The sequence below is a fragment of the Sarcophilus harrisii genome, chromosome 2 (assembly GCF_902635505.1).
Source record: "Sarcophilus harrisii chromosome 2, mSarHar1.11, whole genome shotgun sequence".
In the NCBI taxonomy this organism is placed as follows: domain Eukaryota; kingdom Metazoa; phylum Chordata; class Mammalia; order Dasyuromorphia; family Dasyuridae; genus Sarcophilus; species Sarcophilus harrisii.
In genome coordinates, this window is record NC_045427.1 from 347,301,364 (window position 1) to 347,373,452 (window position 72,089).

Genomic DNA, 72,089 nt, shown 5'->3' on the forward strand with positions numbered 1-72,089 from the left:
CTGTTATTCACTTTTCATACAATAAGAAAGTACTCTGGATTTCTTTTTATGGAAGAGAAATCCCAACATAATCTAGAACTATATTATTTGTTCCTTTTGCAGTTATGGTGTTTTCTTACTGACCAATGAGAACTTCTTAGAATTCCTTTCTTATGCAGTTATCACATATGATTTCATTACTAGGATGTTTTAAGCAGGTATAATTAAATTTCTTGCCTCCATTTGTCAGGGGAGTGGCACAGGAATGAAGTAATTTACTCAGAGAAAAAATAGGTAACACCTTAATTTGTTTTATTAGAAGGAAACTCAGAGTATTTTAGGCAAAAAAAAAAAAAAAAAAAAAAATCCTTTATTGCTATGGTGAGCACACAGCAGATATTCAATTCTTGTTGGATTTAAATCAGCTTCATTTATGCAAAAATGAAATCACACTGGCTGGGAATACAGTGCCTGCTCCTCACTGTCCCATTCCCATATCTAGTCATTTGGACCTTTAGAGAGTTCCATGTTTAAATAAACCTGACCCCTTCACTGACTCATCAAACTCTGCTATCAAACTTTTGCTATTGCAGGGATAATTCTATTTTTAACTTTAGCCTAGGGCTTCCCCAAAAGGGGAAAGTGAAAGAGGTATTCAACGTACAATATAAATCTGGAACAAAACAGTTCATTTATAACCACACAGGAAGCAAGGTCAGCATATGAGAAGTGCAACTTGAATGAACTTGAATGAATTTTAACAGCACTCATCAGTTTAACTTACTTTAACTAGTTTAGTCAGCTGGGAGGCTAATATCCAGGTCTAATTTTGGACATAAACAATTCTTATAAGCCTGATAACCACATTACATTTCACTTCTGTTAACATTGTCAGGCTAAGCTTGATTTTTCTGGTGACCTCTCTTCGAATGTAGCTAGCCCACTACTGCCTAGGAGCTCTCTTCAGGCAACTGCTCAGGTGTCAGGGAAGGAGAAGATATCAGCCGTTATTATTAGAATATTTTTAGACTTTTCATTGCTCACAAGGCTAATGGGAAAAGCTAGAAGCAAAGACATGAGAAACAAAAGCAGTCAGGGGACTCAGCAGAAGTGAAGATACTTGGGTTTGTGCTCAATTTGGTGGAGAAAGACTTTCTTCTGATTTCTGCCCCTAGATAAAATTGCATCATTTCACCTAGAAGGTTACAAACAAGAGGACATCCAGAAAGAGGCCACTAATTCAAGTGAGTAGGATGTCCTATGCTATCAGTTCTTCTGTTTTAGCATAGTGGTGAAGGATTTCTCAAAGCTAGCTCAAATTCAGACCTGAACTCTAAAAAGACCCATCAGAAACAAGGAGAGAATACCTGCATATACTTTTAGGAGATGGAGTGGAAAAGGCCATAGTATTTTATATATTACATTGAGAAACAGCAATTTAGGTCAGAAACTCCTAGGTTCAAATCTTATTTCAGATACTTCCTAAATGTATGATTTTAGACAAGATAGTTAAAATTTTAAGTCTCAATTTTTCTTGTAAAATGGGGATAGAAATACCTGAAGTTATTACTTCACTTACTGCTTTACTATCTCATAGAGTTATCTCAACTGAGAAAATGCATATTTAAAAAAAGTACTTTGTAAGTCATAACAGCTTGTATAAATGCCAGGTATCATAAGCACTGTCATTATTATCACAAAGTAAGGCATGAATTGCCTTTATTTTTTATATTTAGAAGGTGGGTACTCAATTTTTTATTTTCATATTTATTTTTTTCTATGATCCTTTTGGGCTCTTTATGTTGAGCAATACACCAGATAGACTATTTTCTTCTCTATAATAATCTTTGGAGCTTCAATTAATCCATAACCTCATTGGTGTGGGTTATGACTCCCTCTGACAGAGTAAATCACAATACAATGCCTTCTGATCCTTGGACAATTCTTGTGCATGTACAGTACATGAATCACAGCAATAGTAATAGCAAAATTGGAAAAGAAAATTGGAAAGAATAGTGCATTATAATTTGCAAAGTATTAGAATCAAGAATTAGAAAGACTTAGAATCATAAAATTGCTAGATCTTTGGTGATTATTTACTCAAACTCTCTCATTTTCCAGATGACTAAATTAAAGACACCTCAAAGAAATGAAGTGAATTATTTGAGGTCTCACAAGGAATTGATGACATAACCAGGATTACAATCTAGGTTTCTTGACTCTCTTTTATCCTGGAACCTTCTACTTTAAAGTGGGATTAGAATTGGAGAAAAATAGGCCATCTCTTTGGATGGCAAATAGAGTATTTGTTGGCTTTTTGGGATAGGTGAAGGAATCTTGTTTCAAGTATAAGTATAACACAACACAGAATTACGTGTTTAGGGGAAGCCACAGCTCTTGTTTCAGACTTAGGGAGCCTGAGCTGGTTAACCTTGTTAGGCAGGTTGTGAAAGACAATTCTCCATTTAGACCAGGGTGGGACAAGGCCTGCTGGGCAACAACCTGCTGGGTAAAGACCTCTATCAGAGCAAATGAGTAGCTACTATTTCTGTAGGCTCCAGTTTCCTAGCACAGTTTTTCCTCTAACCTGGTCTTGAATCTCTGAGCTCATGTTAATTTAATTTATACAGTAAGATCCCACTATAACCTTGATTTACTGCCAAGACCTGACACTACCTTGTAGAAGAAAGGGTACTATATGCAAAGAAACCTAATTTGTAATCTATGTTCAGTCACTGAATGTTTTATGCCATTTTATGCCATTGTTCAGGCCCTGAAGTCCCTGTTTGAAACTCAGTTTCCTTATCTGTAAAGTTAGGATAAAAAGCATGATCTTGCTTCTTTTCCAGGGTGATTAGAAAAATTAAATGAGATAAGTCTTTGAAAGTCCTTTGTAAACTATAGGCTCTTTCTATATATGGAATTAAAGCCAATCAGTGTCAAAAAAAGAATAGTGTACTTAATTTTTTTAAATTAAAGCTTTTTATTTACAAAACATATGCATGAGTAATTTTTCAACATTGACCCTTGCAAAACTTTCTGTTCCAAATTTTTCCCTCCTTCCCCCCATCCCCTTCCCTAGATGGCAGGTAGTTCAATACATGGTAAATATGTTAAAATATATGTTAAATCCAATATATGTATACATATTTATTACAGTTATCTTGCTGCACAAGAAAAATAGGATCTAGAAAGAAAAAAAAACCTGAGAAGGAAAACAAAATGCAAGCAAACATCAACAGAAAGTGCGAAAATGCTATGTTGTGGTTCACACTCAGTTCCCACAGGCCTCTCTCTGGGTGTATATGGTTTTCTTGATCATTGAACAACTGGAACTGGTTTGAATCATCTCTTTGTTGAAAAAAGCCATGTCCATCAGAAATGATCATCGTATAGTCTTGTTGTTGCAGTATATAATGATCTGGTTCTGCTCATTTCTTTTTTTTTTTTTTAGTGGCTGCTCATCTTTTTATTTTTTTATTTTATTGACTTTATTTTTTTTTAAATTTAATAGCCTTTTATTTACAGGATATATACATGGGTAACTTTACAGCATTAACAATTGCCAAACCTCTTGTTCCAATTTTTCTTTTTTTTTTTTTTTTCATATTAATCATTATATTTATTCAGGAAACAAAAAAATTTAAAACCAATCCAAATATCACTTACCCCAAAATCATAAGTGTTAAAAAAAAAAAAAACCTCTGAAATTATTGGATATACTGTGTATATTCTCTTTTTTTTTTTTTTTTATTTAATAGCCTTTTATTTACAGGATTTATACATGGGTAACTTTACAGCATTAACAATTGCCAAACCTCTTGTTCCAATTTTTCACCTCTTACCCCCCCACCCCCTCCCCTAGATGGCAGGATGACCAGTAGATGTTCAATATATTAAAATATAACTTAGATACACAATAAGTATACATGACCAAAACGTTATTTTGATGTACAAAAAGAATCAGACTCTGAAATATTGTACAATTAGCTTGTGAAGGAAATCAAAAATGCAGGTGTGCATAAATATAGGGATTGGGAATTCAATGTAATGGTTTTTAGTCATCTCCCAGAGTTCTTTTTCTGGGCATAGCTAGTTCAGTTCATTACTGCTCCATTAGAAATGATTTGGTTGATCTCGTTGCTGAGGATGGCCTGGTCCATCAGAACTGGTCATCATATAGTATTGTTGTTGAAGTATATAATGATCTCCTGGTCCTGCTCATTTCACTTAGCATCAATTCATGTAAGTCTCTCCAGGCCTTTCTGAAATCATCCTGTTGGTTATTTCTTACAGAACAATAATATTCCATAACATTCATATACCATAACTTATGCAGCCATTCTCCAATTGATGGACATCCATTTAGTTTCCAGTTTCTTGCCACTATAAAAAGGGATGCCAAAAGCATTTTTGCACATGTGGGTCCTCCCTCCTTTAAGATCTCTTTGGGATATTAGCCCAGTTGTAACACTGCTAGGTTAAAGGGTATGCACAAGTTTGATAACTTTTTGAGCATAGTTCCAAATTACTCTCCAGAATGGCTGGAGCTCTTCAAATTCCACCAACAATGTATCAGTGTCCCTGTTTTCCCGCATCCCCTCCAACATTCTTCATTATCTTTTCCTGTCATCCTAGCCAATCTGACAGGTGGGTATCTTAGAGCAGAGTACTGAATTGAGAATTAGAAGATCTAGGTGTTGGCTTTTTAGGTATGTGAGTTTGGGAGAATTGCTTAACCTTTGTTTCAGTTTCCTCATATATAAAGCCACTGGACTAGATGAACAAGTACAGATACTATGCTGAACACTGGGTATACAAAGATAAAAGCAAAATGCCCTTTACCTTTGAGGAGCTGATATTATAATGTTGGGAGCTATGTGAACATATATTTAACATATATGCAGAATACCTACAGAACAACTTTAGAGAGGCAAGGCAGTATCAGCTTGGGGAGGGGGGAAGAATGGGAAAATACCTATAGAAGGTGGCATTTAAGCTCTTTTGAAGGTAGTCAGAAATCCTAAGAACTATAGGTGAGGAAAGATTCCAGGTTTGGGAACAATAGATACAAAGGTTTTAAAATGGGAGATGGAGAATTATATACGGGGAGGAGCTGACACTTAACATCTTTGTGATCTTGAGAAAGCCTTTTATTTAGGCTTCAGTTTTCTCGTGTAAAAAATGAGAGAATTGCCCTTGACAGCATCTGAAATTCCTTCCTGCTCAAAAATCTATAATTAGAGCTGGCTTTTCTTTTTTCTTTTCCCCCAAATTAGGTATTCCTAGCACCTAACTCAGTGGCTTGTACAAAATTGCCACTTAATAAATGTTTATTAAATTAAAGGGGTCTGTTCCAACATCCTCATTTAATAAATGAGGAGACTAAGGTACAGGGACAGGAAGTTATATTTGACCAAGGACTGGGGTCTCCAGTGCAGGTTTTTTGATTCTTGGGATTGTACTCTTTCTAGTCTGATAGTAACAATATCGTTCTTATCGTCATAACTAGTTATATTTCTAGGAAACATGTTATTTTAGGAATACACTGAATTTTTTTTTTTTTTAATGTATCGACTTAAAACTCATCTTCTACAGGTCAGCGTAATGTTTCTATTTAAAGCAGGAGGGGAAATCCAGGTTTACTCCTTTTCACCAAGGCAATCGTTTTCTGTATACAGCAGTCTAGGCAAACCTAAGCATAGCAATCATAAATGCTTTTGAAGAGGAATGGGCCGAAGGTTGGGAGGAATGACTCAAGCAAATTAATCAGAACACTTAGGTCAGAAGGCTTGGGTTCTAAAGTGACGGTCGCTCTTCCTGGTGGTGGTGGGGGAGCCTACTTCCTCCTCTGTGAAACGAGGAAGTGGAGACTAAATTGGCTTTTACAACTGGGTCTCTGTTAAAATTCTCCTTGCACCATGCGCCTCGAGGGCCAGCGCTAGAGGTCTTAATGATTGAGAGGGAAAAAACTCCCGGCCAAAAGAAGCCTTTTCCTTTCCCGGTTCTGGGAAGCAGAGGTGGGATCGCCCTCAGCACAACCGGTGCAAGGTAAGGGCAACGTTCACGTGGTTGCCGGCCCCATATTCTCGAGAGGTGCAACCGGTCTTTCCCGCCCACGCGTGACCTGATTACAGGTTTCCTCTTTGTGGGGAAGCTCCCACCGCCAGCCGCGCGCCCCTCCTCCGCTGGCCCGCAGTGCCGCGAGGAAGGCGATCATAGAGGCCTTAGGGTGGGAGCTAACCCATGTATACGGCGCGCATTTCCCGGACCACAGCTAAGCCACGTTGTTACACAGCCGGGAGCTGGAGCCCGGGCGAAGTAGAAGCCGCGCGGCTCCCTCCCGGGCCAGGCTCCCTCCTGGGCAGGCGCCGCTTGCAGCGCCTGCGCCCTCGCCCCACCTGGGTATACTACCTTTCTGGGCCCGGGTGACCGTGGCGCCTGCGCAGTCCCGGGACTCCCTCCCTTCAGAGACCCGCCCTGAAGCTAAGGTGCCTCTTCCTCCTAGCTCGGGCTAATCGCGCCCACACCCTCTCTCTCCTTCCCTACGCCACCCTCCGCACGGAAACTGCGGCTGCGCCATCTCCCTGCCTAAATTCCTGCCAGCTCTTTTCTCCTCCGCCTCCCCACGTCGGGGAATTGACGTCAGTACGCCGGGCGGCCGCCATTACAGAGAAGCTGAGTTCCAGAGCTAGAGGGAAAGGAGGAGTCGCTGCCGCCGGCGCCCAGGAGACTCAGCGGGCAAGGAGCCGGTCCCGAGAAGCGAGCCCGGCCGCCACCCACAGGCCCCGCGACAGGCGGTGGCGGTTGTGTGAGTGCGTGCTTGCGGCCGGAGCGACTGGGAGAGGGTGCCGGTGGGGCCCGGAGGCGGCGGCGGCGGCAGCATCATGGACGAGAAGGTCTTCACCAAGGAGCTGGACCAGTGGATCGAGCAGCTTAATGAATGCAAGCAACTCTCGGAGTCCCAGGTCAAGAGTCTCTGTGAAAAGGTGAGGCCGCTCAGCAGGCCGGGGCCTTGGGCCCGGGGCCTGAGTCAGCGGTGCCCGCCCCCTCTCCCGGGAGGGTGAGCCGGGGTCCCCCGGGTTCTGCGCGAGGATCGAAGGCTGGGGGAGGGTGAGCTGCCTCCTTTTCCTGAGCTCTGTCCTGGGAGACGCGGTCGGTCCGTCCCAGGAGAGTGAGGCGGGGCGGGGTGGGGAAAAGGGAGGCTTCCCGAGGACCCCGGCCTGCCTTCTTGCTAGGGCAGAGAGAGGGGGCACGGACGGCCTGCGGCTGGCAACATGGCGGAACCCACCGGATTCACCCGATGCCCCGTTCTCCTTCCCTACCAGAGGTGCTCCGGCTTGGAGAAAGCCTTTGCTTGGAGCCCGGTTCTTGGTCCCCGCTTCCCGGGGCTGCTGGGCGCCCCCTGGCTCCGGCGCTGGGATTCGCCGCCTTCGCTGCCTCTGCCTAAAATGGCGCCGCTCGGCTGTGTCTCGGGAAGCTCGGAGAGTGGCCGGGTCCCGGCCGGCGGGAGGGGGGCTGGAAGGGAGAGGGTCGGGGAGCCTGGAACCGAGGCAGGGAGAGAGGGTGGCGGGACCAAGTTTGCTGTCGGGAACCTAGAAAGATTGCGGTGTTGGGCGGGAGACGGGGGTGGGGGGGGGGGGGGGGGGGGGGGGGGGGGGGGGGGGGGGGGGGGGGGGGGGGGGGGGGGGGGGGGGGGGGGGGGGGGGGAGTGGGTTGTGTGGGAGGAAAGATGATTTAAGGGGAATCGATTCTCCTTGCGCGAGGAGAAAGGGTCCCAAGAAATTCCCGGGCTAAAAATCTAAAGGTAAAATGACATTCTAGAGTTAGGGTCTCCCGGACTGTGCGAAATAAAGGTCATGGGACTTTTAAAAAGTGGATAGGAAATTCAGCTCTTGTTACAATGTATAACTTGCCCAAATGGAATTAAAGTGCATTCTGTGAACTTTTAATCGTAAATTTTTCTGGGCTTAGTCTTGAATTTCATATTTCAGCGTATTCTTGGCCCCCCTTAAAGAGTATCATGATTTAGAAACGTGCTAGTTTTGAAGTTTGTTGAATTTGTAAATGTTGGAAAATGTTGAGCTATTATAAGAATCGTTAAATATATTAATGTTTTTCCTCAATCAGCCTTCCCCCCCCTTCAGATAACGATCCACTTTGACTAACAACAATTTTGACTAACTAGCTGAGGAAAGTAAACTAAATAACTTGTAATTCTTATTTAAAAAGTGCTTTGTATCTGTGTATAGATAGATTTAGGTGGCTCTACATTTTGCACTTTTTACAATATTGTTGATGTTATTAATAAAGCTTATATTGAGTATATATATATATATTTATTTATATTTATTTTATTTATTTATTTATTTATATTATATATATATATATATATAAGTATATCCTTTGTACATATAGTCTTAAGATTTAAGTGAGATTTCTTTTCACTGACTTTATTCACCAAATATAATCCTCTTTGCAGGAATGAAAGATATATTCTAAAGCTTTTCTCTAAAGAGGGAAATAAAAGATTACTTGTTGACTGACTAAATGGAAAGCTTTGGATTAATGTCGAATATGAAATTTACATTTAAACAAAAACTGTTTGAAAATCTGTTGCACAATTCTGTTTTCTTAAAGATGTGGAAGGATTCTTTGTTTCTGAAATTGGCGGTTTAAGAGACTGTATTTCAAACTATTACCTAAATTGACAGTTTTAAAAGTTTTCCTGCAACCTGAGTAGCCTCTTCTATAGATGGTGGTAGCAAACTGCTAATTTATGGGATTGAATTTGTATTTGTATTGGAATTCTAATTTATCTTGGAAAGGTGTACTAGTTGTTGACCCCCTAATTCAGTAGCACCAGGGTAACTTCCAGTTGAAAATACAATAGTCCATTCACCTTTGTGCAGGAAAAAATCCCCAACATCATCTTTTGATTTAAAAATAAACTAGAAATAATGCTCTGGTATAATTCTAACTGAAGGAGCTATAAATTTGTAGTTAAAAAGTCATTTAAATGTCAGAATGAAAATTATTCTAAGCCTTTATGCCCTTATTTATTTTCTTAAATTCTAACTTGTGCCTGCAATTCACACCTTCTTTACTCCCAATACACTTCATATGTAAGTAATAGCTCCCTCCTGTTCTCATAATGTTCCGACTTGTACCTCTTTTTGTATTTATTAAATTCCCCTTTTATTATCCATGTTTGTATTTGAAGCTGTAAGTATATACACATATGTATGTAAACATCTATCAGTGTTTGTTTATAGTATATTTCTACATGTGCTGCTTCTGTCTCCCTTTTAAATTATAAGCTTTTTGAGAGCATAAGTTGTTTTATTAGCATAGTCCTCAAACTTAATACATTGCCTTGCATTATGTATAGTATTTGCTGTTGAATTCTCTTTTGCTTTTTCCCAGAATGTTTTATGAGCCTAGAATCCTTTTGGGGGGAGAGGGGGGATTTTTTTTTTTTTTTAAGACAAAGGTTTTAAAATTCAGATTATGTAAACAAATGCTTAGTTCCTATTGCTTTTTGCTAAGCACTTACATATTCCACAGACCTGTACTAAGTGCTGGGGAAAGGAGGGATCTTGGTTCTTGGCCATCAAGAAAACTGCCATTTCGTTCTTGAATAAAGTTTGTTTTCCTTTTATTATTATTATTTTAGCTTTTTATTGACAAAACATATGCATGGGTAATTTTTCAACATTGACCCTTGCAAAAATTTGTGTTCTAACTTTTCACCTTCTCCCTTAGATGGCAGGTAGTCGCATACATGTTAAATACAATATATGTATACATATTTATACAGTTATCTTGTTGCACAAGAAAAATTGGATTTAGAAAGAAGGTAAAAGTAACCTGGGAAGAAAAACAAAAGTCAAGCAAACAATAACAGAAAGAGTGTGAATGCTATGTTGTGGTCCACACTCATTTTCCAGTGTTCTTTCCCTGGGTGTAACTGGATCTGTTCATTATTGATTAATTGGAACTGATTTGGATCCTCTCATTGTTGAAGATAGCCACTTCATCAGAATTAATCCTCATACAGGTATTGTTGTTGAAGTGTATAATGATCTCCTGGTTCTGCTCATTTCGCTTTAGCATCAGTTCATGTAAGTCTCTCCAAGCCTCTATGTATTCATCCTGCTGGTCATTTCTTACAGAGCAATAATATTCCATAACATTCATATACCACAATTTACTCAGCCATTCTCCAATTGATGGGCATCCATTCAATTCCCAGTTTCTAGCCACTACAAAAAGAGTTGCCACAAACATTTTTGCACATACAGGTCCCTTTCTCTTTCATATCTCTTTGGGATATAAGCCCAGTAGAAACACTGCTGGATCAAAGGGTATGCACAGTTTGATAACTTTTTGAGTATAGTTCCAAATTGCTCTCCAGAATGGACTCCACTAACAATGCATCAATGTTTCATTTTCCCCACATCTCCAATATTTGTCATTATCTTTTCCTGTCATCTGACAGGTATGTAATGGTATCTCAGAGTTGTCTTAATTTGCATTTCTCTGATTAGTAATGATTAGCATATTTCTCACGGGAATTAGTGGCTTCACAGTCTTTTTCCTCTATTCTTTCCATAGCTCCTAAAATTTGGTATTTCTAAACACAGATCTTACCATATCACTTATGCTCAAAAAGTTCCAGTGACTACCCTTTGCTTCCAGAATAAACTAAAACCAACTAAAACCTTCCGGTTGGCATTTAGCATCCTTTATAATCCAACTCCAGCCTGCCTTACAGATTTATTACAAAATAATCTTCACACTCTGTAGTCAAGCCAAGGCAAACTGGTTTCTTGCTTTTCTTCACAAGATATTTCATCTTCTGGCTTGGAGACTTTGCACAGGTTGTTCTCCATTCCTGCAATGCCTCCCCTCTCATCTCTGACTTTGAATTGTTGTTTTACTTTAAGCTCATTTTGTAGGCTCTTCCTTTCCCATATTTTATTATATTTATTTTGTATATATTTGTAAATTCTGAGAAGGAACTGTTTATATATTAGCAATCTTAGTGCCTGATACTGTAAAATGGTATTTTTGATATCATTTTAATAATTTTTAATTGTGTTTTTATATTTTAATAACATTAATTGCTCTAATCCTTGAGCCTTTCTCAAGCTTCTTAGATCCCTTTTGCAAAAATCATTCTGAAAGTTTTTATTTTTAAAAAGTATACTTTCAGAAGGAAAAATTTGGAGTGATTGTCAACATATGCTGCTTAGCTGAGTTGCGTTAAAGAGAACTTGATGGCAAGAGTTTGTTTCAAAATGCTTATTGCATATTAAAATATTTGATGTCAGTGACAGTAGTAATCTGTGATGGGTCTCTGGTAAAAAATACTGAGACTTGCAAAGTGGCATACCACGAACAATCATTAAAAATAGTTACTTGTGCTGAAAGGAAAGACTAAATCTTATACTTAGAACACTGAATTTTATCTCTTCAAAGAAATTCTTACTAGTGTATTTTTCTGAGGTTTACAAAGCACTGTTTTTCAAATCTGAGATAGTTTTATTCTAATATTATTAACAGTTGAGGAAACAACACAAAGGTTTTTTCTCGGTCACATGTGAAAGTACTTTTAATTTTTAAGACATCTGAATTCTCTTTCCCTGAGATAGTAACCAGTTTGATAGACTATCCATGTTTAGTCATGCAAAACATTTCCATGTTAGTCATGTTGTGAAAGAAAACACCCCCCCCAAAAAAAAAAAAACAAAAAACAAAACTCAAACTAGAAAAAAATTTTGAAAGTGAAAAATAGTGTACTTTGATCTACATACAGAACTCCCATCAGTTCTTTGCAGGTAGATAGTATTTTTTCATCATAAATCCTTCACAAGAGTCTTAAATTATTTACAGTTGATTACCATACAATGTTGCTGATACTGTATACAATGTTTTGCTGCATTTTTTCACTTGACTTTGCCTCAGTTCACTTAATCCTTATTTGGTTTTTCTAAAATCATTCTGGTCATTTCTTAAAGTACAATAATATTCCATTCCAATCATGCCACAACTTGTTCAGCCATTCCCCAATTAATTGATCTCCAAATGATGATTTAAAGTGTCACCACAGAAAAGATTGGCATAAAAATTTTTGTACATGTAACTCCTTTTTTTTTTTAAATCTCCTTGTGATACAGATCTTTAGTGGTGGCTTTGCTAGATCAAAGGATCTAAAGGATTGATCATAATTTTATAGGTTTTTGGGCATAGTTCCAAATTGGGTCAACCAGTTTACAAAAAATTCCACCTGTGTCAGAATTTCAATTTTTACCTCTCTGCAGTCTCAGTTGATGTTTGCCACACAGTTTCTAATATAATTTTTATATTTTCAGCCCATCAGCTGCTTTTATACCAATTGTAGATTTGCAAGGGTTGCTGGTTTTTAAATTTAATATTTGAGGGAATGTTTTTATTTTGACTTCTAAAATTTAGTTTAACTTAGATACAATTATAACAACTATGCTTTCAAAACTATTAAAGTTTTTGCATAACCAGATAATTTTAAGTATTTCTTCCCCAGGTATGGTTTGTTGAAAAAAAAATTATATGCACCATATAAAAAATTTTTGCCTATTATAAGTGATTCATTTTTTAATTTTTACATCTATTTGAAATAAGTATATTACTTTCCATTCTTGAAACAGCTATTTTTCTGCCTTGTTACTACTCCAATCTTATTCAAGGACATGAAAATTCTGGAAGTCATTGAAATTAGGTCTTTATACCAACTCATTTTGTATATCATGTTTCAGTCTTTAGAAATTGAATGATCAAGATCACATACATGAACATACTAGGTGCTTAGAGCATTTTTAATAGAGCTATTCTAATTTCTACCCTTCTGTTTTTTGAATTTTTGAAATAGACTTTTGGAAGTAAAACAGTTCTGAAAATTTTTGTAAATGTTCTAGAAATTTAGAGAATTATTATTTTTCCCTTTTTGCTCTGAATTTGTGTTTGTTGAAGCATTTTCATCTAATTAACTTTTTTTGAAATGTTATGTTGAAATTTTATTTTAGGTGCCACATATAATAATGAATACTTCGGTACTTTTTTTTAATTTTAAGCACAAAAATTGCATTAAGCAATATAATTTAAAATCTCTGCTTTTAGAAATTGGTGAACTATATTGAATTGACATTTGGGGAAGGAGTGAAGTGAAGATGGGGGTGGGGTTGGAACACAGGGTTATGTAAGGGTCGTCAGTGTTGAAAAATTGTCCATGTAAATGTTTTGAAAATAAAAAGCTTTAATTACTACTACTACTAATAATAATAAATTGGTGGTACTCATTATTTAGTTGTTAAATTCATGTTCTGTTCCAAGAATGGAAATAGCCGTGTTCTCAATAAAGTTACCTTGAGAAACATGAATGTGACCATAAGTATCAAACTCATTAAATAAAGCCACTGCGGGATTTTATCTTGATATAGTGATAGAAAAATGAAGTTGGGGAGATTATGGTGTGGAATATATGAAATGTGCATCTCTCATTATGATACAAAGAAAATGAACACTCAGTCACCAAACATTATCATTGGCGTGATATGTGCATTGGGAAAACAAAACACAAAAATAAGTGAGTCCCTGCCATGGGAAGTTGGGAGGAGAATTTATATTTTATTAAGAGAAATGGTACACAAACATGTAAAACACAATAATATAAACAAGGTAAATGTAATTTTTTTTTCTTTTTGTGTGGAAGAGGTGGTGGTCAATCCATTGAAATCTGTGGATGAGAAAAAATGCAATCAACATTTGATCCCTATTCTTACAGAACTTAATCTGATCTAGCCAATAGAGGAGATAGACAAAACTAGTTGAGTGCTATAGGAGAAATGGGAATGAATTGCAATGGAGAACTGCTCAGATGGGAGATCAAAGGCTTGTTTGAGGAAGTAGCTTTTGAACTGTGCCTTGAAGGAAGATAGGATTTAAAGAATGGATAGAAATATGAATGGAATGAGTAAGTAGGATTTTTTTTCCTCCTTATAGAGTATTCTGGAGGTGGGAAAGTGTAAAGCTTTATAAATTTCTTTGGGAAAGAAAGTATTAGTGCTGTTTTTAAGTCAGATGATTTATATTATTGGCTCCTAATAGAAATCTAAATTGAGATGCTTAATGAACAGCCCTATAAAGTGGAGGTTCCTTTTTATTTGGTTATAAGTTCTTTTGAGTAATTATCTCTGAGTGACTAGTAAGAAATTTGCTTGTTATTGAGTTTATTGAAATAACTTCTCAATATTATCCTGTTTGAATTGCCATGGCTATTGAATGGTAAGGTAACAATCTATTTATATTTGAATAAGAATCTACAAGCAGTATGGTACTCTAGGTACTACCTGGAGCTAAAACATTGTAATAAAATTGGTGGTGGTGTTTTTGTTGTTTGTCCTTCGTTCTCCAAGACAACCTGCCATGACATGTGTAGTTAACTTTTTTTTTTTTTAATGATGTTACTGTCACTACTGATTTTAATATCTGGAACCTTCATAAATGTACCAACTATCAGAATATTTCTTCAGGTTCCACCTGTTTGTACTATGAATCAAATGTTCCTTGACATAGGTGTGGAACAGAATGGTTTAAATTTTTTTTATGCTCTTGAAAGAGGGAATTCAGGGATAACAGATTTTTCTCAGTTATTTTCAGTTGTGTCTAATTCTTTATGACCTCATGAAGTGTTTACTTGGCAAAGATACTCCATTGGTTTGCCTTTTCCTGATCAATTTACATATGCAGAACTGAGGCAAATAGGGTTAAGTTACTTTTTGGGGCTCAAACTGAGATAGTAAGTAAGGCCTATGAATTTTCCTGATTCTAGGTCTGGGGACTTTGCTATTTCATCTAGCTCCACTTTGAGACTAGTGAGATTAAAAAGGGAAATAGTTTTGTGATACAAGTATAGTCACTGTTTTCAGTTCACGGCGATCCATTATAGAAGGAAGATCACACACTTTATCTGCGTTTGCAAGTTGAGAAATGAGAAACTTGTCTAGTGTAAAAATCTTGTTCTTTCCGCTCCTCCCTAGTCCCCTAGAGTAGTGAGTGGTATGTTTGGCAAAAGAGAGTTTTCTCCTTGAACCATTCATTAGCAGAAACTGGAGAATTACTGCCAGTGGTCTTTATAAAGTTTTGAGGCATTCAAACTAGAAGGAAGGGGATCCTGGGAAGGAAAGTGGTATGTGTATGCTACTTTTTTGGACAATCAAGGGATTAGGAGATTTGTGAGTGAGAGCTTTTATTACTGCATGTTTGCTTTTTTTTATTTCCTTCGATAGTTTTTCTCTTTTTTATTTTCCATTGAGCATCTCAATTAGTCTGTTCTTTGGATAGTGTTTGATCAAAATTTTAATGAAGAATAATCCTTTAGCAGCCTGCCTCTCTTAATTGTTTTCTGCAACAAAGGTGGCAGTTTGGCCAGTGTTGGGAAGGTTTTTGTAACAACCTAGATAAAATTAGTTTGAGAAGAGGATTGACCCAAAGAAGTTGCTCTTGATTTTAACTCTTATTTACTAGAAAGCAATCCAAAAAAATCTATTTCTCAAACTGACCATTGTAATTTTTGTTTTCTTCCTCTGATGAAACTCCTGAATTACAGTATATTTTTGACTTAAACATTTATTTTCTCATTAAGTAGTTGAGAAAGAAGAGCTCAATGAATTTGCCATTTGTTTCAATGCTATGACTTTGGAATAAGATGAGACATGGGTGGGCAGAAATGAAGTCCTGCCCTAAGGCATTTCTACTTAAATGAAAAGGATTATTTTGTACACCTGACTTATTTGGAGAGGGAGAATTTTAACTGATGGATTCTTTAGATATTAATTAATCTCTTTATTTTTTGGAAATAGCATCCTATAAATTTACCATCTGTTTTATCTGTGCAATTTTGGTTAAAAGGAGTTCTTTGTTTTTGCAAAACTATCAAGTTTAATCTCAGTTGCATTTGTTTTTGTGGTTATAAATGGTTTTAAGTTAAATTCTCCTAAACTAAGGGGACTTTTTTTTTTTAAGCATTTTTGAGGTATCTTTGAAAAAGAAAGCCTCTCCCTATCAACAAACTCTTGGTAATATTTGCATTTCCCTGTGAAAATTAATGAGTTGCTTAATATAGAACCAAATTTCAGGAATAGATATTAAAAAATCACCTGCTTAAATTTTTTTTTTTAAATAGATGGGGAAATAAGCCTAGAGAGAAAAGTGACTTCTATTTGCTTCTAGTGGAAAGAGTCTTAAAACTCAGTTCTCCTGAATCCCATTCAGATGTTCTGGGCAAGCATAAGCCATTAGAAACTGCTCTTTTAAAAAGCTCCTTGAGTTTTGTTCTAATTTTACACTTTTAGAGGACACATTTAAAACTCAGGGGAAATGACTTGTGGTAGGAACGTTGCTTTAAAATTGTTTATGCTTTATTCATATGTATATCAAATAGATTATTTGTGGTTTAATTATAAAATATTTGTTATCTATTAATGGTACACAACACTTCTGAGTTAGAATTACTGTTATTTGTGCCTTTAAGCATAGTTTAGCTAAGTCCTTCACTGCTTTTGAAAATTTTTGTTTTAATTTTGGGTTATTAAAATCATTTCAAATTAACTATATTATACAAGTTCTCTATCGTTTGTGCCATGGAATCCTTTGGCAGCCTGTGAAGCCTGGATTTCATAAACTATATAGAACAAAGGAAACGAAAAGTTAATGAAAATGAAAATGAAAATAAAAGTGTGGTAAAGGATGGTAATGTTTACCATCCAAGTTTTTCTGAAATACATAGTCTGTGGACCCCAGGTTAAGTACTCTCCTAAGTAGTAGAATTAAATAGAAGGTAAGAAAAAAGGTAGGCTTTCTCCAGATGGACACCTCCTTTTATCTTTTGGTTTTAAATGACATCTTACCAATGATATGATTAGAGACACTATAAAGAAATCTACTTTATAATGAGAGCTAATTAAGAAAAGGCAGGTCTGTAAAGATAGCCAGTAATTGAATTCTGCTTCTCATGTTATTTTCTCCTCTTATATCCTATCCTATATGTATATTCATAGAATATACATAGATCTCAGAGGACATCTACCCCCACCCATACCTAAAGAAGGAATTCCTTTATAACATTTCAAATAAAGTGGTTATATAGCCTTTGTTGGAAAAACTTCAGTGGAGAGAATGAAGAAACAACCTACTCTTTCCTAAGGTGGTATGTACCACTTTTGGATGGCTCTAATTTTTAGAAAGTGGCTGCTAGTTGTCACAGTGGATAGAATTCTAGACCTAGAGGCAGGAAGACTTTGAATTTGGCTTCAGACACCTATTAGCTGTGTGGTGACCTTGGGCAAGTCATTTAACCCCATTTGCCTCAGTTCCTTGTCTGTAAAATAACCTGGAAAAGGAAATGGGAAAATATTTTGGTGTCTTTGCCAAGAAAACCCCAAATGGGATCACAAAGAGAAAGACAAGACTGAAAGAATTGAACAAATTGCTTTTCTTACAACAAGGTGAAGTTAATTATTTGCCTCTCTTCAACTTCTACCTGGTTCTAATCACCCCCTTCACTTCCCCCCCCCCCCCCCCCCCAAAAAAAAAATTAGCCTTTCAAAAAACAACTGTTTTCCTTTTCCTTTTTTCCAGTCTCAACATCCCTAAATTCTTACTCTTCCATGTCTTGGTCTTCATCATTCCTATGGTCCTTTTTTCTGTCTTTATCATTAGACTTTCTGAAATGTTTTCAGAGAATTCTTAATATTTTTGTCATATTTTTTGGTATATTTTGATGTTGCGGTTTTTAGCTTTGACCCTTTTTTCTGTTTTGATGAATAGCTTGTTGCTCCTAGTTTTGTTATCCATTATTTTGCCTATTCCAGGTTTGTATCTAGCCCGCACATTTGACAAGCATGCAGTCTATACTGAACTGTAAGTTATATTGCTAAATATGCCAAATTGATCCTGAATATTCCTCTGATTGACAGGACAGCCATTAATGACTAATCTTTGGGTTCTCTCATTTGACTTGTTCCAAAGATTAACGCTATTAAAATATTTTTGCAGTAGGAAAGTGAAGTGTTGAATCAGTAGAATCATCTTTGTCTCATAGGGTTCTATCTTGGCCCTTGAAGATTTTATTAATTCCCATGGACTTATCTTCTCTATGCTTATAATTCTCTCTCTCTTTTTCTTTTTTTTTCCCCCCCAAAAAGTCAGCGGAGCTTGTGTTAATTTACATTCATTCTCCATAGTTTTTTTTTTTTTTTTTTTTTTCCTGGATGCGAATGGCCTTTTCTGTCCAAAGTCTATTGGGATTGCTTTGAATCACTGGACCACTCATTGCACATTCTTGTTATTATGTACAATGTATTCCTGGTTCTTCTTGTTTTGCTTAGCTCTGTGCTTATAATTTTCAAATCTCCCTATCCTTCCACAAACTCTGCTGACCTCCATTTTTGCATCTAGCAATTTCATTTCAGATATTTGAACTAGATGTCCAGTAATATCTTAAACCTAGAACAATTCATTGCCCAGAACAATTCATTGTTATCAAGGGAACCATCTTTCTCCCGTTTACTAAGTTTCACAACTTAAGAGTCCTTAACTTATCTCTCTTTCCTTATATCCAAGCTGCCAAAGTCTGTCAATTTGATGTTTGCATCTCTCAAATCTGCTCCCTTCTCTTCTCTGATATAGATATTACTCTGCTGCAGGCCCTCAAAACCTCATGCCTGGATTATTGACCTGCTGGTGGGTCTGCTTACCTCAGGTCTCCTCACTACAATCAACTTGCATTCAGCTACCAGAGTGCAGTTTTTACTGTGTTAACCTTTCTGCTTATTAAAGTCCCTATCATTTCTGGGGTTAAATACATTTTGCAGTCAAACCTTTTGTAACAGTCTCCTCCCCCTTACCTTCCCAATTTTTTTATACTTTACTCCACCTTGATGCTGGTCATCTTGCTGTTCTACAAACAAGATAATCCCATTTCTCCATCTCTGGACTCCAGATAGTTTCTCTGGCTATCCTCCAATATTGGAAGGTTCTTCTCATCTCTATTTACTGACATCTCTGGTTTCTTTAAATACCAACTAAAATCCCATCTTCTATAGGAAGCTTTTCCCAATTCTCCATTCTAGTTCCTTTTCCCTCTGTATCTGTGTATAGTTTGTGTACACCTATTTGCTTGTCTCATTAGAATTGTGAGCTTCTTGAAGGCAGAGATTGGGGGGGGTGGCATCCCTAGGTACTTAACACATTGGCATAACTGGCGTATTAGTAAAAGTTTTAATAAGTCATTTATTGACTATAATTTAAAAAGAGAATGAGCATATTTATAAAAAGTAGGCCTTAAAGCATCTGGGAAAAAATGGAAGAGTACATTAATGTTAAGTGATCCTGCTACTAGGAGAATTGATTTTATTTCTGTGATTGTGTTGAGGTAAGGAACAGAGTTGAGTTTTTTTCAGTATTTTATACACAGGGTTTGGCTAGTCTTCCCTTTCTTGGAAGCATACCAGACTTACTACTTTATTACCTATTAATGATTTTGAAGAGTAATAAATTTTATTTTAGTATTGTGGTATAAAAATAGTTTGGTTACGTCTCTATAGTTAAGCACGGATTAACTCATGAACTTTAACATAATTTCCTCAGCATAGACACCTCTAGTGCTTGCTTCAACCGTTGACTTACCTTGCCTAAGTCTTTATGGAAAGGATGTGCAGATTTTCTCTTGTAGGAAAAAAAAAGTACCTTTAAACTATATTGAATAGATGGGAATTAATTACTGGTTTCAAGTCTAGTTCTGTGTAGTGTTTGTTTAAAAGTTCCAAAGTTGTCTACATTGGCAGAGCAAATTATTCAAGAGCTCTGTTTCTGTTTTGCTTTTTAATTCTTGGCAGCTATCATCCATTTAAAGTTTAAAGTCTTTTTTTCTCCTCCTATTGTGGCCTATTTTGGCACTGAGATTAACATGTTTTAGAAACTCAACAGTATATGTGTAAACCATTTAAAATAACTCGGTTTATAATGAACTGGTTCAAGTGGAGGCAGTTTGGTTTTTTTAACAGATGTTAAACCTATTGGACTTGTACATCTAAATAAACCAAAAGGGTACACATTGCATTTGTATTCTTTTTCCCTCCCTCAAGAATTCCCCTCTTCCCCTTACATTTTGAATAGCAAATTTACAGATTATGATTTAGATAATTTTTTTGGTAGGTGGATTAAAAAAATTAGTGATGAATGTCTTCAAGAAAAGATAAATTTTAAAATAAAAATTGCCTGAAGCAAGAATTAGTTTGTTAATGCCTGTGTACCAAAGCTAAATGCTAAAATATTTTGAGACTGAAAAAAATCCTTCTGCATGGGTGTTGTGCACAGAAAACCAGGAACTGTTTTCACACTTTGTGCTAATGTTCGAAAAGTATGATCCTATAGGATCAATTGAATAGACTGATCATTTCTCTACTTTGCTATGGAATTGAATGACTTGATTTGGTTTGTGATGTTAATTTTTAACAAAAGAAAATAGCTTTTCATTTGATCCATTCAGAGGAAAACATTTTTCATGATTAATTAAATACTAGTGATATAGTGGATAAAGTTTTGGACCTGAAATAAGAGTCATCTTCCCAACTTCAAATCTGGCCTCAGGACACCTATTAGTTGTATCACCCTGTGATACACTTAACCCTGTTTGCTTCAGTCTCCTCATTTGTAAAATGAACTGGAGGAGTAAATGTCAGACTGCTACAGTATCTGTCCAGAAATCCCCAAATGGGGTCATAAAGAGTTGGACATGACTGAACAATAAAAAATTAAATTCAGTAATCTCAGAATTAAAAGGAACTTCACAAATCCCCATCAAGTTCAGTCCATGACTGGCCTTTATATATAGTATCCCTAAAAAGTGATCATCCAGTTGTCATGTCCATCTCTTGTGAAGGGAAATCATTGCTTCCCAAGGCAATTTATTTTCCTTTTAGACAGCTCTAATGGTTATGAAGTAGAAGTTTTTACACTACATCAACCTCAATTACTCGTACTCCTATCCTCTAGGGTCAAGTAGATGAAGTCTCCTTTTCCTATGTAGCCATGGGCAAACCTTTTCCACTTTTCTGGACCTCCGTTTCTTTAGTAAGATAATGGAATTTTAACCAGGTGGTCTCTGATATCTCCTTTCAGTTCTAAATGTTAGGATCCTATATACATGATAACCTTTAAAATAAAGAAAAACAAGCCCCTGCCCACCCCATCATGTTCTGTGGATTGAACTTCTTCAGTTCCTTAAAAAAAACACTGGACAGTCGTTTGTTATGGTCTGAGATACCCCCTGTTCTAGTCTTCCAGCTTGTTCCTTCCTAAAATGTTTCTAAACAGAATATAGTGCTCCAAATGTGTTCTGACCAGAGCTTGGAGTCCACTTAAATCACCATTCCACCCTTTTCAGTGGACTTGTTCAATAGTAACTCTTTCATCGACCATTTTTGTTTATCCCTGCTTTGTCATTTGGAAATCTGATAATGTGCCATTTATCCCTTCATCTAATCTCTTGATTAAAAATATTGAACATGTGATACTATCAAAGAGCTTCATATAAATTGACATTTATCCATTAAGACTTGATCTTTGAGTCTAGTCTTTCAACTATTTCTTATTAAATCTAACAATACTATCATTTAGCTCACTTTTCCCCATCTTGCCCACAAAATTTGTCATGAGAGACCTTGTCAAAATGCTGAAATTTAAGTGAACTTTATATGTAATATTTCCTGACCTTCTAGTGACCCAGTTTAAAAAAAAAAAGGGAAATTACAACTTTCATCATTTTTTAAGGAAACTCAGTTTTTTGCAGTCTTTCCTTCCTTTTAAAAATGTTTACCTATAATCCTTTTTACAATATATTTTTTCGAGAATTTGAAAGTATAGATTGGAGTTAGTCTTTGCTTTAGTTTGGAAATTCTGTCCTCACTTTTTTAAAAATTTAAGTGTTCCAACATGACACATGGAAATATGTTTAAAAGGATTGCACATATTTAACCCTTGTCAGATTGCTTGTTGTTTTGGGAAGGGGGTCACACAGTTCCCCAGGCCTTTGGGGAGCTAAAGGAGGGAGTAGCAAAATTTGGAACACATCTTAGAAAAATAAATGTTGAAAACTATATACATGCATTTGGAAAATAAAATACTATTAAGGAGAAAAAATTTTTTCTAAGATATTTCAAAAACTGTTTCTTCTTAGCTGTTACATTCATCAGGTTCTTCAATATCTTGACGTATATAGTTCTTTAAGCCTGAATAGAACCTTACTTATCTTGGGTTTCACTTGTGTGTTAACTTATTTTGTTCATTCTTTACATAAAGATCATCCTCACATGAAGAGGAAAACAAGCAAAGTTAAAGTTAAATACTTCTTCCTTCTCTTTAGTATTCTTTTTTGGTTCCTTCTGAACTTTAGCATTGAAGATATTCTTACAGGACTGATCTTCATTTTGTAGATCAGGTGTTCTTAGCCTTTTTATGTGTCCAGGGACCTCTTTAGAAGTCTGGTAAAATCTATGAACCCTTTCCTCAGAATGATGTTTTTAATAATTAAAGGGAATGCCAAATTTTAGTTTAAAAATATAAAGATAACATTTTCTCTCCCAATCAGATTCAGAGTTCTAAATCTGACCCTGGAACCAAATTTAAGAGCCCCTTCATTAGATAGTTATCCTTTTCTTTCTCATTGAAATTTAGAATTTCTTTCTTGAAAGGTTCCTCAAGTTCTTACTTCTAGGAATTTTAGACCATGAGATCCTTCCTATTGTTTCCCTAAACTCTATGTTCTAAGGATCCCCTAGCTCTTATCACATGTTGTAAGAAGGTGGTTGTCTTCCTTTCAAAGTTCCCATTTACATCAAAGACAAACACTTTGACCAGTCTTATATCTTACAATGAAGTAGTAAATAACTCCTTAAAGATAAAGCCCTATACTCAGTTGAAAAACCTACCAATACAATAAAGACTTTAATAGACACCAGTTCCTACTCTTTGGCTAACCCAATCAGAATACCTTTTTTAATAGTACTTAAATTCTCTTTAAGACAGGCCAAAATTGTAGTTCCAAAATAGAGTGCTCCAGCAAATTCTGAGATCATTGAATTCCCCATCACTATAACATTATACTTTCATGATATTATGGTGTTTCCTAGTTTAAACCCCCAGTCTGTTTGCTCCTTTTGTCCGTCCAGATGATTTGTCTGATGGTCCAATGACTATCTCCTATTCCCACCATATGTTTTCTTTAATTTTAAAATAAATGATTACGACTAGTTAGTCCTAATGTCTGTTGGATCTCTTTGCTTTGTTTACTACTACTAAGTTTTGTATTTATCTATAGATAGAAGCTAAGGCAAATCTTTGCATTGTACCCAGTTAGTATTTTTACCAGTCATAGTTAAGATTCCATCATTAAGCCACAATCCAGAAATCTGTATCATATTCTTGGAGACTAGCTTAACTACTCATTTCCTAAATGTATGCCTTTCTCTCTTGAAACTAAGTTGCCTTTAATTTAAACAATAGTGAAGAAAATATCTGGGCCTATATGTTTTCAGAGACCTGTTTAGGACTTTTAAACCCTAATACTGCTTCTTAAGTTCCTTGTGGTGATAATAATATGCATGAGAGCAGATAATACTACTAGATGTGTCTAAAATCTTGGGAAGCTTTCAGTCCTATATCAATTATATTCTAGGAAAAACATCTGACCCGTCATTGAAATCTGACAAATAGCCCATATCAGGGAGTCAATGATTACTACTATCACTTGATTCTTTTTCCTTTTATCCAGTTTGCCTCCTCATGCCACCTGTGAATTCACATCATTCCTTGCACTGGATTCTTCTCCAAAGAATGTTATTTAGCTTTGTGTTCTCTTATTCTAGTATGTCACTTTTTTTACTTCTTAGCTTTCTGATGTTACTTGCTGCTTCTTTACATCTTTGTTTTTAGCCTAAAGCCCATCCATTTTTAAATATTATATTTTTTCTAATAACTAGCCTTTTTGCCCTTTTTTCTAAGGAGACATCTCTTCCCCTCCACATATATTTTGTCCATGTGTTGCTATTATTTGACCATAGTAAAAAGACAAACATGTATACCATTCAGGCCACTTTGAAATTCCTGCATATCTGTTTTGAAACCTGAAATTGTGAATTCTGTTAAGTAGCAATTTAAAATTTTGCTTAATAAAAATAGCTAGCATTCCAAAGTGCTTTACAAAAATTATCTCATTTTATCTTGGACAACTGTAGGATATAGGTGTTGTTATCCCATTTTGCATGTGGAAACTGTCTGAGGGAAGATGAAATTACTTACCCAGGATCACACATCTAGTAAGTCTCCAAGGCTTAGTTTTGAAATAATTTTAATTTCTAACTTCAAGCCAGCTCCTGCTCCTGTGTCACTTAGTTGCCTCATTTGTCCCAATTTGGTAGTATTTACAACTCTTATGTTATTAAAAATGGAAATTTTTCTGTATAATTATTAAGCATAAATCAATTCTTATGAAAGAAGTAATGGTAAATAGTAACCAGAATGTTGTAATCATAGATATTGAACTTTTAAAAAGAAGACATTACTATAAACAGTTTCAAAGAGGTGAGAAATGGCTTCTAATTGGATGCAGCGAGAAACCTCTCTTTTACCAACTATATACATTATATATATAGCCTTGGCCCTTTGGACAGGAAGCTGTTAATTACCAATCTGTAGCAGTGAAGCAGGCAAGACTTCTAAGGGAAAGTCAGAAAGAGTGCTATAAATAAATAGCTTTGCCCAGCTGAAGGAACAGGAATGGTAATCAGAATCTGAGCTTGTAGCAAGAATTCACCTCCAAAAAGAGTATCTAAGCAAGATTAAAACTTGACAAAAATCGTCCCCCAATTTACTTTATAAATGACATAGGAACTTGGATATAAAGCTATGGTAACAATTCTGAATCTGAATTTATCTTAGATAAATAATGACATCAAGCATATAAACCAAATACTTTTTTGGTCTTAAAGGGCAGTTAAGTGGCACAGTGGATAGACCTAGAGTCAGGAAGACTCTTCTTTTTGCGTTCTACCTGACCTAGTTGTGTAAACTTGTTTGCTATTTGCCTCCGTTTTCTCATCTTTAACATGATCTGGAATTTGCCAAGAAAACTAAGTGGAATCAAGAGTTGGACACTATTAAAAATGACCCAACAACAACATTAATCTTATTGATGTAGAAATTTTTCAAGTTTACTGTGTAGGTGGAATTTTATGAGTTTCCTGGCTGTCTTGCCTGTTCCTTATATATGTTACTTCATCTTCATTTTTGTACCAGTTACCTTCCTTATCAGGAATATAATCCTACCTCAATTCTCCACCTATGAGATGTCCCTGTTTTCCTTCAAAACAGATTTGAATGAAGCTTTTTCTAATCTTTCCCACCCATTCTCCCCTTTACGCTTGAATTTATGTATAATCATTTCAGTACATATTTCTTATGTATCCTTTGCACAGTGCCTGGCACATAGTCGGTGATAAATGAATACTTGTTGATTAATTTGGTTCATTTAGTTTGAGGAAATAAACTTAAAACATTGACTTTTAACTCTAGCTGTTAGAAATCAATAATTTAATCAAAGTTCACTTATTTTGGAGATAAGGAAATAGAACAGTAGAATTAAAATAATTTGCCATAGTCACTAGACATATAGAATTTGAACACAAGACTTCTAACCCCAAAAACTTCTGAGTCCAAATGTAGTTCTTTCCTCTACTAGTGTTATGTTTTGGGATTAACCAACTATTTTGGTTCATTCAGGACTTAAACTTGTAGCTAAGAATGGGCAGCTTTTATTTATTTTTTTACTTTTTATTATTTTTTGTTTTTTATATCACCTTAATTTCCACATGTCGTGTCTTTCCATAATTTTAAAAATCACCTCTATTCTCTTAGACATCACATCGACAAAACTAGTCATCCATGTCTACAAAGAAGGGATATAAAAGCATTTAACATCTTTTCTCCAGAGTCAAAATAATATATTCAGGGATTTTTGTTGTTGGTGTTGGATAGCTTCTGTTACAAATAATAGCTTTCTTTTCAAGCATGGAATTATATTTGAGATAGAAAAAAATTATTTGAGTCCAGAGGTGCATATTGAAACTTCGCTTTATCTAAATTATGGCAATAGACAGCAGCATATTTACAGCAAGATTTCTATGTATAAGTTCATCATTTCCTGAATCATTGTCCCTTGAAAAGTAACTTCTACCCTGTCATTATCCAATTTCTTACTAACTTCATTGGGGTGGATGGAGCCTATGATTTATTGTTGCTATTATTGTTAACATAAATGCGTACTGAAAATTCACTAGGTAAATACTCGTGCCAAACAAACCTTAGTCATAGTGATTGCCCAGTGACCTTCATCTCTGGCTGTGAAACAAGGGGATGAATGAAATGACTGTTAAGAAGAATGCCCAAGAATACCTGAGGAACTTAGAACATTTTATAGTATTTTTCTTTGCAGTCTTCAGCTGAAAGTTTAAACTATTGGTTTCTTCTTTGAGAGAAATAAAAAATTATTACAATTAAAAGTAATAAAAATTGGGAAAAAGTGGACAGTGCCTGTTTCTATTCCTCAGAGGCTCCACTCTTGGCCCTAGCAACTTAACTGAATGGGTCAGAAATGCATTTGTTCCAACAAGAAGAAAAAAATCATTACCTAATTCTTTTTTAAAAAATTATGCAAGCTTAATTTTAGTTTAATCTTTTTTTTAAATGATCTTCAACATCAAATGCTAGTTGAAGAAACTTATGTCACTAACATTGTCACACTAGTGCTAATAAGTGTTTAGTTGAATGTCATTGAGAAGTCCAAACATCTGACGGGAATATAGTGTACCCTGATAATTTTTGGCAGTCATTGAAGTGACAAGCAGAGAGAATCTATTGTTTTCATTTTTTTCCCCTATACCATTAGCATTTAAAGAAATTTGTTTAATTGATCCTTTTAATTTGAGACTATTAGTTTACATAATCCATTTTATTTAATAGAAATTACAGATAGCAAGTAAAATTGGCTATTATCTTTTGTTGCTAAGTATGCTAATATACTTATTTTTTTTCTTATTCATCCATAGGCTAAAGAAATCCTTACAAAGGAGTCCAATGTACAAGAGGTGCGATGTCCAGTCACTGTCTGTGGAGATGTTCATGGGCAATTTCATGATCTCATGGAACTTTTTAGAATTGGTGGCAAATCACCAGACACAAATTACTTGTTTATGGGTGATTATGTTGACAGAGGATATTATTCAGTTGAAACAGTAACGCTGCTTGTAGCTCTTAAGGTAACTTTTATAATTTTTCTTTGGCCATGTGTACCATGAATGATGCTTTTTACTATCCTAGTATGTGCCTGCTATTTTGTTTTACTGAAAATAGACATTGAAATTTCTTGACTTTTTAAAATGAATGAAGAGATGGGAAGAAAAAAAACTTTTTCAAGAGAATTGTGTCTAGGATTTAGTGTTTAAAAAGCTGTGCTGATAATTAATGTAAGTATCCCAGGAATTTGTGTGTCAGTGACTCGGAATGTGTTTTTTTTTTTTTTAAATATTATCTCCTTTTGAAGGAAAACTCTAATTGCAGGGTATTATTAAAATTTATTGATCTCCTAAGAACCAGCAGGCCAAACTCAGTTTTGTGAAAGGATATATATAATGTAGCAGTGATGAGCTGCTTTTCCTTAATGTTTTGAAAGGAATGAATTAATGTAGTGCCAAAAGGTGGGTTTTTGGAAGGAAGTAATAGTCATTCATTTTTTTCTTTGAGATTTTGAAGCCTGTTCGCAATTACAAGTGAAATGTTCTGTATAATTTAAGGAGAAAAATCTTCATCTGTTCCATAAGAAGTTGTACTGTGTATGACTTTTAAAGACTTTCCTGGGCTTTCTTTTAGTTTTATTTCTGGGTTACTCTTTTTTTGCTGAGGCAATTGGGACTAAATAACTTGCCCAGGTTCGCACAGTTAGGATGTGTTAAGTGTATGAGACCAGAATTGAATTCAAGTCTCCTGACTTCAAGGCTAGTATTCTATCCGCTGTGCCACCTAGCTGCCCCCTGAGTCACTCTTGAATGACAATTTCCTGTTCTAAAATCCTATGGTACTGACTAACCAAATTAAAAGCATGAAGGAAAGTTTGTAAATCCACCTATACCTAGAATCCAGAATTACTTACATGATCAGCAGAAATCTGAGTATTTCATTTCCCTAAAAATTTGCGTGACTTCAGGGTTGAAGGATGTTCTTTTAGTGTTTGCTAGCAATAGGAGAATAAGCTTTCAAGAATATTTTAAACCCTATATATTTGGCTGTTAGGAAGGAAAATTGGGTATTTTCCTAAGTAAACTGGAATAACTACTTTGAGGTTCATTCTATGTTGTAATTGGCTTCCTTTTAAGAAATATATTCCTTTGTGTTTTGGTTTTCAGGTTCGTTACCGTGAACGTATCACTATTCTTCGAGGAAATCATGAGAGTAGACAAATCACACAAGTATATGGTTTCTATGATGAGTGTTTAAGGAAATATGGAAATGCAAATGTTTGGAAATATTTTACAGACCTTTTTGATTATCTTCCTCTAACTGCCTTGGTGGATGGTCAGGTATGTTTTGATGTCATTCTCTGTGTATTAATTTAGTGTCAGTACTTGTTTAAATGAGTAGCAGACATAATGGGACAGAGGATGATAGAAACTTCATTCATCCCTTTATGGAGTTCAGTTGTATAGTTTTATGTAGAACAAACTAAATAAAAATACCAAGGAAATGAAAAGCAAATATGTGATTGGTGTGGGATGAAGTTAATCAGAAGTCTTTTTTGACTGCTTGGAGAAGTTAAAACAAATTGAATCTGAAAGTAGTAAATGTAGATTTTGGGAGAAGGGAGCTTTCCAGTCCTGAAGAATAATATGCACAAAGGTACCATGAGAGAGAATAAAGGATAATGAACACTGACTACCATGATGACTAGCCTGCCTATGTGATATAAGATTATGATAGGGATAGTACAAGTATCTGAGCTTAAATAAGCTTAGGACTTCTGTGGAATGCTCTAATAATAAACATAAAGCAAAATACCTAAAGCTTCTGTTGAATAATCTTTTTATTTTTATTTTTTCTCTTGAGCAATCTTAACATGTAAATACTTCTTTCAGATATTCTGTCTACATGGTGGTCTCTCACCATCCATAGATACACTGGATCATATCAGAGCACTTGATCGCCTACAAGAAGTTCCCCATGAGGTATTTGTTTTTATTTGTTCTTTATAAACTATTCTATCATTTCCTTTCTCTTTTGGGGAGGTTAATAACTAAAATCTACAGGTATTTGTTTATATTTATTATTTAAGATACGTATTATTTAGGTCTTGTTATTTGGCTACCAAGATTGATTTTAATTTTAATGTGTGTTGTAGGGTCCAATGTGTGACTTGCTTTGGTCAGATCCAGATGACCGTGGTGGTTGGGGTATTTCTCCTCGAGGTGCTGGATATACATTTGGACAAGATATTTCAGAGACATTTAATCATGCCAATGGCCTCACATTGGTATCCAGAGCTCACCAGCTGGTGATGGAGGTAAGTCATAAAATCATAAGATTATAGCCAGAATTCTAAAGTGAACTTCACTTCATTATTCTTTTATAATATGCCTGACAAATGATCATCCAGACTTTCATTGAAAATTTGCAATGAGAAGGGTCCTATTCTTCTTAAGTTTTATGTCCTAATACAGAAAGTCAAAATTGGAAAGGGAAAAAAAAAAGGAGACTGGTAGTCATTCTTCCCCTTATAGAGAAATTGAGCCTTGGGCTACTCGATATGTTCTGGAGCATCTGGAAAGATGTAGGGTAAAAGCATAATTGGAATGATGCCCAGAGACCACACTATACTCCCCATTTTGCCCTGTAATTCCATAATTGGCATTTTTTATTTTTATATAAACAACATGTTAAATATTTAGGCATTTAGTAGTTAAATATACAAATTATACATATAGATAAATAAATAAGTCCTATTCTATGTGTATGTTTTGCTATAAGCTAAATTTAGTTGCACACTAAATCTTTATACAATATACTAAAAAGTATGTCCTGCTGTATAGCTACCATTTATTTATATTTCTCTAAGACCCATGAGGTTTTTGATCTATTTAGGTATCTTGTGACATAGTGCTTTATCCTTGTCAACTTTCTCATTTCTTTCTCTCTGGTTCTCTCTGCTTCTGTATGTCTCTCTTTCTCTTCCTCCCTTCGCCTACTCCTCCCCCATCTCACTTATTTCTGGTTCAACTAACATCTCTATGTTACTGATTCTTAGACTCTACATATGCAATCTTTTCCCCCTTCTACTCCAGTTTCATATCTCAAAATTCCTTCTATATGTTGTCCCATAAGCATCTCAAACTTAGCATGTTCACAACAGAATTCATAGTCTTTTCCTCCAAACTGAATCCCCTCCCATTTTTCTGGAGAGCATTGCTTTTCTTGGATTCAAATTCTTTCTATTCTGCCAGTTAATTTTGCTGTTCAGACTACAAATTGTACTTACATAATTCTTTTCTTTTTAAAAGCATTCAGAAATATTTTCCTGGGTGGTGGGGTGGTGGGTTTTTTTTTTTGTTTGTTTTGCTTTCTTGGGAATCTATAGGGTCCTTTGCCTCATCAGACAGCTAATTTGGAGGCCATATTTCCTTTTCTTATTAATTTCTTCACTGTTAATTTATCTGCTTATGCTCAAGGTCTTTAATTGACTTCTGACATCTTTGGTCATTTCATTTTTATTTCTTAATTTTATGACTCACTTTCTGACTCCTTCCCTTTTTTAATCATGCTTTCTCTGGGAATGGAATCTCAAACAGATGTCAGACTTATATGCTTTTAGCAGTTTCAATCTTTACCACAAAGTGACTGTTTCTCACAGGCCTGTTAGATGCACACACATTGTAATGCTGTCTTAGTTCTATTTCTCAGTTCTCTTTATTTTCTGTGGGAGTGGATGGAAAGTATAGAGTTGAATTCTGTTGCAAGCTTGTGGGTCAGTTTGTGCAACTTGGCAGAATGTAGGGAAGAAGATGGAATGTTGAGTAAGTTAGAGGTAAGAGAGATATTACTCTTCTTTGTTATTAGTTAGTCAATTGGATTTTTACTTCATTAGGCTTCTTTGATGTTCTAGTTGGTGATAACACTTAAATTGCTTCATCTCTAGTGCACAATTACTATTTTGGAATGATTTTTGATATCTTGAAAGGTGGGGAAAATGTCTAGTCTTTTTTTTTTTGGTCACATGTTCCCAGACACTACTATTCTTCAGTTTTTTCAGGATCATATCATAGGAATCATTCCTGACTCATTCTGTTCTCCTTTACCTTACATTTTTAGTCAGTTGTCAAGTTTTGTTAATTCTGTCTTCATTATATTTCTTTTGTTCATCCCCTTTTCTCCGCTCACACCACAACCACCTTGATTTCAAATTGTCTTCACCCCTATTTTGAATCACTGCAATAGCCTCATTGCTTTTCATCTAGAGTTTACTGCTCCATTTAGCTCTCAGAATTTTTCTCACAGTATAGACCTAACCATGTTGATTTTCTACTTTACTAATTCCTGATTGCTTCTAGAATAAAACAAAGGCTCCTGTGCTTGGCATTTAAAGACTTTCATAGTCTTGCTTCTGCCCATCTCTCTTAGTCCATTTAGACATTTTTCTTCATATACTCTATACTCTAGTTTTGTTGGCTTACATGCTGTTCCACATGTGTGACATTTTATCTCTCATTTCCATACCTTTTTAACAGCTATCCTTATTTGGGATGTTCTTCCTTATCCCTGCATCATAAAACTCCTTGCTTCTAAGAGCTTTCCTGATTCCTCTAATAATGTTTCCTCCTCTTCTAATCACTTTGTATTTTGTTTGTTTTTCTGTGTACATGTTATATTCCCATAAATAAGAAGTAATCCTCAAAACAGGACAAAAATGTTCTGTGTTCTTTTATTTAATAGCATAAGTCAAATAATAATAAAGTCATTTCTAACTTGGTATTTCTTTTTGCTTCTTTTAGGGATATAATTGGTGCCATGACAGGAATGTAGTAACAATATTCAGTGCTCCAAATTATTGTTACCGTTGTGGTAACCAAGCTGCAATCATGGAACTTGATGATACTCTAAAGTACTCTTTGTAAGTATTTACATGATAAGTTGTCTGTTAAGTGACAACATAGAATTTTTAATGTAGAATTGGTAGCAGTTAGAACTATTAATAGTTGAATGCAAGTTTAGAAATGAAACAGTTGAATCAGTTTGCTTATAAGAATTATTTGAACTCCTCGTGTTCATATAATATTCTAGCATTTATAATGTGCTTCCTTCTTGTGAGATAGATAATATAAGAATTATCCTCATTTTACTTATGAGCTAAATAAGGGCACATTTTCTTCTGGTCACATAGTAAAGATTTGAACTAGGAGTCAAAGCCAAGACCCTTGGAACTAAATCCAGTGTGCACTCTCTGTCCCAAAATTAATTTTAAACACATATATATATATGTGTGTGTGTGTATATATATATATATATATATATATATATATAATAACTTTTTATTGACAACCCATGCCAGGGTAATTTTTTTACAACATTATCCCTTGCACTCACTTCTGTTCCAGTTTTTCCCTCCCACCCTCCACCCCCTCCCCTAGATGGCAAGCAGTCCTCATATATGTTGACTATGTCATAGTATATCCTAGATACAATGTATGTGTGCAGATCCAAACAGTTTTCTTGTTGCATAGGGAAAATTAGATTCAGAAGGTAAAAATAACCCAGGAAGAAAAACAAAAATGCAAACAGTTTACATTCATTTCCCAGTGTTTTTTCTTTGGGTGTAACTGCTTCTGTACATCATTGATCAATTGAAACTGAATTAGGTCTCGTTGTCAAAGAAATCCACTTCCGTCAGATTGCATCTTCATACAGTATCATTGTATATAATAATTGTATATAATGATCTCTTGGTTCTGCTCATTTCACTTAGCATCAGTTCAAGTAATTCTCTCCAAGCCTCTCTGTATTCATCCTGTTGGTAATTTCTTACAGAACAATAATTTTCCATTAACATTCATATACCACAATTTACCCAACCATTCTCCAATTGATGGGCATCCATTCAGTTTCCAGTTTCTAGCCACTACAAACAGGGCTGCCACAAACATTTTGGCACATACAGGTCCCTTTCCCTTCTTTCGTATCTCCTTGGGGTAGAAGCCCAGTAGAAGCACTGCTGGATCAAAGGGTATGCACAGTTTGATAACTTTTGGGACATAATTCCAGATTGTTCTCCAGAATGGTTGGATTCGTTCACAACTCCACCAACAATGTATCAGTTTCCTCGTTAACACATAGTTATATTGAATGGATGTGGGTTTTGAGTTACCATTAAAGAAAAATACACTTCTGTTTTTTTAAATCTATATATGAAATATGAACCCTGTGATCACTTAGGGACCATAATAATAAACTTGCTTTTCAAGGACACAAAATTCCATGAAATGTCATTAGTGCACTAAATAAATTGAATGAGTATCACTGAAATATATGATTGAAAGCAGTTTCCCTTCTGTATACATATTTTGTTTATAGTTATCTGGAAGTTACATTCTTCAGTTAACTCACAGGAGATTATACATTTAGGGCAGAGTGTTGAGGTTCAGTAGCATGTAGGTTGTAGAGAAATTGGGCATGTTGGACTAATTGTAGACCAGGCTAAGAATAATTTTTATGTTTTGTAGGTAATAGCAGATCACGACTTTAGGGCTTTAAATTTAAATCTTAATTTATATTATAGTGAACTATTAGTTTTAAGGAAGGCTAAAATTTAGAAAAGTGAACTTTGGGATAAGAGAAAGATAATTTGTTTCCACCATCATTATTTTGACCTTGAAATACAATTTAATTTGTTTTTCAGCTTGCAGTTTGACCCAGCACCACGTAGAGGTGAACCACATGTTACTCGTCGTACCCCAGACTACTTCCTGTAATGAGATTTTAAACTTGTACAGTATTGCCATGAACCATACGTTGACCTAAAGGAAATGGGAAGAGCAACAGTAACTCCAAAGTGTCAGAAAATAGTTAACATTCAAAAAACTTGTTTTCATACGGACCAAAAGATGTGCCATATAAAAATACAAAGCCTCTTGTCATCAACAGCCGTGACCACTTTAGAATGAACCAGTTCATTGCATGCTGAAGCAACATTGTTGGTCAAGAAACCAGTTTCTGGCATAGGCTATTTGTAGTTACTTTTGCTTTCTCTGAGAGACTGCAAATATTAAGATGTAAACATTAACACCTCGTGAATACAATTTAACTTTCCATTTAGCTATAGCTTTACTCAGCATGACTGTAGATAAGGATAGCAGCAAACAATCATTGGAGCTTAATGAACGTTTTGAAAAATAAGTACCAAGGCCTCCCCTCTATTTGTGAGTTTTGAAATTGTTTTGTTTATTTTCAGGGAATACTGTTTAATTTAATTGTATGATTTGTCTGCACTCAGTTTATTTCCCTTCCCAGCCTCAGCCCTACATTGTTCTTTGTTATTGTCAGATACTGGTGAGTTGTTTTGAACTGAAATGTGTTTTTTTTTTTTTTTCTCCTGTAAGATGTTACTGCACAAGAGCGCTGCAGTGTTTTCATAATAAACTTGTGAACTAAGTACTGAAAAATGTCAAAATTTGATTGTAGCAAAGGGCAGACTGGTGCTGTTTTATTCAAACAAAGAATCAATTTATAAATTGTTGAATTCCAGGTAAAGAAAAATAAAAATCAAGGCCACTACAGAATCTCTGTGGAAACTTATTGCTAGTTCTTGACTTTTCACTAAAGGATTATTTCCAGCAGAGAGACTAAAACTTTATAGGTACCACCCCATCTTTTTCACCACATTTACATTTCTATAAGAATAGGCTTTTTTATTTATCTTAATGGGGGGGTGGAGTTGATGATAGTGTGTAAAAATAAAATCATGATACTTAAAGACTTTTTTTTCTTCCAAGAAATACCATGTTTTCAAATACTGTTATTTTAAACTGAAAATACCATATTCATATGAGACCTTTATAAAAAGTCAAATTGTCAATTATTTTGTAGTAACAAATAAGTATGACTGCTATCTACAATTTAGCACAATTCCAGATAAGAGCAAGTTAAAGCATTAGATTTTGGGTCTCTGGATCAGAATTTGACTCTTAGATAAGGCTTAACATGAATAAATCTTTGGACCATGGCTTTTATGTGTATCTCCTTTCCCTCCTCCACCCAGGCAAATTAAGTTTAAATGAAATGGCATTAATGTTAATGGCTTGATTAAAAGTCATTTCTAATCTTTATAGTAGTAAGATTAGGAGGTTAACACAGTGCCTCTGGAATCTTAATTTAACTTAGTTACTAGCTCAGAACCACTATATGACTCATAAAATTTAACAGATCAATTCCTTGTTATGTATAAAAATGATTTCATTAAAGTTTACATGTTTTTGTTTGCATGAGTTGGATATCTTCTACTTTTCCCTTTTTGTTCATCTGTGAATATTGTCTTAACTGAGTAAATGTGTTTTGATAATCTTTGGCAAAGGGTTCAAGAATTGCTAGATATCCCATTTTTCTCAACTATTGATCTCTACAAACATTGGAACATTATTTTCTTAAGGTATTGACAGTGTTTTACAAGAACTCACTGTTTCTTCACACTCTCAGATTTATTTCCCTAGTTACCTTTTGGCATTTTTTTCCCCTTCATGTTATCTGCATTCATAAGGAGTCTATATACACATCAGTTTCATTCTATTGCCCAACCAAGTCAGATGCCTCAAGTGCCTGTAGACTTACTCATGCAGCTTCCCTGTAGATCATATGATGTCAGAATCATTTCCTAAGGGATGCATTCTTCTGGTGATTGACATGAAGTGCTGTTGATTTAGGTAGGTATTTGTGTTTTCCAAGGGTAAATACCATAGGGAACTTATTTGCTAAATCTGCCTAGATTTGGATTTTTTTTTTTTTTTTTAAACATATCATCTTAAATATATCTTAATCTTAGAATTAAGAGTACGGGTTGTGTTAGTGATTCCTTTAAAATACAGATGTTGGAAAATAGCCCCTTTTTAATAATTTGATATGCTTTTATATAGCACTTGGAAGCACTTATTCTTGAAAGACATTACAAATTTAACCTTTCTGCCTTTGCAAAGTAAGAAGAGGTATAATCATTTTTAAAATCAATCAACCTAAACTTAGCAGTTGTATTGTTTCTTGGCATGGTCTGTGTGCCAAAAATGTGGTCCTTTGAAGTTTGCATTTATTTTTAAACTGTTATAGCATTCATGTTTTAATTTCTTAAATATTTTCCCCATGGGATAACCTCAGTGTAGAAGGTGAAGGGTGTTTTTCTCATATGTACTTAGCTGTCTAATAATTCCTTTCATCAGGAAGTAGAATGAGCCCTGATTTGGTTGTTACAGTTCTATTAAGGGAGCTTAATTTATTTTTGAGAATTGTTCAAGCCTATAGTAATATGATTCTTTGTATAAGACAGAAAAAACCTTAACTAAATAAATTTAAATATAGTAATTTTTAAAGGAAGTGGATTTTATTAAAGTCTTACTGATTTTTTTTTTAATTCATTTCAGTGTTCTGATTTGATAATCAGTTCTCACTTCCTCCTCTTTTTAAAAGCAGGTTTTTAATTAAGTTGAGAAAACACATCTCCTTTCAACTTATTTTAGTCTGTATTCACACACAAAAAATATATGTTTTTAATTAATGTCTGCATGTAGCAAATTTGCCTTCTCCCCAAAATTTTTTTGCATGACTTAGGTTGTCTGTTGATGAATACTCTACCCAAATAATTGCTCTGAAATTGTCCCTATTTAAAATGCAGTGTCTAGTTTACAGGTTAGATTGGTTTTTGTCAACTATAAAATCTGAAATATGTGAGCAGCATTCAAAATGTTCAGAATTTCAAAAAATGTTTGATGTATGCTTCTTATTTTTGAATTCACTTCCCAATGATCTCCCCAGTTCATATAACAAGAGAATAACTTTGAAGTCCCCTTTTCTAATCATCTTCCTCCCTTGAATATAGGAATAGTTTGTACAAACATACAATTCTTTCCCCCAAATAAATGATGGCTAATAAGACATTTATGAAATTAGACATTAAATGGGATAGATTGTTGTGGTGTTCTTTTTCTTTAAAATATAATATAACATGATGGTTCTCTCTGGGAGCAGGTTTCTCAGGGAGGTTTTCTGGAGGAAGGCTTAATTTCAGTTAAAAGTAAATAATCACCCAAATGCAGCCAGGTGCTAAAAGTATCAGATCTTTTATTGTGTCCTTCAAGATAGCCCAATTAGCTTTCTTAGAGGCTTCTCTCTCCTTGGTTCTAAGAGCTGTTGCAGCTTTGTCCCTTCTGCCTCTGCTTTCTTCAGCTTCCAGCCAGCACCTCCTAACCTGGGGCTGGGCAGCTTTTTGGAGAGCCTTTCAGACCAGTGTTGGTCTCAGTGGGGGAAGTGCAGGAGCCCAGCCACCACAGCTGTGTGAGAGAAAGTGAATCTGTGCACCTCCGAGAGTGGGCTTCTGCTGAACTGACCGATACTCCCTTCTTCAATCTAATTTGGCTGAAGTCTTCTTGGGCCCGGTTAGCTCAAAGGCCTATTTCTCTGCTTGGTTCCAAGAGCTCTTGCAGACAGTCCTTTGCCTCTGCTCCCTTCAGCGGCTAGCCAGCACAAAGATGGAATGAATCTCTCGCCTCCGAGAGAGGGCTTGTGGGCTTCCTCCCAGAGTGCTCTTCTCCAACCCCTGGGAACGTTCCCAAGTAACTCCTTTGGCTCCCTGAAGCTCTATTTATGCTCCTCCAAGAGTGGGATTGTGGGATATCTCCCAGTGTGCTCTCTGGCCCTAAGAGCTTCAAGGGAGGTGTGAATTCACAAAGTTAACTTTTGTGAATCTCCCATACTCGTCAACTCCAATGACTACTTAAATACTTCTTGCTTATATGAGCTTACCAAAGGTGTGAACACAATTTGGCATTGTTTCTATCAGTTGTACTTAGTACCTTGTTTCAAGTTCTGGCCCATAACATCTCCTAGGATCAGATCAATCATATTGAACCATGCTAAATTAGATAATTATTATCTCTATCAACTCTAATGACTTAACAGTTTGTAAATATTCCAACAGATTGTAGCAATAGCTATTTTTAAGATTTTTTCTTAATCAACTTCAAGAAATTTTAAGTAGTTAAAAATCTTCTTGGCTAGTGACTTCTCATATCTTAGTGATGGTGGAAGGAGATTGCTAGTTGTGTGTTTGAACTTGGCTTGGAAAGGGACAGTAGAGCTGTGAAAATAGCTATAGAAATTCTTGCCAGGTACCACAATGTGAATTATTAGTACTAGTCTGGAGGGGCACTACTCTTTCCTGAGACTCTTGGGCTTAACTCTCCAGTGGCAACAGTTTCTTTTGGGCGACTTGAAGGGTAGGTCCTTCTCAACAAAGGGATCTCCCAACCTCTTGATGAATTACCATGAAAGCTGGGTGGTCTTCATGGAGCACAATAGGACTCAGAGCCCTGGACTACTTCTATCTAGAGTTCTCTGTTAATGCCAAAGCAAGGGGGATGACAACAAGAATTTTATTGAGTACATTGTCTCTCATTTTTCCATTCCCTAAATTCTAATTTATAAGTCTAATGAGAACTTAAAAACTCTGGTAGTCAGGTCAGAGTTATATTATTATCAGTTGCTATATGAACTGATCCCTAATAAGTCATTAATTTTTCTGGGAAATTATAATTCAGGACCCTGCCCTTTTTGCTTTGGGGAGTCCATTGAAATTTAACCATTAGAGCATTTTTGCTTTTGTTTTAGAAAAGAAAATGAACAATTGTGCATTTTAAAAGACCGGGAATTGAAAGATGCTTTCTACGGAATGGAATCTTCTTGTAAAAATGCAAATATTCCATTCAAAAAGTTCCCAGAATGAATGCATGATCTTTAGGTATAAAATGTCAATGTCATAATGTACTTGGGAAAAGTAGAGTGCACATTAGATCAAAAATTCTTGATCAAATAGAATCACAGATATCAAAATGGGCAATTTTGATTACTTTTGGCAAAAGAGTATGCCATTTTATGTAATGTAGATAAAATAGAAGGGAAACTAGGGAGCCTTATCTTAAGAGGGTCTGAATATTATTCTGACATAAAAAATAAGAGATTTTAGAAAATACTGAAAAGATGAGGTTGAATAAAGTCAGCAGAACCAGGAAAGCAATAACACCATGACAAAGAGAAACAACTGAAAGACTTAAGAATGCTTAATCAGTGCAGTGACCTTAGAGGATTCCAGATGAAGCATGCAACTAATCTACTGATGGGTGAATAGGCTAGAGGTGATGAATGAGACATTTTCAGGCAGAGCCAATGGGTGAATTTGTTTTGCTTCTATTATGTACAAGGAAGTTTGGGGGGGGGGGGGTGCAGTAGGGTGATTTAATGGGATTATAGAAATAGTGCCAGAAAAAAATGGACATCATTGAAGCATTTAAAAAATATTCAAGAGAATAAGTTCAGAGGAGGAGGACAACTTTAAAACTAAGATATCAAGTTTATTATAAAACAATGCTCATATTTCTTAATTTGTCAAATTGATAATAAAAAGCAAAGCTTATAAAAACAAAAAGGAAGTACTGTGAGGCTTAAAACAGTACAGAGATTAGTCATTCTCAAATTAATGCAAGTTGATTTTTTTTTCAGGTCACTTAATAGCATGGATCATAGATACCTATGATCTGAAATACTGAAAGGGAGCTTCAAAGTCATCTAGTCGAGTTCTTTAATGTTAAAGAGGTGGAAAAAGCTGGAGAAAATTTGCTTAAACTCATAGTGATAAATAGTCAAAACTGAGATTTGACTCCACAACTGTTGGAATCTTTACAAACTGTTAAGCCATTGGAGTTGATAGAGACAATAATTATTTAATTTGGCATGGTTCAATATGATTGATTTGATCTTAAAAGGAGATATTTTGGGCCAGAACTTGAAACAAGGTACTAAGTACAACTGATCGAAATGATGCTTGTGTTCACACCTTTAGAGAACTCTTAAGTATCTAAGTACTCAATGGAGTTCACACTTTTGGGAGATTTCAGGGCTTAGTATAAAATCTCTGAATTCACACTTCCCTTGAAGTTCTTAGGGCCAGAGAGCACTCTGGGAGATAACCCAGAATCCCTCTCTCCAGAAGGAGGCGTTAACCTTTGGGAGATTATATATATATATATATATATATATATATACAGGAAGCTCTTAGAGCTGGAAAAAGTTATTTGGTAACATTCCCAGGGGTCGGAGAGGAGCACTCTGCGAGGAAGCCCACAAGCCCTATCTTCGAGGCAAGAGAGATTCATTGTATCTTCTACCTTGGTGCTGGCTGGAGTCGGAAGAACAAACCTTTGGATTTGGAGACATTCGGACGGAGCTCTTAAAACCAAGATAGGCCTCTGAGCTAACCAGGTTGAAGAAAGCAGAGGCAGAAGCTAAGTACAAAGCTGCAAGAGCTCTTAGAACCAAGCAGAGAGATAGGTCTGAGCTAACCGGGCTATATTGAAGAACACAATAAAAGATCTGAACTTTTATCACCTGGCTGTGTTTTGGGAAAAAAAAACACCAACACACAACCTCAGTTTTTTTCTTTGACTTGGTCTAAGTCAACAAACAAAATGTGTTCATTGTGTGCTAGGCCTTGTACTACTAGGCACTGAGAATCCACATACAAGGAGAATGACAGTCCCTGTCCATAGATCATGTACATTTTATTGGGAGAAGCTATACAAAATGAAGCTGAAAGGATGATTAGGTTTAGAAGATAGAGAAAATATGAAGTTTGGAGTGGAGTTCGATGAAGAATGACATGACTGGCTTGATAACTTCTTACCATGGGGGCTCCAGATAGAGAATAAGTATTCTTCATTTAGTTGGCTATTACTGTCTGGATGTCTAGGCAAAATTTATTGAATATTGAATTTTTCTGAAACGTTTTGTTGTTACCAGGTTGAATGACATCCATGAAAAGTACCAGGAGTATTCACAATATATGGATACTCAGTTCCTGTGGCTCCTTCCTCTGATTGGCTGGCTTTTCCCAAAATGTCCTTTTTAGGGAAGTCATTCAACCCAATTGTGACTTCATTTCTAACCAGGATCCACTAATTCTTGAGACTTTATCATGGCACAGAAGCCTCCTTACCATAGAAAGTGCTCTCCATTCTTATGGCTCCTTTTTCTGATTTTCTGACTTAGGCCCAAGTTCATTCTTTCACAGTGAAATATTAGTCTTAGGGAATGTTGATCTTTTTTGGTGAGAGAAACTAGTAACACTACTCACATTGAGGATTTAGGGAAGAATCCTTTCTGATCAAATTTTTAAGAAATACAAGGAGGAGCTGGGGTACTGATGATAATTTGGATGGACAAAAGATTATCCCAAGGAACAAAACTCTTAATTTTGGTGATGCATACCCACTTGAAAGGAGTGGGGTATGAGTGTTTTCTCATATTTCTTATTTGGGCCCAAGCTTGTTCTCTGTAATTCATTTTTTTTTTTAAATGTGTGGTTTTCTTCTTTTATATTGTTGGAGTCATGTATTGTTTTCTTGATTCTGTTCACTTCACTTTGCATCCATTCATGTAGATCTTTTCCATGAGAATCTATATCATTGTTTCATATAGTATGTTATATTACCATTATATTCATGTTTAAAAAAAAAAAAGATGCTCAGGTCTGACCTTTAAACACAACTATGAAGATTTTAGATCTCTGATAGGAAAGAGATAAGTATTTTTTTTTTCTTTTTTCAATGAATATATTAAGATATGTTTATTGAAGCCAAAATATTTAATAGGTCTTCCTACCCTTGAAATTATTTCCTTACTTCGTTCATTGATGGCAGAAGTAGGTTTTGGGAAATTAGCTCGTGAGGTCACCCAATTCATTGTCCTTTATAAAGGTTGGGACAAAGCTTATTTATTTACTCTTCCTAGCTGAGCACTTGAGCTATCCCAAAGCTCCCTGAAAGGAGGAGCAACTGCCAAAAGTCCAGGGTAGCAGAGCTTACAGTAAAACAGAGAGAGAGATGTTAGAGTCAAAGTTAGGTCAGATGCCCTGGGCTTCAGCTGTCATTAACTGATCTTGGGCAAATCATTTCTCCCAACATCAACTTTCTCATCCTTAAAATAAAGATAATACTGACTCTATACTGCATCAGAATAGTATACTTTTTGGTCTCTAACCATGTGTAACTGGTATAGGTGAGTAATTTTCAGTCTCTGAAAAAGTGATGTCTAAGATATTTTTATGAACCATGGTTTCTGCTATACATTTGGATTCCTGTTATAACAGCTGATAATAGTTGGTTCCGAAAGAATCTCCAGTTCTTTATCATGGTTACCTAAGGACCTTGCCCATAGTTACCTAATAACCCTGCTATTAGTACTTAATAGGATTTAGAGCTGGAATAGTGATCTTAAAAATAATTTAGTACAACTTCATTTTATAGATATCAACAGAAACTAGAAGGGGTTAAATGGCTTTCAAAATTTGCAGAGTTGGAATTCAAATGCATTTCTTGATTGATGATTTCTTTTCTATCACAATGTGACCTTTCCTCAAGTTTAATCCTGAGCTAGGTTACCAACCTGACTGATCTCTCTTCAGGCCAGTATTTCTGTATCCAGGGCCTTGGAATAGCATTTCTCCTTTGAAGGATCCCATGAAAGAAAAAAAAAAGTGAAATCAGTAAGCACAAACACAATCTTGATATCATCTATCACATTTCACCTTCAAGAGTCCCCACCTTTTTTTAGTAGGCCCAAAGATCTGAGTAGAGTAGGGCTCTGCATGCCTTCAGGCATAGGTGAGAGTGGAAGATCTGCACTGTTTGGAATTGAAAAATGGGGATTAGGTCTGGAATGTTACGTTCCCATACTTGCTTTACCTACTCCCTTGGCTGGTATGGGACTAGAGGGGATGGTAAGGACTCAACTGGTTTTATCATATCTCTTGGCTGCATAATACCTAGTATCTTAGATAAGTTCCTCCTTGTTCTCTTTAGGTACATTTGGGAGTTACTCTCATCTCTCAATTATTTCACCCAAATTTCTCTAGATATAAATAATAGAAACAGGTAACAGATAAAACCTTGTTCTCTACCAATCACCATCTTGATTGACCTAAAAAGAAGGTAGCATCTCTTACCACATATAAAGAGGTTAAACTTTTACAATGCTAAAAAGGAAAGTTGGGAAGCCATCTTCAGTAATTGCCACATCACTACCTTAATCTAAGGAATGACCAGAATATCACACCAAATGTGGATGAAATTTGGAGGCCTATAAGCATTGTATTCCCCATCTCCAGCTGACTGAACAGCCTGTAAGAAATCACTTGTGAAGGTCAGTCATATGCGTTGATTTCTTTATTTTCCCCTGGTATAAAGGCTGTTACTATAGCTACTCATTTTGGAACAGTATTTGCTGCCAAATGAAGGAATTCCAATGAGTGAGAGAAGCTGGCCAAATTTCATTTTTAAATTCTCAGGAAGTCCTCATTCCAACTGCTACAATGAGAGGCCCTAGATAAGTGTGTAACAATCTCTAACTCTTGGCCAAGCATTTTATGTCTTATCCATATTAACTATTTCCATTGCAGAGTCCAGCAAAAGGCCAGATAGTCAAGGGATCTCAGTAATTTTAAAATCTTGCATAGGACAATTTGGAGTTGGAAAGGATCATTGAGTGTCACTGAGTGTCTTTGAATGCCACAATGAGTGAACCTCATTTTATAGGTAAAGCAATTAATGCCCACAAATGTAAAGTGATTTCATCAAAATCTGACAGAATAGTAATTAACTGACAGAATTAACCCAAACCACTTAACATTGTTTCTTTCCCACTGCCTCCTGGCTGTTGGGTTGAATATTTGTGCATTTTATTGAGATTATAAATAAGCACTATATGTACTCAATATACATTTATTAAGCTTCTACTGTATTCTGGGACACTAAGCTAAGTACTAAGGATATAATAAAAGGCAAAAGACAGTACTTGCCCTCAAGGAATTTTTTAATTGCATGGAGGAGACTATGAGCAAATACAAAATAAGCTATAAACAGAATAAATAAGAGCTAAACTGAAGGATGGCACAAGACTGGGAAGGAAGGAAGGAGCTAACCTTCAAATGCCAAACTGAATATTTTTCATTTGATCGTACAGGCAATAGAAAGCCATTGGAATTTATTGAGTAGGGTATGATTAGATTGGCATTTTAGGAAAATAGCTTTAATGACTGAATGGAGAATGAATCAGAGTGGAGAGAAATTTGAAGTAAAGAGACCCACCATCAAGACTATTATACTATTTTAGATGTGAGGTGTTTAGGGCTTGCATTAGAGCAATAACAGTATTCGAAGAGATGAGGCAGCATATTTAAGAAATGTTGCAAAGATGAGGTTGTCAAGTCTTGACAACAGCTCTGATGTGGGGATAAGACATAATGAGGAATCCGAAGTGACTTCTAAGGTGAGTCTGAGGAACTAAGAGGGTGGTGTTTACCTCTACAGTAATAAGAGGAAATGAGAGAGGGGTTTGGGGAAAAGATACTAAGTTTTATTTGCCTATATTGAATTTAGGATGCCTACTGATCAGGTGATAGATTGGGACAGAAAAGATAGATTTGATGATCATCATCATAGAAATGCCATGGGAGCTGATGAGATCATCAAGTGAAGTAGTATAGAGAAAAAGGCCCAGGACAGAATCCTAAGGGATTCTTTCAGTTGGAAGTTGTGAGCTGGAGGAAGATCCAGTAAAGGAGACAGAGAAAGAGGGATCAGATCAGTAAGAGAGAAAATAAGCATTGTGTCCTAAAAATTTAATAAGAAGAGTATATCAAGGAGAAAGTAAAGAATTGTGTTAAAGGACAATCAAGAATAATAAGGAATGAGAAAAAGCTATTGGATTTGGCAACCAAGAGATCATTAGTAACCTTGGAGACATCAGTTGTGGTGGAATGATATTGGAAGCAACATTGTAAGGGGTTAAGAGTGAGAAGTGAGAACATGGAGGCACTTGCTTATAGATGGCCTACTCAAGAAATTTAGCTACAAAGAGAAAGAAAGATAGCAAAGATGGAAGGATTGAGTGAATGTTTTTTCGTGATAGGGGAGACATGGGCTTTGTAGGCAGTAGGGGATAAGCTAGTAGAAGGACAGATTGAAAATAAGTAAAAAAGAGTGGGGATGACAGAGTGAATAATCTCTTAGAGGAAATGGGACGGATCAGGATCACTTGGACAAAAGAGGTGTTAATCTTCATAAAGAGTAAGGCCCTTTTATCAGGTGAAGGAGAAAGTGGAAGGCAATTTGCTTAAGTGATGGAAGATAAGGAATAAGGGAGAAGAGGAAATTAATGGCAAACAGGTTGAATTTTTTCTGTAATGTATAAGACAAAGTTCTCATCTGAGAGAGAGAGTATAGGGAAGGGGAGTTGTAGAAAGTTAGAGAAGGTTTAGAATGTGTAAAGAGCAACTGTGGAGAGTGAGATAGTGAGCTGATAAAGGAGGATTTAGGAGCAGTGAAAGTTCAGCTGAGGTTATGTAATATAAATTTGTAGTGGACTCAGAACAATTGTGTGATTTTCTCTATCTTCATTTAGCTGCAAAGGCAATGAATAATGGGAGTGATCCAAAGTTAAGGCTTGATGAGAGTAATCAGTGATATTATAAGGGGTCTAGGAATGTTTTTAGGGAACAATTTACTGCTCTTAAAGGTTAAGCACAAAAAAGACTCAAATGCACATTGTCAGTGAGATTTAACCTAAACAAACCATAACACTACTGTTCTGTAAGGGTCTGAAGAGGAAACTCCCATAGTGCAATCAGGAAGTACAAAGGCCTTGAAGCCTGAAAACCCCATGTCATTTTCTATGAGTAGTATGGACCCCCTTGTGAGTGGAAGCTCTGGTCACATTCAGTTGCATCCTCAACGGGAGGCATCTCCTTCTCTACTTGGCTGTGCATGTGACCTCATAGACCCTATATAAGCAGTGGGACCAGAAAGTAGGGAGAGTTCATTAGGAGTTCAAGGGAATTCGCTAGGAGTCAGCAGGAGTGCAGTAAGAGTGCAGGAGAGGACAGGATGTGAACACATGGAATAAAGATCTTGAGCTCACATGCCAGTGTCCTCAGGTGCTCTGCTGAACGTGAAAGGCGGTGGCCAGAGGTCTTTGAAGACCTATGATTGGAGTAAGATTGGTAAAGAACCACTGTGTGAGACAGGATCGTCTGAAGGCCTGGGAATTAGGCATAACTGGTAACTGTAAACTCTGAATAGGAGGCTACACTTTTCTACCAATTTAGAAGGTGAATCCTTTAAATCATCTAAACATGAAGCAGTTAGGCATTTTAAATTTCACCTTTGTTCTGCAGTGTTTTCCTCAAAGTTCATGTCTTTTTAACAAGTTAGGTCAAGGTTTCTCTCTCTTTTTTTTTTTTTTTTTTTTAGTAGTTGTTACTGAAACAGCAGCTCTTCTTGTTTGTAAATTCTCCCTGTTGGATTCAGGATTTTAAAATCTCTAAGCCTGAACATATTCATAGAGGGCAGTTAAGTAGTGCATTGCATAGAATGTTGGGCTTGCAGTCAAAAAGACTCATTTTCTTGAGTTCAAATCCAGCCTTAGATATTTGCTAGATGTGTGACACTGGGTAAATCATGTAACCCTGTTTGCCTTGGTTTTCTCATCAGTAAAATGAGTTGGAGAAGGAAATGACAAAGAACCGCCAGTATTTTTGACAAGAGGACCCCAAATGGGATCACAAAGAATTGAACATAACTAAAAAATGATTCAGCAATTGTGGTGGTCTCTTCTTTAAAATATAATGGTTCTCTGGGGGAGATTTTCTGGAGGCAGCCTTAGTTTCAGTTAAAAGTAATGATCACCCCAAATGAAGCCAGATGTTAAAAGTTCAGAACTTTTATTGCTTCCTCCAAAATAGCCTGGTTAGTTTTTCTTAGAAGCCTCTTTCTCCTTGGTTCCAAGAGCTCTTGCTGCTGATCTTTTGCCTCTGCCAGCTTTGGCTTCTCTTCTTCCAAATGTCTCCAGCCAGCACCAAGGTGAAAGTTGGAATGAATCTGTCTTGCCTCCAAAACAGGGTTTCTGGCTCTCCCAGAGTGCTCTGTGTCTGTCCCAGAGTGCTCCTCTCCAACTCTTGGCAATGTTCCAAAGTAACTCACTCGAAGCTCCTAGAGCTTCTATATATATGATCTCTCAAAGGTTGACTCCTCCTCTGAGGGAGGGATTAAGGGAGGTGTGAATTCACAAAGTTACAAAGTTAACTTTGTGAATCTCCCATACTTGTGAACTCCAATGAGTTCTTAAATACATTAGTGAGTTAGAGAATTATGCTAAGTACCATGCTAAATTAGGCAACTGACTTATCACTTTGTAAGGATTCCAACAAGCAACAACCAAGGGATTCAAGAAAGGGATTCAATAAAGTTGAGGAGAGAAAGTGTGACTAGTTCAGGGGACAGAACCTAACCTAAGAAGAATTGAGAAGTCAAGGGATAGTGCAGGTGAAGAGTAAGGTGATATAAAAAGGCAGAAGGAAAGGTGAAAAGCTAAGGTATAGATGATGGTTGGAAGAGGGATTTCAGAATTCTTGTACATGAAGGTATATTTATGAGTGATGGCAAGAGCAAGGCTATGGCCATCTTTGTGTATGACTGAAATGTAATAAAGGAGTAGCTCTTAGGAAGTGAGCAGATTGAGGTACTGAATAGTTAGGACATTTGAGGGAGAAGTTCCCTTGTATGAGGGTAGGAGTTGGGGAGGAGAGGAAAAATGAAACTGAGGTATCACATTCTTTGAGAAAGGAAGGGGAATGATGTGTGGGCCTAGAGAAAACAGCTATCAAGATTTTGATTGGCTAGTAGATATAAATATAGCTAGAACTAGCACAGACCTCAAAGAAAAAGAAATTATTGATTAATAGAGGAAGTGGGGAAAACCTGAAAGTGGCAATGGATAGCAAGGAGTATTACAACTCTGCCTTGACTAGTAAGCAGAGGAGAATGAGTAAAGAAGCAGCAGTACTAGAAAATGGAATGGGCAGCTATGCTATTAGTAGAGAGCCAAGTTTTAGTAAAAGCTACTAGGTAAAAGGAGTAGAAAAGTAATGGATTTAAGATGAAGGAAAATTTGTTGCTAATAGCTTTCAAAAGGCACAGTTAAAGATCTGGGTGGAGTTAGAAGGAAACTTTTGATTAGAAGCATTGAGAAGGAGGGGAATGAAGAATCCAGTCATGGAGATGAGGAATGGGATTTGCATGAATGATCTAAAGCAGGTTAGAGTCCCTGGAATGTGAAAGGTATAACCAACTATGAGAATCTACATTGTTAAGTGCAGGGCACCAATCCTGTACACTCAAAGGAGAGCAGCAGGAGATGGGAAGTTGAAGAAGGTTATTCTTTGCAATAAAGTTCTCCACAATCCTGGTGGGAGATTGGATTTGCAGTGGGAGGTGGCAGATGTCTTGTGCTGTACAGATGGAAGGGAGATTTGTTTTGGGACATGTGAATGATGCTTGGCCTGGCCCCTAAGAGCCTTTCCTCAGGACACACACTGCACCCAGGAGAGAATGGAAGCCTCAGAGCACTGACACACTCAGGGTCTGAATTGCCCTTCAAATTCCACTGAACTTCAAAGTAGGGCTAAACTTGTCCTGCCTGGCCATAGTGGAAAGAATTAGGAACATAGTTTGGTGTTGCAGAAGTAAATTTAGTCTTAATATAAACAAACAGAATCCCCTAATGTGAAATTAGTTGTTTGGGGAGGTAGCAGATTTCTGAGTTTCCTCCTTTGAACAATGGGAGTAATAAGCTAGGGATGGTGGCACATGTTTATTAGTTCTTATTGGAGGTGGGAAATGGGAGGTTGGAGGCCAATGAATTGCTTGAATTCAGGTATTCTGAATTGCAATAGGGCTAAAAAGCTAATGTCCTACACTGAGTGTCACTCTAATATGATGAGCCCTATAAGCCGGGAGTGGTATCAGGCTGCCTGGGGCAGCCAGGGGGACAGGTGTGAGGGGAGAAGTGGTGGTAACAAGTGCAAATTGGAAAAAGGTTTTGTGTCAGCAGTTGGATGTTACCTGTGAGTGGCCACTGTGCTTTCAGCATGGGTAAGATGGGGAAATCGGGTCTCCAATAGAAAGGTTACCTCTATTACTTCTAGGGTCTTGAGACTGAAGTAAGATAGAGAATCTATGGCTTTAAAATATGATATAAATAATGGTCATTCTGGTGAAAGAATAACTTGCCTTTGAAAGGTACCAGATTTTCCCAAGCCTGAAGGAGTATGTAGAAGATGTTGACCAAATTTAACACAACTGGGTCAATAGATTACAGTGGATAAAGCACTGGAGTCAGAAGAATCTGAGTTCAAATGTGACGTTAGATATTTACCATTTACTAGCTGTGTGACCCTGGGTAAGTACTTAACCCCAATTGCCTCTGAAAAAAAACAAATTAATGCAACTACCTAACTGTCCTTCTTGCATCCAGTCTAGGTTAACTGAAAGGGTGTTTCAAGTGTCTAGCTTGATCTATGGAAGATGCATATATGAAATTAATGAAAAAAGCATTTATTAAAGGCTTGTTCTGTGCCAATGCTAGGGATAGATATACAAAGTAACAGTCTCTTTTTTCAAGAAGCTTATACTCTAATGGGAAAGACAAAAATATGGAAGGCTTCAGCTGCAAGTCAGATGAAAAGTCTTCTGGTCCTTGGAGTGCAGTGTCAAAGCAGATAGTAATGTCTCTTAATGTTGCTTTCAGAGTTGAAAATTATACCATTTTCTTATGTTGACCCATATTAACATTAGATGCCACAAGAAGTAACATTATCCTCATCAGCTCCATCACTAGATTATTCCTGGAGTTGAAAAGCAATTAGCCTGAACTCATCCTTTTCTTTCTGATATATTCTTTGAGGTACAATTTCTGTGAGTCAGTCCTCCGAGTGTTTAATATGAACAAGTGGAATTAGGGAATGGGGAATAAGAAGAATGGCCAAAAACCGATGGCCCCACTGTAGTTTCATAATGTCTAAGATAGCAAAGTGGCTGATTGTTTTTAAAAGCTTTACCCAAAGCAATAGAAATAAACATTTTAAAATATGAGTCCAGGGGCAGAGCCAAGATGGCAGACTAGACAGGACATTGCCAGAGCTCTCCCCAGCTTCCCTTAGAATTAAGCCTTTGAATGGATTTTGGAGTGATAGAATCAAACCCACAAATATTTGGAATGTAATAATTTTCTAGCTTAAAATATCTTGGAAGGACTTTGGGAAAGGTCCTTGGGCAGGGGGGAAGGTGGCCCAATGCAGGTATAGTGCAAGGAGACTGGAGACCAGGAATCTTGCTGGAATCCCTTAGCCAAAATACACCAGCATTGGCTACTTTGTCTTAGTTCAGAAGACCAGTGGAATTACAGAAGGAAAATTGTGAGCCTCTAAACCCCAGCATAACAGGTAGAACTTGGTCAGACTCACCCAGTGCAGTGGGGAACCTGCAACACCACTAGTTCCAGTACAGTCAGTGAGAAGCCTTTGTCACTCTCCAGAGGAAGCTCGGAACAATCTTCCCCTGTGCTGTAAGATCAGATCTCAACCTTTAAAAATGAGCAAAAAAGTAAAAAGAGCTCTGATCATAGCTACTATAGAAACAGGGCAGATCAGAAGACAAACCTAGAAGAGGACAACAAAAGCAAAATGCCTTCAGGTGAAACCTCAAAGAGGAATATGAACTGGTCTCCAATTCAAAAGGCTCTCTTAGAAGAGTTCAAAAAGGACCTTAAAAGAGAGGTAGAAGGAAAAATGGGGGAAAGAAATGAGAGCTATGCAGGAAAGTTGTGATAGTTTGGAGAAAAAAGCCAACAGCTTAACTCAAGAAAATTACTTAAAATATAAATTTCATAAAATGAAAAAAAAAATACTGAAAAAAAACTTCTTAAAAATATAAATGTGGTGAAATGTAAAAAGAAAACAACTCCTTATAAAACATAATTAGCAAAATGGGGGAAAAAAAATCCATTGAACAAAACAACTCCTTTAAAAGTACAATTGGCCAAATGCAAAAGGAGGTTAAAAAAGCTAACTGAAGAAAATCACAAAAAGCTAGAATTGGACAAATGGAAGTGAATGATTCAATGAGACATCAAGAATTGGTCAATAAAATTTAAAAAAAGAAAAAGAAAAAATAGAAGAAAATGTAAAACACCTCATTGGAAAATAACTAATCTGAAAAATAGATCCAAGAGAGACCATCTAAGAATTATTGGATTACCTGAAAGCCATGATGATAAAAAGAACCTGGACAACATCTTTCAAGAAATCCTCAAGGAAAACTGCCTTGATATCTTAGAACCAGAGGATAAAATAGTCATTGAAAGAATTCATTGATCACCTCCTTAAAGAGACCCCAAAATGAAAAACTCCAAAGAATATTGTAGCTAAATTCCAGAATTAACAGATCAAGGAGAAAATACTTTAGGTAGTCAGAAGGAAACAATTCAAATATCAAAGAGCCACAATTAGTGTTATGGGCCAGAACTCTGAACTTGAAACAAGGATTATTACAAGGTACTAACTAAATGGAATTGATGATACAATGGTTATCTAGTTTAGCATGGTGCTTAATAGTTGTCTAAATTCAGTATGACTGATTTAATCTTACAACAAATAATGGTTTCCCAGTGACACAATGATTGGTTTATACTCAATGTAGAGCATATAAATTAGAACCATCAGTCCTAGGTCATTCAGATTGAGAGAGAACTAGAGAAGACAAGCTCACTGAAGCTCTCGGAGCCAAGGAGACAGATTCATTTTGACCTTCAGTCAGGCTCCTGGTGGCAGGCTTTCCTCCTCCAGTTTCTCTACTGAAACCAAAACTCCAGAAAGCCTTTAAGAAAGCTAACTGGGTCTCAGGAAAGGAGATGAGACTGAAAGAGATAATAAATGATTTGGACTTCAACACCTGGCTACTCTTGTGGTGATTACTGAACTGAAATGAAAGCTGCTAACAGAGACCCCAAGAAAACCAAATTTGAGAACATTACAAATACCCAAGATCTAAGAGTTTACACATTAAAGGATTCGAAGGCTTGGAATATATTTTGGAAGGCAAAGGATCTTAGACTACAACAAAGAATCATCTACCTATCAAAATTAAGCATTATCTTTCAGGGGGAAAATGAACAGAGTTGAATAGAAAATTTGATCTCCAAATATAAGACTCAAGAGAAGCATAAAAAGGTAAATAGAAGAAAAACACCTATGTTTTTAAAGGTTAAAATGTTTATATCCCTACATGGCTTCCCATGTAACTCATAAGAACTGTATCTTTGTTAGGACAGTTAAAAGGGATATACTTAGAGGATGTAGGTATAAGTTGACTTTAATTTGAAGATATAAAATAGAAATTAAGGGTGAAAATGGGGTTGTACTGGGAGAAAAGAAAAGGAGAGGTAAAATGGGGCAAATTACAGAGGATTAGCATTGTTTGAATCTTAATTTGGCTCAAAGAGGGAATAATATACGTACTTAATTTGGTATAGAAATTTATCTTACCCTATAGGGAAATAGGGAAAAGGAAAGGGGAAGGCTAATAAAAGGGAGGGCCGATTGAAACCCTGACCAGTATCTTTACTGGTGAGGAGGGAAAGGGGAAAAGGAGAGGGAAAAGTATGACCTGGAAAAAGTAGGATGGAGGGAAATACAGAGTTAGTAATCTTAACTGTGAATGGAATGAACTCTCCCATAAATGAAAAGTGGATAGCAAATTGGATTAAAAGCCAGAATCCTACAATATATTGTTTACAAGAAACAGATTTAAAGCAGAGAGATACATACAGAGTAAAAGTAAAAGGCTAGAGCAGAATATATTATGCTTCAACAGAAGTAAAAAAAAAAACAAAAAAAAAAAACGGGTAGCAATGCTAATCTCATATCAAGCAAAAGCAAAAATAGATCTAATTAAAAGATATTAGGAAGAAAACTACATATTGCTGAAGGGCACCATAGATAATGAAGTAATATCAATACTAAACATATGCATCAAGTGGTATAGCATCCAAATTCCTAAAGGAGGGATTAAGTGAGTTGCAAGAAGAAATAGATAGCAAAAGTATACTATTGGAGGATCTCAATCTTCCTCTTTCAGAATTAGATAAACCTAACCACAAAATAATCAAGAAAAGATAGAGGAATAAAATTTTAGAAAAGGTAGGATAGATCTTTGGAGAAATAGCTTTTTTCTTGGCAGTACATGGCACCTACAGAAAAACTGATCATGAATTAGGGCATAAAAACCTCACAGTCAAATGCAGAAATAGTAAATGGCATCTGCAGAAAAGGCAGAAATAGTAAATGGCATTTTTTCTGGATCATGATGCAATAAAAATTATATGTAGTAAAGGACCATGGAAAAAGAGACCAAAAATTAATTGGAAATTAAGTAATCTAATCATAAAAAATGAACAGGTCAAACAAATCATAGAAACAATTGATAATTTCATCCAAGAGAATGACAATAATGAGACAACATATCAAAATTTATGGGATATGGCCAAGACAGTTTTTAGGGAAAATTTTATATCTCCAGATGCTTACATGAATAAAATAGAGAAAGAGAAGGTAAATGAACTGAGTGTGGAACTAAAAAAACTAGAAAAAGAACAACTTAACTGTTCTCCCCCTAATTAAATACCAAATTAGAAACCCTGAAAATTAAAGGAGAGATTAATAAAACTGAAAGTAAGGTAATCATTGAACTAATAAAACTAAGAGTTGGTTTTATTAAAAAAAAATAGGTAGACTTTTGGTTAATTTGATTAGAAATAAGAAAGAAAAGTAAGTTACAAATATCAATAATGAAAAGGGTGAATTTATCACCAATGAAAGGAAAATTAAAGCAATAATTAGCTATTTTGCCTAATTGCATGCTAAATATGTTGATAATATAAATGAAATGGATGAATATATACAAAAATATAGATTGCCCAAATTAATAGATGAGGAAATAAATTATTTACATAGTCCCATTTTTAAAAAAGAAATTCTACAAGCCATTAATGGACTTCTTAAGGAAAAAAATCTCACAGGCCAGATGGATTTACAAGTGAATTCTACCAAACATTTAAAGAACAACAATTCTAATTCTTTATAAAGTATTTGGAAAAATAGGGAAGGAATCCTATCAAATTCCTTTCATGACACAGATAGGATGCTACATAACAAAAATTATAGACCAATATCCCTAGTGCATATTAATGCAAAAATCTTAAATAAAATATTAGCAAAGCGATTACAACTTATGACCAGGATAATACACTATGACCAAGTGGGATGCCAGGAATGCAGGTTGGTTCAATATCAGGAAAACTATCAGCATAAATGACCATATCCATAACCAAACTAACAGAAATTATATGGTTATTTCAATGAATGAAAGGCATTTGACAAAATACAATACCCATTCCTCTTAAAAATACTAGAGAGCATAGGAATAAATGGAGTTTTCTTTAAAGTGATAAATAACATCTATCTAAAAGAATCAGCAAACATTATATGTAATATAATATGTACATAATATGTTACATAATATGTAACCAGAAGCATTTCCAATATGATCAGGATGAAACAAGGTTGCTCATTATCACCACCATTATTCAATATTATACTAGATTATACTAGAAATGTTAGCTTTAGCTTCATGTAGTAAGAGAAGAAAAAGAAATTGAAGGAATTAGAATAGGTCTTTGCAGATAATATATTTAGTGAATCAGCTAAAAAACTACTAGAAAAAATAAATTATTTTGAATGTGGAACATACTTTGGCAGTATGATGGTTTTATATATCATTCATCTTAGTCTAGCTCATGTCTTTCAATATGAAACTTTCCCTAAACCACAGAACAAAAACTCAGATTGAAGGGACCTCATATCATCTAAGAAGTCTCTCTGCAACATGTAATCCATTTGCTTGGAGACCTCATGTTCTAGGGAAAGGTCTATGTTATAGGGCAGACTTCCCCACTTTTTAGACACCTTTTTTTTTTTTAAGCTTTTTTTTCTTATATCAAGCCTACATCTGCCTCTAAATTGTACCTACTGTTTTCAGTCTGCCTTCTGACATTAAATAAAATAAGACATCCCTTTTTTCACATGACAGTCTTTTAAATACTTGATAAACACAATAGCTGTCACTTTCATGTCCCTCTTACATCTTTTCCATTCTAACACTTCCAGTTTCTTTAACCCATCAGGGCCCAAAACTCCTTGTCTGCCTAGATGTTCTCCAGTTCATCAATGTTCTTCCTAAAATATATAATTCCAGCTCTGAACAAGGCCTTGTATGTTTGGACTCTTACCTCACCTCTCTTATTCTGGATGTTCAATGAGACTTAGGAGCAAATGAATTTTTTTTCTTTTTGCTCTCTTGTAATATTGTTGATGAATACTGAGTTTATAATCCACCAAAAATGCCCAGATTTTCTTTTCATTGTAATCATATTTGTGATGACTTTTTAAACCCCATTTTGTTTTTTCAACAAAACCCAAATATTTATTTAATGTTGTAGTTATCTGGTCTACTGTGTCCAAAAACTTTACGTTTGGTGTTCAGCTTTCTAAATATAGCCCTCTCCAATGTTAGTCATGTTGTTTTCTGTTATAACTCGTCACTGTCTTGTTTTTTTTTTTTTTTCTCTTAATACCTTTTTATTTTCAAAGTAAATGCAAAGATAGTTTTCAGCATCCACCTTGCAAACCTTGGGTTCCAAATTTTTCTCCCTCCCTCCCACTCTCCTCTCTTAGAGAGCAAGTAATCCAATATTGGTTAAACATGTGCAATTCTTCTAAACATATTTCCACAATGACCATGCTGAACAAGAAAGATCATATCAAAAAGGAAAACAAAATGAGGAAAAAAGCAAGTAAACAATAACAACAAAAAGGTGAAAATACTATGTTGTGATCCACATTTAGTTTTCATAGTCCTCTCTCTGGATGCAGATGGCTCTCTTCATCATAGTTCTACTGGAATTGGCCTGAATCACCTTAGTGTTGAAGAGCTACATCCATCAGAGTTGTTCATCACATAATTTTCTTGTTGATGTGTATAATGTTCTGTTGGTTCTACACATTTCACTTAGCATCAGTTCCTATAAGTCTCTTCAAGCCTTTCTGAAATCATAGTGATGATTTTTAACAGCCAAGTTTAAGACATCAACCGTTCAGCATTTTTTAAATACTTACTTTGTACCAGGCCTTCTACTTAACAGTCCCTGTTCTTGAGTTAACATTCTAATAGGATGACACATAAGTATATATGAGTATATATAAAATTAATTTAAGAATATATAATCTAAATTTCATCCCATTAGATTTGACCCAGTTTTCTAATTTAAGATTTTTTTAGATCTTAACTGTGCTCCAGCACATTAGTTATTCCAAACCTTGTAGTTTCTTCCCTCTTTTAGCTATTTCCCATTAATCTTATATATAGCTTATATGTATATATTAATTTGTTTATTGTCTCCTCAGTTAAACTGTAAGCTCCATGAAGACAGGGACTGTCTTTTGCAGGGGTCCTCAAAACTTTTTAAATAGGGGGCCAGTTCACTGTCCCTTAGACTGTTGGAGGGCGGGACTATAGTAAAAACAAAAACTTTGTTTTGTGGGCCTTTCAATAAAGAAACTTCATAGCCCGGGTGAGGGTGATAATCGTCCTCAGTTGCCGCATCTGGCCCACAGGCAGTAGTTTGAGGACCCTTGGTCTTTTGTCTCCTGTCGTATCCCCTGAGCTTAGCATGATAACATAGCTGGCACACAGTAGATGCTTGATAAATGTTTATTGACTATTCCTTTGCAGATTTGTTTGAAGTCATTGGTCAAAATATGGTGGCTTGTAGGTTGATTAATCAGTATTATAGGATGATATCCCTACACATAGTGCTAAAAGATTATTTAAGGACTTTCAGAAAAGAAATGCAAAGGCTTCAAGCCATTCTCCAATTGACAAATGGTCAAAGGATATAAACACACAATTTTCAGATGAAGAAATTGAAACTATTTGTAGTCATATGAAAAGGTGTTCCAAATCATTGTTGATTAGAGAAATGCAAATTCAGACAACTCAGATATCACTACACACCTCTCAGATTGGCTAAAATGATAGGAAAAGATAATGACAAATGTTGGAGGGGATGTGGGAAAACTGAGACACTGACACATTGTTGGTGGAACTGTGAACGGTTCCAACCATTCTGGAGAGCGATTTGGAACTATGCTCAAAAAGTTATCAAACTGTGCATACTCTTTGATCCAGCAGTGTTTCTACTGGGCTTATATCCCGAAGAGATCTTAAAGGAGGGAAAAGGACCCACATGTGCAAAAATATGTCAGTCTTTTTGTAAGGGCAAGAAACTGGAAATTGAATGGATGCCCATCAATTGGAAAATGGCTGAGTAAGTTATGGTATATTAATATTATGGAATATCATTGTTCTGTAAGAAACGATCTGCAGGGTGATTGCAGAGAGACCTGGAGAGACTTACATGAACTGATGCTAAGTGAAATGAGCAGAAACAGGAGATCATTATACATAGCAACAATAAGACTACACAATGATCAATTCTGATGAAGGTAGTTCTCTTCAACAATGAGATGAGTCAGAGCAGTTCCAATTATTCAGTGATGAAGAGAGCCATCTACACCCAAAGAGAAGGCCGTGAGAGCCGAGTGTAGATTGCAATGTAGCATTCTCACTCTGTTGTTGTTTGCGTATATTTTGTTTTCTTTTCCAGTTTTTTTTCCTTCTTGATTTGATTTTTTTTGTGCAGCAAGATAACTGTATAAATATGTATACATATATTGGATTTAACATATATATTTTTAAAAACATATTTAACATGTATTGGATTACCTGCCATCTAGGGCAGGAGGTGGGGGGAAGAAGGGGATAATTTGGAACAGAAGGCTTTGCAAGGTCAGTGTTGAAAAATTACCCATGCATATGTTTTATAAATAAAAAGCTTAAAAAAAAAGAAATTCAAAGGCTTCCTCAAACATTATCTCCTACTCTATTGAAAGTGAGTTGATTCTGGCATCATCTGGTGGCTAAAATTTGGAATAGCAGACAGGGAAAGGAGTCTCCATCCACCACCTGCAAAACCTAGAAATAGCCCCTAAAAATGCTTACAAGAACACCAAACTCTTCCAATTCGCACTAAAATCAACCCTCACCTGTACCTCAAAGGCATAAAAGCCAAGATATATTTAGAAGTTAAAAATTAAGGAATTATAAACTCAGATTGGGTTGGACTAGGTCTAAGCGATCCCTTACAAACCCAACCAATCACAGTTAAGTAAGTAATAGTATAGCTGGGGCAACTAGATGGTACAGTGGAGTTAGGAAGACTCATTTCCCTCAATTCAAATTTGGCCTCAAACACTTAGTTGCTGTATGACCCTGGGCAAGTCACTTAAACCTATTTCAGTTTCCTCATCTGTGAAATAAGCTGGAGAAGGAAATAGCAAACCACTTCAGCATCTTTGCCAAAAAACCCACTTGGAGTGGTGAAGAATTAGATAGAATTGAATAACAAAAGTATATCCTGTGAAATATATGTATGGATATAGATGTATCTAGATACATGTATATAAGATATATTTATAGCCTTTGAAATATATGATATAAATAACATATGTTATAGCCTGTAAGATATCACCTATATATCTATTTTATAAGATATCTATATCAATATAAAATTTATAGCATATATACCTTACAAGCTATAATATGTCATATTATTTATGTGATGTGTATAATATCAGGCTATGATATATTGTTTTATATTCAGCTGAAGTGATTTAATCTCTTTGCCTCAGTTTCCTCACCTGCAAAATAAGCATAGTTACATAACCTACCTCAAAAGGATGTTGTGAAGGTCAAATGAAATATTATTTGTAAAAGTATAGTGCCTGGCACATAGTAGGGGCTTATAAATGATTACTTCCTCTCCCTTCCTCTTTTTCTAACTTACCTTTCCCAATGAAAAACCAAGAGGGGAAGAAAAAAAAGAGGAAAAGAAATTCTTGTAACAAATAAGTATAGTCAAGCAAAATGAATCCACATAGTAGCCATGTCCAAAAATAGGTCTCTGTACCTTTTTTTTTTATCACTTCTATGTCAGGTGAAGGAGATAATACTGGCAGAAAGTATCTGAACCACGTGAGATGAGGAAGAGGAGAGAAGGAGCTTATTGGCACCATATAAAGGCAAATGGAATGCATGTTGATCTATTCTAATCCTAAAACATAACACCCTATATGTAGTGCCATGGATTGGGTTTGCTCATAAAGTGAGGAATAAATACTCCAACCAGTGTGCACACTAGCAGGTCTAAGTTTACAGAGTTAAGATTACCACTATACATTTATGTGCAAAATCATGATCTTAGGGATAACCCTGTTTAGGGGAAAGAAAGTACTATAAATATTGATATATTAAAGCAAAACACATATGATAAAATAGATCACTGCACATAAATATAAATTTATATCACACTTGTAACCCAATTTGCCCAGTATGCCCAGTTTGCCTAACATGGTGTTCACTATGTCTCTGACCATAAGGTGGGTATAGCTATGTTGATTGTGTTTATAAGTGACATTCTCAAGTTGTTAGCTTTCTTCCTACCATCTTTTCAGCGTCCCTGAGTGCTGCACCCAGTGTGGATGCCATGATTGAGTACTGTGAACTAAATCTGTAAGAGGGGGAAGGGACTTGCCCTTTCTTGGTTCTCTCTCTTTTTTTTTTTTTTTTTTTTTTTTTTTTAATCTAGGTTCTAAGAATTGGGCCTGTTGTGTTTCTGCTTTATGTTCTTTGTCTTTTGTTTCAAGTGTTAGAAGTGATACCTATTGACTGGAAATTCAAACCATTTATGACTTTGGAGCCAGGATTGCAGGTAGGGTGGTGCAGCAGCATTCATCTCAGCATGGAAACCCTGAAAAACCTGGAGCTCTAGCCCTGAGGTGGGAAGGGTGGAGTTGTACTTGGAACTAGGTCTGTGCTTTATGGGAAATGAGATAAACAATGAACCTAATTCTCTTCCCCTCCCTAGAAACTGAGGTGGTATTAGGAGGAAAGTGAATTATGCCTCCCACATATTGGGAGAGGATATGTTTATTTATCTGTGATTATCTTTATGCCTCCCACATATTGGGAGAGAATATGTTTATTTATCTGTGATTATCTTTTTAAGTAAATATTTCTCTTTGTAAAAGCTCTATGGTATTACATACCCTTTTACTAATGCACACAATAGATGACATCTTCAAGTTGTACAGCACTTTACTGCACGCCACATTGTCCAATCAAAGCAGAACTCAATCAGCACAGTTTTAGGGTTACTCTTTAAGCCAATATACTAGAATTCAGAAGAAGGTGAGATAAGACCATGTGGAAGTACCTGTTGTAGACAAATTTTTATTTCTTTTTTTAATAGCTTTTTATTTTCAAAATATATGAAAAGATAGTTTTCAACATTCACCATGCAAAACCTTGTGTTCCAAATTTTTCTCCCTCCCTTCTCCTCAACCCTTCCTCTAGATAGCAAGTAATCCAATATATGTTAAAATGTGTAATTCTTCTATACATATTTCCACATTTACCATGCTGCACAAGAAAAATCATAATCAAAAAGGAGAAAAAATGAGAAAGAAAAATTTTAAAAAGCAAACAACTACAAAAAAGATGAAAATACTATGTTGTGATCCACATTGAGTTGTCATTGTTTTCTCTCTGGTTGCAGATGACTCTCTCCATCACAAGTCTATTGGAAATGGCCTGAATCACCTCGTTGTTGAAAAGAACTGTGTACATCAGAATTGATCATTGCATAATCTTCTTGTTGCTATGTACAATGTTCTCTTGGTTCTACTCACTTCATTTAGTATCAGTTCATGTTAAGTTTCTCCAGGTCTTTCTGAAATCATCCTGCTGACCGTTTCTTATAGAACAATAATATTCAATAGCATTCCTGTACTGTAACTTATTCAACCATTCCCCAACTGATGGGAATCCATTCACTTTCCAGTTCTTTGCTACTATAAAAAGGACTGCTACAAACATTTTTGCACATGTAGTCCTTTTCCCTTTTTTTAATAATCTCTTTGGGATACAGGCCCAGTAGAGACACTGCTGGATCAAAGGGTATGCACACTTTGATAGCCCTTTGGGCATAGTTCCAAATTGCTCTCTAGAATGGTTGGATCAGTTCACAACTTCAACAATATAAAAGTTTTTCCACATCTCCAACATTCATCATTATCTTTCCCTTTCATCTTGGCCAATCTGAGAAGTGTGTAGTGGTACCTTAGAGTTGTTTTAATTTGCATTCTCTGATCAATAATGATTTAGAGCAATTTTTCTTATGACTAGAAATGGTTTTAATTTTGTATGAAAATTGTTCATATCCTTTGACCATTTATCAATTGGAGAATGGCTTGTACTCATGTATTTGAGTCAATCCTCTATATATTTTAGAAATGAGGCCTTTATCAGAACCCAAGATGTAAAAACTTTTCCCTAGTTTTCTGTTTCCCTTCTAATCTTGTCTAATCTGTTTTGTTTGTACAAAACCTTTAAAATATAATCAAAATTATTAATATCAAATAATTTGAATTACATAATATTCTCTAGTTCTTTTTTAGCCATAAATTCCTTGCTCCTCCACAGATTGGAGAGAGAGACTATCCTTTGTTCTTGCAGTCTGCTGATAGTATCATGCTTTATATCTAAATCATGAACTCATTTCAACCTTATCTTGATATAAAGGGTGTTGGTCAATGTCTAGTTTCTGCTATACTATTTTCCAATTTTCCCAGAAATTTTTGCCAAATAGTGAGTTCTTATCCCAAAAGCTGGGGTCTTTGGGTTTATCAAACACTGTTATCACTATGGTCATTGATTATTGTGTCTTGTGAACCTAACCTACTCCATTGAATGGTTTTGATGACCATTCCTTTATAATATAGTTTTTAGGTCTGGTACAGCTAGGTCATCTTCATTTGCATTTTATTTTCATTAATTTGTGGACAGCTTTTTCAAGGAGTTTTAACTACTAGTATGGCCAGAACAACGCTGAAGATCAAGTGATGATTTTTTTCAGGACAGGAGAGACATAGGCAGTAGGAAATGAACCACTAGAGAGGGAGATATTGAAGACTGGATTCACTTTTGAGAAGTAAATATTCTAAATGTCTCTGTATTCTTGGTCTAGAAATCCACAGAGATGGGAGATGAAGAGGGTCAGTTGTGTAAGGAATATAGCACCAGCTCGAATTTGGCTAATCAAATTGAATCGTTGAAGGTTAGAATAAAACGGGAAAGGTGGTTTGGAGCCAGGTTGTAAAAAGCTTAATTGTGAAACAGATTTGTCTATGATACTAGTTAAAGTAATAGTTGCTGCAGTTTATTAAAGAAGAGGAATGACGGGATTATCTGTTCTTTAAGAAAATCACTTTGACAACTACATGGAAGGTTGATAGGAGAGGATTTGAGGTATGACTGTCTACTGGATAGTTGAGGCAAGAAGTGAAGGGCCAGAACTGGGGATAGTTGGTTAGAGTGTGGAGGAAGGTAGAATGGGAGAAAATAGACTTGACAAAATTTGGCAGCTGATTGGATGTGTAATAAAGAGGATAAGCTGATAACTAAGGTGGTGCAAACTTGTGGGAACAGAAGAAGGGGGGTGGCCCTGCAAACCAGGCTGCCTGGAAAGGCAGGGATGACCTCTGAAGGAAAAAGGGTGGTCTAGAATAACTTCGGGGGTGGGGGAGGGGAAGAGAAATCCTTACAAGTAAGGAGTTCCAACCCTCTCATTTTACAGATGAGGAAACTGAGACCCTGGACTTGTTCAGATTCACATAGGACGGAACAAAAATTTGTATTCGAGCACTAAAATCCAAGCATTTGCATCCCAGTTTCCTTCTAATCTTCCAAGTAATTAAATTCCTTAAAATAAAACGACCTGCAGCTCCGTTCTTCACTGGGTCAATCACTGAGTATAAAATAATCGCTCTAAATTATTTTCTCGTCATCAACAAACACACACTCAATACGCGCAACAAATTTCGCAAGATCTGGAGCATTCTGCTTAAGACAGCTTCTGCCTGAAGGACCCCTTCCCCAGGTTCAGGAGCTTCAACAGACTCTCCGGCCTGAGACTCCAAGCCGCCCCACTCTAAGGAAAGGTGGAAATGAATAAATAACGTCTCCAGGACGTTAGGGAGAAGGAGGCTAGATAAGGCGCCTTCCTCTCTTGTTGGTGTTTGTTTGTTCGCCATTCAGGCAATGTCCACGGACGTCTCACTGTGCTCTGTGACGTCACCAGGCCCGGGGTCCTTGGCACTACTCGTTTCTCTCCCCTTATAAAGGCCGCTGCCACTGGCGCTGCTTCTGTAGTGGTCTTGGTGCTCCGTGCTGCCTTGGGGCCTTTCCTCCCTCGTCGCCTGCCCCTTAGCCCACCGGCCTTCTCGGCTCCGCCAGCTAGCCCGCCGGGGTCCCCGGGGATCCGGAACCGTAAGTGGCCTTGGCGTTCAGGAAGGCAGGGTGGAGGAGGAGCGGCTGGGCGGCGTCCCGCTTACTGCTGTGTGGCGGTGGCCTAGGCCTCGCCTGCCCCCTTCGGAGCTCGGCAAGCCCCCCATCCCTTGCGCATCCTCTTTACGTTTCCGTTCCTGAGAGGAGACGGGGGCGCGACTTGTTTCCCTCCCTTACCCTAGGCCGCTCGAGCTCCGACGTTGGCTACGCACGCCACAGGCCTGCCTGCGTAAGGCGCCCTGACTCGGTTTGCCTGTGTACCTGCTGCCGGGGTCCCGTGAGGCCCGCTCGCAGTCCACGGCCCTATCACGGTTTTGCGAGGGTCCGCCTTCCTCCCTGCCCGCTAAGTGGGAGTCTAAGCTGGTACTCCGCTTTACTCTGCGTGCGACCCTCCCCCCTCCTCCGGGGTGCGTCTACACCTCCCTTTATGCTGAGTCCGAGCTAGTTCTCTTCCTTCTCTGTGGTGCGGCACCGACTGTGCCCCTTCCAATAAATATAACCCTCCTTTTCTCTCAGGGAGAGGAATATTTAGCCGATCATCACCTTGTACTCTATTGTGTGAAGTGGGAGCTGAGTAATCCAGACCGTGTAAGAGGAGGGGAGTTGTTTTTTTTTTTTTTTGGGGGGGGGAATAGTAGGGGATACACTCATTTCTATCTGTTAAAGCTTTCGACGTTCTCATTAATCTGTTATGGAGAAAGGTTTATTTTAACCTTTTCCTTTCGAAAAATATTCACGTTGGTAGCGTAAGAGCGTCCTGTATTTTGAAAACATTGATGCATTTTGTTTGCTTTTGCTGCAAAAACTATATAATGCAATATGACTGCGCTATCTAGTTCTCGAGTTCTCGAGAACTGCTTCTTGGAGCTGGCTCTTACGTGGTCGGTGACATAGAGTTTGTCGTTTTTCTTGGGCGTATTTTAGCTTTTGGAACTTTGCTTTAGATCACCTCGTTACTTGGGGAGGGCAATGAGGCAGCAACTGCAAGAGAGCCCGTAGGTGGTGGGAGTGAGGGTAGGGGGGTGAATTGTTGACATTGGTTGTCCCAAGGCAGCATAGCTTTTGCCAAGTTTAGTTGATGGACCGGAGAGTTCCTTCAAAATATAGGAAGGAACTCTGCAGTGCATCTAAGCTGATTAAACATTAAAAACTTATGTTTTCAGGAGCTGTTTGATGATAAATTGTCATTGAAAGACATGGTAAATAAGCTAGTGGAAAATATTCTTTTTGTATTTGATTAGAATTGCAAGACAAGTGAAAACTTAAAAAAAAAAAAAAACTTTTCCAATAGTCAAAATTTTTCTTTTTAATGAAGCTTATGAACAGTTTTGCCTTAAATTTTGCAGAGTTGAGTCCCATTTTTCAATTTTAATGCAAGTGTTAGAAATATTAAGATTTTTAGACATTTCCTTAATGTTAGTAATGGAGTGCATTAACAATGGAAAGGAAAGAAATGAATAAAACAAAGTTTTGCTTTCATGATCTGTCTGATAAATTGCCATTGAAAAATGGTAAAGAAGCTAGTGGAAAATATTCCTTCTATATTTGATTGGAATGGTAAGACTTAAATGCAAACTGGTTTTAATAAAACTTATGAACAGGATTGGCCTAAATTTTGCAGAGTTGAGTCCCATTTTGCAATTGAAATTGCAAGTGTTAGAACATCTTCTTAATCTTAGTAATGGACCTGCATTAACCTGTTTAATCAGGAAAGGAATAAATAAAACATAATATTTTTAAAATTTATTAGTTTGTGGTTAACATTAGGTGGCAAGTTTTCAGAGCAGAGCCATTCATATGTTTTGAAAAAGAGGGGTTTTTTAAATTTATTTTTTTTGGCAGGTAGAGGTGTATGTGCAATTTGGAGATGTTCCTTTCCTAACCTAATTACTAAATTGCTTTGAATTCTAAATTAAACATATCCTTTCAGTATTACTTTAAGATCTTATAGATCCCAGAAACCAGATATGTTTGAAATTTATGACAAAGCAAATTTTGCTAATTTTTTTTATTTTTGGATCAACATGGGAACTTACATGTCAGATTTATTGTGCATAGTCCTTGAGCTAAATTCTTAATGTCACTTATATATGCAAAACTATTAGCTTATCTAGATTTTGACCCCCTTTGGGGCAGGCAGCTTTTCTGAAATAGCCTTGTTTATTAAGCCAAATGCCTGTTGTCTTGGGTATGGAGTCTATGTAATCTTGAAGTTGTTGGTATTTGTAAATCATCTGCAGTGAAACTGGGCTCACTTCCATTGGGCAGGGCTGGTTGCAGTCAATTTGGTATACAATACTCCTTGATGTGAAGATAAGAAAGACAGCTTTTCTAAATTGAATTGATGTCTTCAAATATTTACTTTTAAGACCAAGGATGAAATCTCTTCAAAAAGTTTTTTTTTTTTTTAAATTATAGCTTTTTATTTAGTAGTTATATACATGGGTAATTTTATAGCATTGACAATTGCCAAACCTTTTGCTCCAATTTTTCCCCACCCTCCCCCAGATGGCAGGTTGACCAATACATGTTAAATATGTTAAAGTATAAATTAAATACAAAATAATAAGTATACATGTCCAAACAGTTATTTTGCTGTACAAAAAGAATCGCACTCTGAAGTAGTGTATCTCATTGCTGAAGAGATGTCCAGGTCCATTAGAATTGATCATCATATAGTATTGTTGTTGAAGTATATAATAATCTCCTGGTCCTGCTCATTTCACTCAGCATCAGTTCATGTAAGTCTCTCCAGGCCTTTCTGAAATCATCCTGCTGATCATTTCTTACAGTACAATAATATTCATATATTACAATTTATTCAGCCATTCTCCAATTGATGGGCATCCACTCAGTTTCCAGTTTCTGACCACTACAAAGAGGGCTGCCACAAACATTTTGGCACATACAGGTCCCTTTCCCTTCTTTAGTATCTCTTTGGGGTATAAGCCCAGTAGTAACACTGCTGGATCAAAGGATATGCACAGTTTGATAACTTTTTTGAGCATAGTTCCAGATTGCTCTCCAGAATGGCTGAATGTATTCACAATTCCACCAACAATGTATTAGTAGTCCCTGTTTTCCCATATCCCCTCCAACATTCCGCATTATTTTTCCCTGTCATTCTAGCCAGTCTGACAGGTGTGTAGTGGTATCTCAGAGTTGTCTTAATTTTTATTTCTCTTATTAATAATGACTTGGAGCGTCTTTTCATATGGCTAGAAATAAAAAGTCTTTTTTCTATGAAAATATATTGTGTTACTATCTGCCTGTTGCTTAAAAAATTTTTTTATCACTGCATTAACATTGTAGAGGAACTGGGTCATCAATTCCCATCTTTCATTTTCAACTCCAGCATTCATTTTTAGAGCTTACTTTACCCCAGTTTCAATAGCTATAATTTTTTTTTCCAATTGTAAGATGTGTACAGTGCATTTAATAAAGTTTTTAATATACATTTTTATAAATGGCTTTTTTTCAAAATACATACAAAGATAGCTTTCATTATTCACCCTTGCAAAGACAACAAGTTGTTCAATAGAGGTTAAACATGTGCAATTTTTCTAAACAAACATATTTCCACATTTATCATGCTGCACAAGAAAGATCAGTTCAAAAGTGAAAAAAATGAGAAAAATACAAGCAAACAACAACAAAAAAAGGTGAAAATGCTATTGTGAATCCACAACAATATACATTTTAAATTTTGTGCACAGATCATTTTCATTTAGTTCAAAGCTTCACATATACTTAAACAATTTTTTTTTTTCTAATTTAAAGCTAGAATCTTTTTCAGAGAATGAATCCCAGAATAAGTTTTGGATACGAACCTTGTGTAAAAGAGTAGGCAGAACCAAAACACACACTAATGTAAATTAACACTAAAATGCATTTAATTGAGATTAACTCAGAGTGGCATCTTGTGTACAAGGAATATGCAGCAATTAAGCCAGTGTAAATGAATGAGGGTTCATTGGAGGAGATTTAATTGGAAAGTAGGAAAGGATCAGGTTATGAAGAGCTTTAGAAATCTGAGGATTTGATTATTTCATGGAAATTAATAGGGAGTTACTAAATTTTAATTGGAGGTTGGTTTGAGGAGAGGTGTAGGGGTAGTTGGTATAATCAGACCTAAAATTAGCTGTTTTCCTTTGCTTATAAGGGAAGGAGTTGCAATTGTTGGAGGAGGAAAGAATTTTGGGGAAATAAAACAAAAAATAAGAGTTCTAGTAATGTTCATACATTGGCTAAGGTATGCACAAAGTATATTTGAAGAGCATGTGTTTGTATGTGTGTATAGAATAAAATTTTAAGATGATGATTTTGCTCAAGGACCAAGTCTTTCTCAGAAGTAATAATGTCATAAGCATAAATTCTTTGCTTACATGTCCTATACTTGACTACTGTTTTTTTTTTTTTTGGGGGGGGGTCTTTGATAACAAACTTGTTTTGTGGAGCTAACTAAAAGTTCCTTGGAAATAAGGTTATTTTAAAATTCAAAGTGATCTCAAATACCTCAGTTTCTCATGTGAAAAAACTGCACCTGCTTGCTAAAATTGCTGTTTTGTTAAAGTCTGTATTGTTAAAATATAAAGTTAAAACAAATTAAAGTTAAAGGTGAAATATAAACTGCTACAAAACTATCATCCTCATTTTGTACCCTTAGCTTCTTCATTCAGGTGTGTGGTAGTACTACACTAGGGCATATGTTAAATGACTATATAACCTATTTTCATTGAATAGGACTCGTGGGAACCTAGAAGTTTTTCTGGAATTTTTTCCACTGATGAGGTTAGGTGTGGTAATTTGGTGGTAGTAGAGATTCAAAAAGCATCTTGAAAAGAGCATATTCACAGATGTTCAGTTCACTAAGAAGAGTTGTCTAAAGGTTGACATGCTACCTAATTAGAAATAGTTTATAAATGTGGGTTTTTTTTTTTTTTTTTTTTTTTTTTGAGTCTAATAGCTTAGGAGCCTAACAATTGTCTTACAATGAATTTTAAGTCATTTTTTTAAATGGGTGATGATGGTTGTAGTAATCCTATGCTCTGGAATTTTTCTCACCATTATGAATAATTTATGTGTTTTAGATGCCTTCAATTAAGTTGCAGAGCTCTGATGGAGAGATATTTGAAGTTGATGTTGAAATTGCAAAACAGTCTGTAACTATCAAGACCATGTTGGAAGGTAAGACGTATTTTTACTTTTCCATCTTGAAATTGGATGGAGAAGACAATATTAGCAGAAAGAAAAGTGGTAATCAGAATATTGAATTGAGTGCCAGTAGTCCGTGTTCATATGCTGTCTTGTGAACACTATCTTTGTTACCACGGATAAGTTGCTTCTCTTGTGTCTATAAAACAGAAAACATAATTTAAATTATGATTTCCATCTGTAAAATGGAAATCAGGCAAATTTTGTGCTTGGTATCAGCTTTATTTAGACTTCTATGAAATATCAAAGAAGAGAGTTTTTAAGAATTAATTATATAATATAAAAGTGTTTTCAAGCACCTTTTACGTGTATTAGAATGGAAAAGCAGGGGATTAAAAAGACAAGAGTGAAAGTGAAACTATTTCCTGTCATTTAGGAGTTTATAACTGATGATACAGAAAACATTAGGGTTATGAGGGGATATAAGGGGAAGACAGTAAGTAAGTAGGCTGGCAGGAAAAGTAAACAAAAACCTTTTTTTTCCTTTTTTTTTTATTTAATAGCCTTTTATTTACAGGTTATATGTATGGGTAACTTTACAGCATTGACAATTGCCAAACCTCTTGTTCCAGTTTTTCCCCTCTTTCCTCCTACCCCCTCCCCCAGATGGCAGGATGACCAGTAGATGTTAAATATATTAAAATATAAATTAGATACACAATAAGTATACATGACCAAACAGTTATTTTGCTGTACAAAAAGAATCGGACTCTGAAATATTGTACAATTAGCCTGTGAAGGAAATCCAAAATGCAGGTGGGCAAAAATATAGGGATTGGGAATTTAATGTAATGGTTTTTAGTCATCTCCCAGAGTTAATTTTGCTGGGCGTAGCTGGTTCAGTTCATTACTGCTCCATTGGAAATGATTTGGTTGATCTCATTGCTGAGGATGGCCAAGTCCATCAGAATTGGTCATCATATAGTATTGTTGTTGAGGGTATATAATGGTCTCTTGGCCCTGCTCGTTTCACTTAGCATCAGTTTGTGTAAGTCTCTCCAGGCCTTTCTGAAATCATCCTGTTGGTCATTTCTTACAGAACAATAATATTCCATAATATTAATATACCACAATTTATTCAGCCATTCTCCAATTGATAGGCATCCATTGAGTTGGACTTTTAAAAGAAAATCGGGGTATTAGGAGTCAAGGGTTGGACTAGTAGAAGAATGTAGGTTTAATTTCAAGATTTGCTTTTCAAGAAGATACATAAAAATTAAAAGGGTAGTAATGTCTAATTTTTTAGAAATAAGGTTTTTTGTGTTAAATGTAATTAAGTTCTGAATTCTTGGAAGGATTGATACAACAAAAGCTAATATAAATTAAATTGTCTTACAATGTCATTGTCACTCAGTATTATATTTTAATTAACAGTTTGGGAAGAAAAATAATCTTTAAAGTTCAAGAAATAAAGGATTACTAACCAGTTTCTAGTAGGAAGTGAACTCACTTTTTAAAATTAATCCCTTAACATTCTTTTTTTCCTCTCTTCATCCCAAATCCTCATTTGAATCTAGCAACTGCAGGGAGTTTTGCCAGTTATATATGATTATTCTCCCTTGTTATATTATGGTTATACAGACTCCCCCCCCCCTCCCCCCCCTTAAGAAGCTCTTGGGAACCTTTGAATTCCCCATCATAACATCTCTTTGTTCTGCTGTGCCTTGGACACTTTTAACATGTGCAAAAATAATTATTAAGCCAAATTTTGAGTATTGTAATTAATTTAGTAGTGTTATGTCAATGTTTAATTTTTTGCTGTAGTGTGAAAAGTCAGCAAATTAGTTATATGGGCTTCATTGAGTTTTAGGAGAATAATAAACAAATACTTTAAAATTTGTTTTGTTGCCTGAATGGTTGCTTTGGTAGAGAATAAAAGCATTCCTTGGTTTCATCTTAGTTATTGTGTGGAACACTTTTAATAAAGTCTTTTTTATGCTGCTCTGGAATAGCTTTTGCCAATGTAAAAGAATATCTTTTTAAACTTCTTTTTCTTTGACATCCAGTTACTGAAGTGAATAAACCAATTTAGTCAGGACTTAGCAACAATCAGATTGTTCTGTTCTCTTGACAGAATTCTTTAAGAATTAGAGATGACTTGTTTTATCTTAGTTTTATATTAATGAATTAGGGTGGAATTTAGATGTTTGAGGATTGCCATTCTGTGAAATTAAAGATTTATCATTTCTTTCCTTAGTCAAACTTTGTACTTAATCAGAATCACTTAGAACAATCAGAGAAAATCTTGGCATATATATTTGGAGTGATCAAATTCATTTTTAAGGTGTGATAGCTAAGAGTATTCAGATAACTTTAAAGTTCTTGAAATTAAATAGCTTAAAAGAACTATTCTGTCACTTGAGGGTTCTTTTTTTTTTTTTTTTTTTTTAAACTGTCTATGGTTTCAAAGCACTAATTTTGGACAATGCAAATTCTTGTGTTTCAACATTAGAACAGTAATTCTGGACCACTGTAATTACCCAAGTAAATAAATATCAGTTTATAAATATACTGTCAAAAAAAGTGGTTTAAAAAAAAAGTTTTAAAACAGGTGGCTCTTTGTTGATGTTTGTATATTCAGCTTTTTTCCTGATCTAAAGGGAATTTATTGCTTGTCTCATCCTTTTAATTTTTGTTGAATAAACAGCTTTAAAAACTCTTTATGACCTTGCTATGAACATAAAAAGGAATGAAACTTTTTAAAATTTAGAATTAATTGAGAATTCTGACATCATAACTATGATAAATAAAGTTATTTGCTTCTAATTTGGATACTACTGCTTTTGGGAAATATGCTAAGTATACCAGAGTTTTTGTGTTCAAGTAAGAAAAATAACTAGTTGGCTTATTGTAAGAATTTGTTGTAGAACATCTTATATATAAAAATTGTCCTTTTTTTTAAACAGCACATTTCTCATTTTTATTTTAATATTCAAGATATTCACAGATGGAGGATTATATTCTGGAACATCTCCATGGCAGACAGTA

General features: G+C 35.9%; 2 protein-coding genes across 2 annotated transcripts in view; both read left to right on the top strand.

Moving 5' to 3' along the window:
• The first annotated feature begins 6,443 nt into the window (after nt 1-6,443).
• On the top strand, nt 6,444-35,657 carry PPP2CA (protein phosphatase 2 catalytic subunit alpha). The gene is made up of 7 exons (XM_003756461.4): nt 6,444-6,968; nt 27,180-27,389; nt 28,533-28,706; nt 29,259-29,348; nt 29,522-29,683; nt 32,166-32,284; nt 34,067-35,657. Exons 1-7 carry the CDS (start codon nt 6,867-6,869, stop codon nt 34,137-34,139), a joined length of 930 nt encoding a protein of 309 aa, XP_003756509.1. The 5' UTR covers nt 6,444-6,866; the 3' UTR covers nt 34,140-35,657.
• Nucleotides 35,658-63,666: 28,009 nt separating this feature from the next.
• The window catches only part of SKP1 (S-phase kinase associated protein 1), an 18,119-nt gene continuing 9,696 nt past the window's right edge, over nt 63,667-72,089 (top strand). The window contains exons 1-2 of the mRNA XM_003756462.4: nt 63,667-63,869; nt 68,978-69,074. Of these exons, the coding sequence (XP_003756510.1) occupies nt 68,978-69,074 (97 nt within the window). The 5' untranslated portion in view covers nt 63,667-63,869. The remainder of the gene's footprint in view (nt 63,870-68,977; nt 69,075-72,089) is intronic.

Bases quoted from the DNA above. Each gene is read 5' to 3' on its own strand.
- PPP2CA (XM_003756461.4), top strand. From the start codon at position 6,867: ATGGACGAGAAGGTCTTCACCAAGGAGCTGGACCAGTGGATCGAGCAG. The intron at 6,969-27,179 runs GTGAGGCCGCTC...ATTCATCCATAG, and splicing joins TCAAGAGTCTCTGTGAAAAG to GCTAAAGAAATCCTTACAAA. The intron at 28,707-29,258 runs GTATGTTTTGAT...TACTTCTTTCAG, and splicing joins CTGCCTTGGTGGATGGTCAG to ATATTCTGTCTACATGGTGG.